This window comes from Clytia hemisphaerica, unplaced genomic scaffold, assembly GCF_902728285.1.
Source record: "Clytia hemisphaerica strain Z4C2 unplaced genomic scaffold, Clytia hemisphaerica genome assembly, whole genome shotgun sequence".
Taxonomy (NCBI): Eukaryota; Metazoa; Cnidaria; class Hydrozoa; order Leptothecata; family Clytiidae; genus Clytia; species Clytia hemisphaerica.
In genome coordinates this window covers 267,661-339,749 of record NW_027104321.1, presented here as the reverse complement: position 1 = coordinate 339,749, position 72,089 = coordinate 267,661, and the positions used below count along the sequence as shown (strand labels likewise).

Below are 72,089 nucleotides of genomic sequence, written 5' to 3'. Positions count from 1 at the left end.
TAAAGTACTACGACCACCCCAAACCGAAATTGAAAATTCAGCCCGTACCGTAACACCTCATGTAAACAAGACATAAACTCAGAACATTCTGGATCTCAGGCCGTACCGAAAATCCATGTAAACAGGCCCTTAGATTTCTAACAAATTTGAGGTGATTTGAACACGAAAAGTAGAAAATAAATTATATAGATTACCTCAATGAACTTGGCCACAAAATTGTTCCTTGTACTTCTTATTTCTCACCCTTCCCTGGATAGATAAATAAAAAAAATCTATATTGCAAATTTTAACTAAAAGCCCTTTACTATATTACACCAATCTGTTTTCAAGCAGCTTCAAGACACAATCTTCCAAAAATTTAAAGAATTTCTGGAAATTTCTTCAAAAAGTTTCGGAAAGGCCCTCGAACCTGAAAAATATTGAAAATCAGATTGATGAAATACCCATGTTTGAAACAGTCTTCGTTTTCTTCTTCATTGATTTTTTTATGGCGATTTTAAAATCTTTAAATCAATGTGAAAAGGTTGTCTTAAAAGAAAATACCGTATTACTTCTTCGATAACATATGGGGTGTTTATTAATTTTTTTTTTTTAGGAGGATCGTTTATTCAAGGGGGCGTTTATAACATTTCTTTGAGTTCGTTCCCAAGTTACCAAAGAAATCGGTCCTATTTTGGGTACCCATTTCGCAAAAATTAGCTTTCGCGAATTGAACCTTTCCAAAATATTTTGCGAGAAAAACTTTTGCGTTTGTTGATTTATCCTTTCTTTTATCCAGGATTTTATTATTTTCTATTTAAAAAAATGGCCAGAAGCAGTTTTCTTACAAGCTATAAAATTGGCAAAAATCACTTCAAAAGTGGGTCTGAAAAAGGATTTTATAATTGAAAAATAAGTCTCTTAAAAATATGTATTTTTAAAGTCTTACCTATTGGATGGTCACTTTCTATTGCAGATCTCTCTTCAATTATGTTGATAAGCACAGCCGTCTAAGAGGAAATGAAATTCTTGTTAAAGATCAACAATTATAAAAATTTACCATTACTTTTGCAGTCTTCCCATAAGTATTGTCAATTGCAAATTCCCCTAAGGGTTTTTACAAAATCCAAAACCCCCTAAATATAGAAGGGCTAAAAACCATGTGACGACACCCATCGAGCATTGACCGGGAACAAGTTAACATTTTAAATATTAGGAAGATAAATTTATCAAATTTAACAATCTAATTGAATTTTTCAAGGTTATTTTGAATCTCAATTTTACTTTAGTTTGAATCCAGTATGGATTCCATGAAATTTTGCGCCGAATTTTCGAAAGAGTAAGCCTTGCGCCAAGCGTAATTCTGGGCTGTACCAATATTGAGTTTTAGCATTTATTTTAGCATTGACCCCTGACACACCATTAATTTACAACTGATTTAAACCTTTCTGAAATTTGAAGCTGCTTAAGAAAAAAAGGTTTTCCCAATTTGTGTAAATGTTTAATAAAAGGGCCACTAAAGATTCTCAACTAGTCCAAAAACTAACCCGCTAACACTCAAGTCGTTTTATTATTTTTTGTTTGACTGTCTTAATTTTTTGAGCATATTATAACGTTATTGTTATTGTCAAATTGAATAAATGTATTAAGGTATGTGTTCACCTTCCTTGACACATTCTCTTTAATAGATCGTATCTTTAGAACAACAAATTTTTATATATCAAAAGTATATATTTTCTTAAAGCCAATAATATTCTCTTTCTAATGGTAAAAGTTTCAGCTGAATTTAAAAAACTGGGCAGGATATAATTAAAATCTTAAGAATTTTAACCTTACCAACTTCAAAGAAGTTAAAGTCACCCATAGCTTTTGAATTTTGAAAAAATAATTTCAATACTATGTTTCAAATAGATTGAACTAACAAAGTGTCTTGGGATTTTTCTTGGAATTGACTTTAACTCTTTAAATCCTAAATTCTGTAAAAATATCGATAAAAAAGTAAATTTAAAAGTGATTTTTTCAGTCATCTGTAAATTGAGGAAAAACAACTCGGTTAGAAATAAAATCAGACACTTTTTAAGTTTGATCTTTTGGGAATCTCATAAAAAAAGAATGAAGTCGATATCTAAATGCTATGGGTGACTTTACCTTCGTTAAAAGTAGTATGGTGTGGTAAAATTTCGTTTTTTTCTACATCAATTTGAAATTTTTAACGAGATGATTGCTGTTTATTTGAGTAATCAGTGAAATGTGTCAAAAATATTACTATTCAATAGAGGTGAGAATAAGCATCAGCTGAATTCTCTTTTGTCTTTGTTGTTTCCGAAAGAGATAATTATTTGAGTAAATAATCCGTCATAAGACGAACTTTGTTTTGATATTTAAATGGTTATAACTCTGGATCAAAAAAATATTTTAAGATCGCGATTTTACAAAAATGAAATCCAGTACCTTTTCTTCCACTTTGACTGAAAAAAAAAATTTTGACAAAAAATCGGAAAAAAGGTGTACACATACCTTAACCATATATTTGTTGTAGTTACAGTATTTGTGTATAAAAGTTTTTTCTTGACAAAAAGGAATGATATGAATAAAAACTGCCTTATATTTCTTTTTCATAGGAAAAACTTAAACAAAAATAATGGAGTACAGTTCCTCGTCTTCAAGTGAATCCGACACGACCTTGTTCGAAAAACTAAGTAAGGCCAAAGAAAATTTAGAAATGCCACATTAAAGCGAAATCCTCGAGAGGGTATGTGTTTGCTTTCTGATGACGAAAAGTCAAGCAACGAAGATGAGAACATTGTTGCTATTGTTACAGATGATGAGTTAGAAAATATTTCCATTGAAATTTTGTCAAACTCCACGCTTAATTTCTTTGGATGATGGTGAAAACGAGCTTGAAAGATCGATGATGGAAATAGATATGTAAAATTTTGAAAGTACTTGTCTAAAAATCACAAATAATGAGAAAAAAGGAACGATTGCTTTTATTTGAATTTCTGTCCTTTTATAAATAGTGGCACACTTCCTAATCATGTATAACATGTTCGTTATCTCATCACGTTGTTGCAAAACTTTTGAATTCTTGAAAAAAAGTCTAAGTCCAAATTTGCGTCTTGTTACCCGTTGTCACCCATTGTCACCCGTTGTCATCCGTTGTCACTCGTTGTTACCCTTGTCACACTTTTTACAAAACTTTCGAAAAAGTCAAAAAATATTCTAAGTCCAAATTTGAGTCTTGTTACCCGTTGTCACCCGTTGTCACCGTCGTTACCCTGTCACACTTTTTACAAAACTTTGAAATCTTGAAAAAGTCTAAGTCTAAATTTGAGTCTTGTTACCTGTTGTCACCCGTTGTCATCCGTTGTCACTCGTTGTTACCCTTGTCACACTTTTTACAAAACTTTCGAAAAAGTCAAAAAATATTCTAAGTCCAAATTTGAGTCTTGTTACCCGTTGTCACCCGTTGTCACCCGTCGTTACCCTTGTCACACTTTTTACAAAACTTTTGAAATCTTGAAAAAAGTCTAAGTCTAAATTTGAGTCTTGTTACCTGTTGTCACCCGTTGTCATGGGTCAAGTTGAACATTTTACAAGAATTTTTGTCATTGGATTGGTCGTTAACTATTCAAACAAAAACTTTTATTATATTTTTCTAAAGAACGCGTCATCTCTATTGTTTTGAATAACCAACTATGTGAGTATCTTATAAAAACTTCAAAACAACTGGTTGTCATCCGTTGTCACTCGTTGTTACCCTTGTCACACTTTTTACAAAACTTTCGAAAAAGTCAAAAAATATTCTAAGTCCAAATTTGAGTCTTGTTACCCGGTTGGTCACCCGTTGTCACCCGTCGTACCCTTGTCACAACACTTTTTTACAAAACTTTTGAAATCTTGAAAAAAGTCTAAGTCNAACCTATAATTATATCTTTGAGGAGAGATTGACGAGTAGGCTAAGGCATTAGTATCATAATCCAGGAGGGAGGGATCCAAGTTTCGAACCACTTCTCCTTGTCTCTTTCCCTCATCCCCCATGGTCCATGTTCCGCTAAGGTTTGTTCATTAGATAGTCAAGTTGTCAGGCTGTGGACACCATTAAAAAAATTGAAAGTCTGTCTTAAAGTCTTAGATTACTGGGCTATCCACGTAGAATATCGACTATATATGTTTCCTGCCTTTTCAAGACTTTTTAGCAAAGGCTAGTCATCTGAGTCATAACCTTAATACTTTTATTTTACTCCCATATCCTAGAAACAGCACGAAAGGGAAGGATCAAGTTGTAAGAAAAGATAGTACCTGATAATCTGATGTTCAATCCTTTGAAACTTTCCACATGAGCTTGTTTATTTTTAATAAATTTTTAAAACAAGAAAAAATCCACAAAGTCTTTCAGCACTTCTCTCTCACGTGGACTTGAAAAGAAGGAAGTTACAGCACCCGTAGAGTTTATGATGTTAAAAAGGATTACGTAATGGCGAAAATGGCGGATTTTGCATGATTTTGTTGGCGAGCAGCCGAAAAAACCAGTCGGGTTCAACTGCCCCGTATGTTTCGAGGGTGAAAATTAATTATACTTATACCAAGGAAAGGTTGCTTATACCCGACAAATTGAGAAATTTTCTCAATGTTGTTGAATGTTGTTGAAGTTTTCTGAAGTTTTTCCAGATAATTTTTTCCAGGAGACCTAAAATTAATAATTTTTTTTTTCCAGGAGACTCAATTTTTTTTTCTTTGGACGCCACAATTTTTTTTCCAGCCAGAGTATCTTAAGAACAGCTATTTTTTTCCAGGAGCAACCAATTTTTATTAAGAACAGCTATTTTTTTCCAGGAGCAACAAATTTTTATCAGAACAGATATATATTTTCCAGGAATACAATTTTTTTTTCGGAACAGCTGCTTTAATCCAGGAGTACCCTTGCATAGAACAGACGGGTTTTTCCAGGAGAAACCGGCCTCTGGAACAGCTATTTTGTATTTCCTAGCCGGTGGCTGCTCTTGGAATTGTGGCCTAACCGGTTCAAAATAGACATTCGATTTGAAACTCATTTTCTTTTTCAAGGCAACTCGCACTACACCGTTATTATCCATCCCACGAGGTAAGACGTTACAGATGTCATCTTGAATAGGCACGTTCAAATGCTCCTTTCATTGTTGGCGCTGACCTTACTCATTTTGTTCTCTTAAATAAAAGACGTTTTGCGATAATTACCGTTCTAGTTTTCTTATATCCGAGAACCTTTCCGGTAGATCAATAATTTGCAAGTCGTTAGCAACCGCTTGACAGGGAATGGTATTTTTAACTAATTTCTTATGACAGGTATTACAAATGTATTCTCTTCATCGAAACTATGAACACGAAAGCGAAAAACTTCTTCTTTACCCCTTATATTGTTTTCGTCAAATAACATAACGATACCTATACAGGAGTCATGAACGACACAAATGTAAAATGGACCTGTCGCACTTCGGCTTTAAACCTTTCTATTTAGATTTAGGTGTACTGCTTCTAGAACGCGGCCTTCTTATACGTGCGCCTTTTCTAGGTGTGCTATTGCGCGGAGCTAAGCCATGTCATTCCGGAACTTTCATTTATTTCTTTTTTTTCTCGGGTGTGAGGTTAGCTCTAAAGTTTTTTGTCCTTTGCTTTTCTTTATATTAGATTTCTTTTCTGGTGTGAGATTATGCGGGAATTCTTTTTTTTCGAATTGTTGTCTTCCGTAACGCTTTACGTTTTCTAGGTGAGCTTTATACAATATTTCGAAAATGGATTTTAAGTTTTGACTGGACTGTTCCGAGAGTATTACTTTATGTATGTACTCCCATAACCGACGAACGTTCGAAAATTGATCTAGATGAAAAGCTCTTATGTAATTTTCTGGTCGAGTTTGTTTGAAAACAAGAACTGATGTTCGTGTTTCCACCATACATGCCCGACTCATTTCGACTGTGCAAGTCAACAGATAATAAGAATTCCATGAAACATAAAAGCTGTTCCACTAGACCCCCTAAAAATATTCCACTATTATAACGGCAGGTATTTCAATAAAGTACGACTTTTTGTGTCAAGGCTGAACAGTTGGGAGTGCGCTCAAATCGACCACATTATAGCATTTCAATATGTAGGGGACTCGTCAAACTTAAAAAGTGATCAATATATCCTAAACTCCATAAAGGTCGTTACCGATTTTCAAAACTGTATCCAGATGTTTGTATCCCAGTTAGCGGGGTGCCCTTGCATTAGAATACATTGCGATAATGACATAACATACACTGGGAGCCGCTGTTCGGCCATACACGCCCCATTGCCTTGATGAGTTGTTGCTTTAACTATTTTTGTAAATGTACGGACCTGGATTCGTTTCTACATCACCCGCCTGAATTAGAATAATACATGTCAGTAACACCAAAGCAAGAATTGACGGAGAGCGGGGACGCCCATTCCTGGTCACCCTACTGGTACTGCCAGATTTTGAGGTGCTATATAAGGAACGGAGGTCATATTGCCTAGCCCTATCAAAGTTCCCAATGGATATGCAATAAGCGTCTAAAGATATCATGTTGTCAGGATAAGGGAAAAGACAATAATTTGAACAATTTTTCATTATATTGAGTTCTGTATTTTTACAATAAGTCTCAACTCTCAACTAAAAAGTGAATAATTAAATATGTTAAGGCTTTGGCTTTGGCTGTGGCTTTGGATATTATATATAATGTGTTCTTTACTATATATAAAGAAAGTTCCATCCAAACTCGATTGATTATCACCGGACTTCACTGTATGAACCACACTGATCTCCTATAAAAAGAAAAAAAGAAAAGAAAATGTTTAAAATTTATAGAAGCATGTGAAAAGCCTTATAAAATTGTTAAGTACTCTCACCTTTTGGGCGGGGTTTGAAATTGGTAGGGGGTGTTTTAAATTTTTGATTCTAACATCCCCCCTAAAAATGGGAGGGTAAAAAATCAGGATTAGATAAAATAAATTTGCAATTTTAGATAAAATAAATATAGATTACCTCAAAGTGCTTGGCCACTAAATTGTTCCTTGTACTTCTCGTCTCTCACCCTTCCCTGGATAGATGAATAAAAAAATCTATATTGCAAATTTAAAAACCCTTTTATCATAATACACCATTCTATTTTCAAGCAGCTTCAAGACACAATCTTCCAAAAATTTAAAGAATTTCCAGATATTTCTTCAATAAATGTTAGGGCCCGTTTACATGGATTTTCGGTACGGGGCGTACTGAGATTTTTCAGGACGGTCTACGGTCTGAAGTCTCATATCGTTTACATGCCAGACCGTACCGAGATTTCAGTACGCTCCAACTTTAGAAAATCCATGTAAACGCAAAGTAATTTCAGTTCGAGGTGGTCGTAGCACTTTCATAGTGTCCTCCCCCCTTTATAAAGGGGGGATTCTGATTTTAACCCTTTTTGTGAGGTATGGGGGAAAATGAAAAATTTGAAATAAGCAGGGGAAAGAAATAAAGAGGGGGAAAACTATAAATTTTGACTGGGGGAACTTCACTGATAAGGTGATCTCGTTGCGAAACCTGTTTAAGCAATAAAATCAGCAAATATTCTTAAACAAACCAACTTTTCAATACAATTTCACTTTTCAAGCACTTTCAAGGCTATATTTTCAAGCTTTCCAAAATTTCAAACTTGATTTAAGGCATTTTTATGTTAACCATATGGGGGAACCACAAAATTGTCGAATAGCTGGGGGAATTCAATAAAGAGGAGGGTACCAAGAAATTTTGAAATATGGTGGGGGAAAGAAACGAGGGGGGGGGGAACGGAGGAGAAAAATTTGGATTTTTAGTGGGGGGAACCAATAACACAACTCAAAAAAAATTACTGGAATAGATTTTTCCAAAGTTTTCTGACCACGGGAGAGATTTTTATTTTTGAAGTCTGTGGTAAACATTCGGCCCGCTAAAGTACTACGACCACCCCAAACCGAAATTGAAAATTCAGCCCGTACCGTAACACCTCATGTAAACAAGACATAAACTCAGAACATTCTGGATCTCAGGCCGTACCGAAAATCCATGTAAACAGGCCCTTAGATTTCTAACAAATTTGAGGTGATTTGAACACGAAAAGTAGAAAATAAATTATATAGATTACCTCAATGAACTTGGCCACAAAATTGTTCCTTGTACTTCTTATTTCTCACCCTTCCCTGGATAGATAAATAAAAAAAATCTATATTGCAAATTTTAACTAAAAGCCCTTTACTATATTACACCAATCTGTTTTCAAGCAGCTTCAAGACACAATCTTCCAAAAATTTAAAGAATTTCTGGAAATTTCTTCAAAAATGTTTCGGAAAGGCCCTCGAAACCTGAAAAATATTGAAAATCAGATTGATGAAATACCCATGTTTGAAACAGTCTTCGTTTTCTTCTTCATTGATTTTTTATGGCGATTTTAAAATCTTTAAATCAATGTGAAAAGGTTGTCTTAAAAGAAAATATACCGTATTACTTCGAATAAACATATGGGGTGTTTATTAATTTTTTTTATTTTTAGGAGGATCGTTTATTCAAGGGGGCGTTTATAACATTTCTTTGAGTTCGTTCCCAAGTTACCAAAAGAAATCGGTCCTATTTTGGGTACCCATTTCGCAAAAATTAGCTTTCGCGAATTGAACCTTTCCAAAATATTTTGCGAGAACAAACTTTTGCGTTTTGTTGATTTATCCTTTCTTTTATCCAGGATTTTTATTATTTTCTATTTAAAAAAATGGCCAGAAGCAGTTTTCTTACAAGCTATAAAATTGGCAAAAAATCACTTCAAAAGTGGGTCTGAAAAAGGAATTTTATAATTGAAAAATAAGTCTCTTAAAAATATGTATTTTTAAAGTCTTACCTATTGGATGGTCACTTTCTATTGCAGATCTCTCTTCAATTATGTTGATAAGCACAGCCGTCTAAAAGGAAATGAAATTCTTGTTAAAGATCAACAATTATAAAAATTTACCATTACTTTTGCAGTCTTCCCATAAGTATTGTCAATTGCAAATTCCCCTAAGGGTTTTTACAAAATCCAAAACCCCCTAAATATAGAAGGGCTAAAAAAACCATGTGACGACACCCATCGAGCATTGACCGGGAGCAATTAACATTTTAAATATTAGGAAGATAAATTTATCAAATTTAACAATCTAATTGAATTTTTCAAGGTTATTTTGAATCTCAATTTTACTTTACTTTGAATCCAGTATGGATTCCATGAAATTTTGCGCCGAATTTTCGAAAGAGTAAGCCTTGCGCCAAGCGTAATTCTGGGCTGTACCAATATTGAGTTTTTCGGTAAGGGTTTAAGGAGAGGGAGGCACGCATGCGCGCAAAAATGTTTGGAAAAAGTGGCAGGAGCGAGCGGAAGCGGACGTGGAAGGGGAACAAGAGTCAAAACGCGATAGATTATGAAGCAATTGACGCTGACATGAATAATTTCTTTTACGCCGACTGAAACTTTATCAATCTTTGTAAGCAGCATGTGCGCCACTGCGCCGCCAGTTGCCAGTGCACTGGTGTGTTTTGAATTGCGTTTGATTAATTAAATTCAAATCGCTCAATTAGGTTGGTTTAATTTGATAATCAAATTGTTTGACTAATTACCTCTAGCATTTGTGGACCAAATCTAAAATGGCCCAATTGTTGTTTACAAAAATCCACAGAACAAAAAATTGGGCAATATCAGGACTCTGTGGTTAGCTTTATCGGATTATAGTACGAAAACAGGAAATTTACATCGCTCGCAGTATATAAACACAGTGAAAATTCACTTTTCATACAATTGCTGAGGTTCTGGTTGGTGTAAGGTTTTAATGAATAAAGTAACTCTATGACAAAGCCTATGTTTTCAGACCTTATTTTTCCGACGATTTTAGTGCCGACCAACCGATGACTCACTTTTTAGGGCTGGAAATGACGTGAACACAAGTTATTTGTGACTGCGGCCATAATGATGAATTTTTTTGAAATAATGAAATTTTCAGGCGGTTGCTTTTATGACATACGGGCGGCCGACTCTCATATTCAAATTCCCTCGGCCTTAAGAAATTTCGAACAGTCGAAGGAGCGCAGAGAAGATTGGTCTAGCTCTTTGTTGCTACAGCATTTATAATCTAAGGGAAACTTTTTAAAAGACCGGCTTCAACAATCTTGAAAGTAACTGTCTCCAGGGTTTATAGCTCAGTGGTTGAACCCCACTGTTTAATCAAAATATCAACAAGGGGATGGTAATTGATTGATTCAGTGGCACCTGGAAATTTTAATTATATAAAGCAACGCCTTGCTTACCTTTGACTCTCAGGTAACTTTAAGGATTGATGATATTATACAGCATCCATGTAAACACTGAAACTGCAAAACACTAAAGACAACTTCTTGTACTTATTGATTTTTTTCACGTTCATCGTTTCATCACCACACACGAGATTTAGCGTTGGCTAAACTATAGTCTCCAGCAGATAGCACTAAGGAGATTATATTTCCTTACAGCCTCATAAATTTGAGGTTTTAATTTAGACTCTGTTGATGAAAAACTAATTTCTCTCAACTGACGGACTTCGTACCCTCGTAGCACTACTCAATGTGGGTACAGTGAAATCGCGAACTAGCCTTTGATCGGGATAATGTATTTATTTTGATCCGATATTGCAGGCTACTACTTGGTTCCGCACTAACATTGCCGTGCTCTTAAAAGGTCCATTCGCTAACCACGCTGGACCAATAAGTGCTTCAAACGCATCCTTTCGTTTTTCCTCCGGATTCGTCTTTAAGATGAAGGTTTGTTAGTAAGCTTTCAAGTGAAGGAGGATTCTGGCTGATAGATAAACGTTCACGATTTTGATTGATTTCCTGATTGAATGGTGAAGGTGGGTCCTGGCGGTGGATAGGTAAACTTTCATTATTTTGGGTGATGGTGGGAACAGTTTGTATTTTCATGATTTGGAAGGGCTGGTTCTTGGATGGTCCTGAAACCTCTAAACGCCACTGTACCCGTTGGAGACATCAATATTTCTAGATCGACCTTTTTCATGTTGTATACAACTGCAACAACTTTTGATTAGGGATCAACAATTCTTCTGTCAGCGTTATAAAGTTGAAAGTGTTCTGGTCTAGTAAGCAAACTACCCCACCAGTCATAGACAACAGTCATTGACGAATCAGCCTTAAAAAATCGGGTTTGCATCTTCAGGGTTTGGTGTCGCACTGCCACTACTACATGTTCTTCATTTAAAGACAGTTATGGGGGAACTCTCCATAACCGTGATTGCCTAACTTGTTCAAGACTTCCTTCTTCCAGACGAAGTGCTTTTTCTTCCTCCAATCTAATTCTTTCATCTCGGAATCTCAGCTCTTCTTCGTGTGCAGCCTCTTCAGCTTCTTTTGCTTTTCTTCCAGTCTCTGCCAGTGCATCCTCAAAGGCTCTATCCTGATCCCTAATAAGTTCCCTTCTTTCATCCAAAACTGAATCTGGTGCAGTGGGTGATGGTGGAGTTTCTGTTGGAGCTTCAAGAGGGATTCTTCTTCTTTCATGTGAGCGCGACGGCGTTAAAGACAGGCCAAGTGCATTGATTTTGGGTCTTGTCTGGAAAAATATTCTAGGCCGTGACATTCTATGTTTTTGAAAATAGTTACCGATTGTAAAGGTGACACCATAGAATACATCTAGGATAGGGTCATGCTTGTGGTCTGCTATGTTCATATGACAATCTGGAAACGTACCTTTTCTACCATTCCAAAACATATTTACACAATAGTTGAAAATCTCTTGTTTGGTGGTTTCATCAACAAATTTTTCATTTCTTGAGCCACCTCCCTTCTCCCCTTTGACAATAGCAAACTTCTTCTTGATATAGTCGTAATGTTCCCAGCTTAAGTACAACCTTTTTGAAGAAGACTTAGGTGGTGTTTGGTTTTTGGATGATTTAGGTTTATTTTGAAGTTAACTTTTTAGATCAGATTTCCTAACATTGTTATTGGCTTCATTACAAAAGACTCTTATCTGGATAATGTCTCCATCAGCTATGAGGCCATTCTTTTTCAAGATTGCATCGTTTGCATGGACGATGGCTTCACTGTCAAGCTGTATAGAAAAAGATTTAGTGCTACTAAAAATCAGTCCAAAACTGACCTGGAATGACAATTTGTGTCTCATTTTCAATCAGTTGCATTTTTGAATAAACTTCATTAACTTTGAATTACAATAAGTTGTTAATAAATGAAAACAGTCACACGAATTTATCCCTGAGACACCCCTGCCCTGGACAAGGAAAAATCTCATGATTTTTTTCTACCCCCGGACAATAAGTCCTCCAACCCCTATGAAATTTTTTTCTGAAAGATCCCATTTTTAGAGGGCCGACACTTTCTAGTCCGACAGCTAAAAATTTTGAAAATTCAATCAAAGGTTTCGCTAGTTTTCCGAAATAGATTTTGTCGGACAACGAGTGATGAAAAGAATTTAGTGTTTCCACAAAAAACATTAGTAGCCAGCCAACCATGTTTATTTGATCACCTTGTTATTATAGCAGTAAAAAGCAGTAGCGGCCTGACTTAATTTTCTTGGTGGTGCAAACTATGAAATTGGCGCCCCTGGTACTTTTGTCCTTACTTGCGCCCTCCATCATTAAGTGGAAATATTAAACTGTAAGAGCAGTGACTGGTTGAAAGTAACGCCCAGAATCTTTGACTTAAAAAACTTTTATTTATACGAAGGTGGTGGTAATGATAACTTGATATCTATTTTCTTGTTATAATTTTAAATGTCATAGTTTTCTAAACAAGGAAAATATTTTCTATTTTCAACTTTTAAAATGTCTAAAAATGCCTCAATTTATCTTATACCGATTTAGCTCTTCAAATAAAAAACATGAGCTGTTGATACTCTCCATTAAAGAAATATGGTTGAAAAAGGCCCCCAAAATTTGAAAGTTGGCAGGAATAAGGGTTGTTTTAAATGTTGGCGCCGGAGGCAAAGAATTTTGATGTAAGAAACGTCAAACAGCTTAAAAGATCTTCTAAAAAGGAGAAAGTTATTCAGCATAAGACCACAAAAACCACAGCGAGCATCATCAAGTTTCGATCTCTCATTTTGAAGGTGAGCATCCTCTTTAACCCCTAGTGGATTCACAACACTTCTTTTGCTTTGACTTTTCGCGATTCAATGTTGAGAGTAATTTAAAAAAAGTCAAGATAAAGGATGCAAGAGTGTAAAATAAAACGAAGCGCCGCAGGCGAAAAAATTAACAGATTGCACTTATAGAAGGCGTTATAAACTTGTCGAAGGGCGCCAAGTCGCCCAATTAAACATCAACAAAATTTTGGCGCCCCCTTGAAAAGCTCTTTTGGCGCCCCTCTCAAATCTTTCTGGGTGGCGCACTACACACCCTGCACCCCCTGCCAGGCGGAAGAAATTATATCGGATCGCCCAAAGTTACCTTCATGTTTTTATTCTATTTTCTTATCTCTGATCCTATCTTTCTCTTTTCTGACTGTCTGAGTTTCTGACAAAGTTTACATACCTGTATCATATTTTGACCAACCACATCATCGCACTGTGCGGGGTTCGAACCAACATCAAAGAAAGACCTTCAGATTCGGAAACCAACGCTGTATCCATTGAGCCATCGACGCACAGCAAAATCACTCAATTCATAACATATTATACCGAACTGGCAAAAGACGGGGGTAATGTTTTATAATATGGGTAAAAGTACCCCTTTTTTAAACCTGACTGAAATTCGAGCCGTCACTAGCAACCCTGCGGGGCCCAAGGCGCCGAGTATGCACCCGGCACAGTGACAAGCCGTTACTAACAACCCTGACCCTACCTAACTGTTAGTTAATCAATTCCAAACAACAAAACCCCCGGAAAGGTGACTATCAGCGATCCGTGGATAAAAAAATAAAATAAAAAAATGAAAAATGAAGGTAACTTTGGGCGATCCGATATAACTCTCTCCCTGCCAGGCCGCCACTGGTAAAAAGGCTGAGTCCGTCTGGTATAGGTTTGAACGGCTCTAAAATAAACTTTTGTTTTTGTTTTTTTAGTCGTAATTTGAAAATATTATTTGTTGCTGAGACTCCTCAGTCGAGAATTGTTGATTTCTTAGATGCCTTAGTTTGGGGTTGGCTGTCAGACATAATATGACTCATCAAAGATCGTGTGACCGTTTTCAGACAAAAAAGAAGTTGGAGTAGACAAACTTCCGTGCTGATTCCATTTTGTCTGGATAAAAAACACCCCCAGATATTCACCCAAGGAACAACTGTGCCAAATTTCAGCCAAATCTGACAATTTTTGAGGACTCCAGGCTGCCCCAAAGTTTTGGGACACAAACACAGACAGACAGACGCACAGACAGACATTGTCAGATTCTAGCTCAACTGAAGTTGAGAACTGCCACATAGTAAAATTATCTTTAATCAGGTAAGGGTGACAAGACAGTTAAGGCCCGGCAAAAAAATTACTACTAACAGAGCCAAGTTTTGTTGATTTACAACACAGTGTGTTTATTATCTTTCAGCAGTTTGGATTACATGAATAATTGTATTTTTGTATGTAGTGATAGAACTTACCTGGGCTAAAGAAAGTTCTAGTTTGGATGCACTTTCTCTTTGCTCTTCAATAGAAAGATTTAGGCAGTGCATAAATGAAGATAAGTGTCTCATGACTGTCAATACAGCAAGCAATGCACTGTTGTCACTAACCATGGCAAACACTCTAATAAAAAAAAATTGCAACAACAGGAAGAAAGGAAGTACAGTAGCTTTTGATTCGGAATTTTAAGCGGTAGATTATTAATTTTAAAGGTAAGGTGACATAAGAATTTTTTAAACTGAAAATTGTTGTTCTACCTACACACCTTGTTTGTAAGAAGAGCTGTTGTTAAGCAATATGTACGAATAAAAATAAAAATTTGATTTGAAGTTGAAAATGGAAAACTGTAATGAAGAGCGTCTGTGAATCCATGGTTCCTTCTGACATTTGTAAAGCTGATGTTCTTCAAAAAATTCCTTGTTTCGAGAGTACAAAAATAAATAAAATTCTTCAAAATGTTGAAATGAGTTTATTTTTATTTTTATTTTACAGAAAAAAACTCAGCAAACCAAAAAGTATAGCAGTAATTATCTCATCAAAAAAGATGTATGTTACTGAAAACATTTCATAATAAACTACCTACAACCCTACAAAAAAGCTAGGACTAAGCCAGGGATTGGATAAAAGACTTAAAAGTGCGCCATATAATTTTTTATCTGACAAGAGAAGCTTTGGACCTGTGAATTTTCTTCTGAGAATTCTTAGATTTAGCGATACCAGGGGGTCAATACTAAAATTTAAGACATAATAGGAAGTACTATAAGGAATTTTGCTGATTTTTCACATACCAATAGTAACCTGAGAACAAACTAAGATTCTGGTATCCAAAAAAATTGATTTTTTTCTTCTTCATTTTCAAAGATTTCCCAACGTTTTTACATGGAATTACTCCACTTATAATTATATTTCCAACGAACATAAAAGTGCTATTTACTTAGCAATAAAGAATTGCAGCCTTTTTTAACTCCCCACTCGTCTATTTTGGGAAAACTGAAACTAAAATCATTTTGAACTATTTAACATAGATACCACTTTTTGCCTGTTTCCAGCTTTATTAAATATACCAAAATGGGGTCAATGTTACAAATATCCTTTAGTGCATCTAATGTACATAATGGCATCATTTTTTAAGGTTGGACTTTTATTAAAAATGTTGGTTTGTCGTCACCCTACCCGACTTAACTGTGACAATCAAAGATATTTTATAAAAACAAAGAACAATAAATATCCAAAGAAATATTACATTCTTTAAAAATTTCTGTTGAAAACATGTTGAACTGATTTCAAAATACTAATTAAAAAAATGCATTGTGAATTGCAAAACGTGAAACATTAAATTGAACCTTGCAAAAAAATGTAATCATAAATTTTCAATAAGTCCCAAAGCCTTTCTCTTAACTTCCTCAAAACATGATATACCATGATTCCCATCATCATCCAAAGGAGTAAATTCAGACTTGAGAGTTTCCGAGATATTCCGAGGTAGCATGTGTTAAAGTGACATCATGAACTTCTACTAATGTCAGATCATCTGGCATACAATTTAGGTTTGATGAAACATCCATTCCAAACAACTCATCCAGGGTATCAGTGTAAAACCTCCTAACACCTCTCTGCTCCTGCTTATCACAATCCATCATCCCCAAAAGCCAGAGCTGATATGGTGTTTGGTTAGATTCAGTAGATAATTCATGGTGATTCCAACCTTATTGAAACTGGTCGAGCGAGCTTTGAATCCTGGGTACATGTACAAAATGTAAAGCAAAACGATCTACATCCATATCCCTATGGAGGGGGGGGGTTTTCACTTTTACGGTACGACGGTATTGGGCCTTTTTTTACCCGGTAAATCGGTATTACCAGAAAAAAACGACGGGATTACGGTATTTCATTTTCTACCGGTATCGGTATTTAGGTAATTCGGCTTCTTTTATCGACGGTACTACGGTATTTGACCCAAATTTTTGTCGGTATGACGGTATTTAAGACCCCTGAAAACCCCCCCCCTATGGAGACAGCCAATCTCCTCCATGAACTTGAAAAGGTCAATGAAATACGCAAAACACAATGTGTTGTATCGTAATGTAACCTTTCAATCCTCTGATTGTGTACAGATGTTCCTTGGATGTATGCACCTTCGTAGCCTTGTTTCTCTCTCATGTATTGCATGATTTGAACATTTATACCACCACGATCACCTCTGACCCGAGAAGGTAGGCCAAAAGAGGAAACTCCTTTTAAAAATCCGTCTAGGGCAGTTATAGCATAATTATTTGTGGCGCAAATTAGTGATGTCACCATCCTTGAATGACCATCTATCTATACAAGCATGCATTACGAAACCCCAACTGATGAGTTTGTGTAGACCGTCGTTGTCCCACAAACTATTTGGGCCTGGTACACTATACACCCATCTGGGGTTTCGCTGTAGCCATCTTTTAACAGTGTTGATGGATCGACTCTGTGAATACATGCTCTTACTCTCCACCTTTGCTTCTTAATATGTCACATACCATTTTTTCGCCAGCCAAAGGATGACTCTGTTTGATTTCGGCTACTGCAAAATCCAATTCGTCTTCCCTTGTGTCTGAGTATTTGCAGCTGAAATCATACCCTTCATTCTTCATTTTTCTCCACAATGTCACTCGATCAATATCAAAGATTTTAGCAATTGTTGTTAGATTAAAGTGATAGTCTCTTAGTGAATCTATTAAGTCAAAATCTATATGATAAGCTATATGGGGATTTTTACAAGTTTATTAAAAGTATCTTGATCAAAAGTTTGCTTCACTGAATTATTTATCGAGCACAAAAGTTTGATAGAGTTTCTAAGGCTTTTCATTCTTAAAGGGATAATCCAATACTACGGTAAATCATAATATTATTTTTTTGACATGTGATAAAAACGGAATAATTTGATTGGCCGAAATCTAACAATATGTTTGTTGTTAGATTTCGGCCAATCAAATTATTCCGTTTGGTCACATGTAGCGCATAAAATGGTAGTGTGAGTAGCGAAATATTTCAGTCGTCAAAAAAAAAAAACACTGCACAGAACTCAGAATAACTACTACAGAACCTAAAAAGCATCAAAGTATATCCAACACAACGAGTGAAAATCTTGTTCAACATAAGGTAAAGTATTAAAAAAGTGTTATTTGGATATATTTATATTTTTAATACTAATGTTGTTTGTTTCCATCTTCATATCATCATTGAGTGGAGACAACAAGAAAACACTCGCAAAAACTTTATTGTTTTCTCTCCCCCAAGTTAACCCCATAAAGCTAAGCCTAAATAATGTCTTGAAACTATATCAAACATGACAGCTGAATGGAAACTAACTCTTGCAGTATCACTGGGGAGTCTAGCAGAAAAACTTGATAGTCTCAATTATATTTCTGGCCAGACCTTTTCTTTTGGACCTTCCAACTAAGTCAACACTGAATACATTCAATGAAATTTTTTCCAATGAATGACTAGTCAATAACCAATCGACGGATAATTAGATGCATGTTCAAATTTATTTTTTGCCTTGTGTTTATATTTCTATCCATTTATTTGCATAAGCCTAAAAAAGCTAACATCGCAAATAGTTTAATGTGTATGTTGCTTAAGGTCATCGACACTTAAATGATTATAAACAAAAACCTTTTTTTTATTTATATTGGGGAAATAAAACCATTGATTTATTGAGTTGGGGTATCTCTTATTAAGATAGACCTGGCGTAGTTAGCCGATATAATCAATAATCGGGAGTAATCGATAAATGATCGATACCGTGAGAGGTACTAAATCCGACACCACAGACCTCTTTTATATTTTCGTGTGCTTTGGAAAATCAAAACATCTCATTACTTCTTATGATGCTGTTACTACTGTTGTCATTTATGACGTTGTGCATATTGCAATAAAAAAATATGTTTTGTTATAAGAAGCGATTATTGTTATTTGTTTCAATTGGTTCAGTGTATCAAATCTTTCAGTTTACTTGACACTTTGGTATCTTCGTTGCGTCACAGCGAAAGGTTTGTTTTTATTTTAGTTTGTATCTTTGAAAGACCCCATCGGATTTAGGCAGTGGTGTCGGATTTAGAACCTCTCACGGTAATTAATAAATTGATTAGATATCCATTATCCGTCAAGTCTGATTATTTATTTATCGATTTATCAATTACTCTTGATCATCTACCGTCAATGGCTCTAACTTGGGACAAGTGGTCATATCATGGAATGGTTGACTTTTTGGACTGTATTTTTACTTACTAAACCTCTTTTGACAACAAGTTTGTTTCTACGATTTGCGATTATGTTAATTAAATGACTTTGTAGGTTTGGTAAAATGATGGCCGAATCGCTGTCCTATGTTTTGTCAGACTGTCCCAAATTAGAGCCGTTGACAGTATCATGTCGAGTAACTTTGCCTGGACTAGAAAAGTCTGCTGTTTAGAGAAAAATTCAAATTACGCTTTCTTCACAGTACTGTTAAATTGTTCTCTCTCTTTACTAGCTATTCTGCCTATGCAACACAAGGTGTAGTCGAAAGGATGGGAGACCTAGGAAGGATGGCAAGAAGAACACGGGATGTACATGCAAAACAAGAGGGGACACATGCACCACATTGTGTCAGTGTGGGAAGAAAAGCAGCAAGGGGGTCTTAAAAAACCCATGCAAAAATGGTCGACCAGCAGTCATTCAGCAATCAGTTGAAGTCACTACTAACAAGGTAATTTTTTTCAAAATGTCAAATTCAATGACATTTGTCATCAATTTGTAGTCTATCTCAATCTATTTGTCTGTATATCTGTCAGTCTGTCTGTAACGTTCATCACCTCTAAACCACACCATTTCATTCTCTAATCCTCGAAAACTACAACTATAATTATGGTTATTCTGTAACAGCTTTTGCATCAACCATTATATCAATTTTATAGCTGTTTTTAAAATTGTTTTTTTGTATACCCATACCATGATGGAATACTTTTTTAAGCACATAATTTTTCGTAATTTTTTCCTCAGGACAAACAATCAAAACCTGCTCCAAGTGACAAGCCTGATGGATGGATTCATATGGAAGAAGAGTTGGATAATGAAGACCAGCAGATCGAGGTATTAACCTGAGTTTTTTTCTAGTTACCAAAATTCTGGCAAACCAAAGGATCTCTAGTACGTGTTGGCTAAATTGACCCATTTTGGTTTTATAGATTTTTTGTTTTATTATCTTAATTTATCATATCTTAATTCATTGATGTATTTTTTTCTTTCATTAGGAATATTTGGATACCTTAACAAAAAGGCAACTTATGGACATAATAAAAATTACAAATAATCAAGGCATGGGCTCCTTGAAAAGCATTGAAGATGCTTTGGCTGCCGCACTCCCTGATGATTCTGACCCTGAACCGCACCCATCTGGAGGCAACTCACCTCCCTGGTGCAAGTGTGGGAATTGTATTGAGATGCCGACTTTGATCGAAAACAAGTGTTGCCAAAGAAAAAACTGTGTTACAAATCATGCACTATTTACCAAATATTGCCTGGATAGAGACAATTTGCATATGAATATTAAAGCAAGGTGTGATGTGAGGTGCGAAGACTGGAATTTTGAGCCGAGAAAAGTTCGAAAGGCGGCATATAGACAGTTTACCCTTTGGAGGTATGGGAAACTTACAAAGGGCGACAGAAGAGTTGTCCCCTCCTGTGCAGTATTGAAAGTTAGAGCTGCTTTCCCAGCTCCAGATGTAATATATATGGGTTTTAAACCAAATTGAAACCCAGATCCAATCACTTGATTATTTTATTCACTATTTTCATAAAGAATAATAACATTTTGTATATAAATGTGCTCTTTTGTTTCATTTTTTTCAATGTTGTGTTTGCCATCACTACATTCTTGAAAGAATTATGAATTAAAGAATTTTGATCCAAAGATTCCTTCCAATGAATTTTTTGCCAATTATTTTCCATATTCAAGATTTGATTTTTAGCTGCAAAACATTGACATTTCAACATTATGTGGGATCATCCTATTCAATCCAAGTTACGTTTTCCAAAGATTTCTGAAAATGTAGTTTGTCTTTTTTCTTCTTTCCTCTTTTTTATTTTAACTTTAGTTTTTTTAGGGGGGAGGGGTAGATAGTAACAATTTTTATAACTGTGAGTAGTATTTTTTAACCACAAATTTAATGATTTTAAAGCATAAACTAAGCATTCAGGCTTTTACAAAACATACATATATTTGTAATTTTATTTATCATATTTTATTTAGGACAAGTCTTTGAAATTAGCATTGTGTTTTATTTTATTTTACTTATTTTGTATATAAAAAAGATCAAAAGAAATACTACATAAACCCACAACCATAGAAATCAGGCTCTTGTTGTTGCAGTATTTTTTTATTCTTGCTCAATGCAATAAATCTTTTTTTTAATCATTTAAGCGGAAGAACCCTATTTTATTTTGAAAAAAAATCTGGACAAAATCATTTTATTTTAAACCCCGATTTCTCCCATTTTATAGTATTGCATATGGTATCGAAAGATTTTTGGACTTTTTATTTATTTTTTTTGGTGGAGATATTTGGAAATATCTAAGGTTAGAGATTACGGGGATCTTTTTGAGCGATTTCCTACTCGGAGTATTGAAGTCCTAACATTTTACTCCTAGTGTAGGCTTGTATGGCAGAATGGAAGCAAATGTTACATTTACAGCAGACAGGTTTCCATGCCAACTTCTTTACCGGGGCTAAATTTTTCAATGAAGTAAAATTCCCACCCAGTCAATTTCAGGGGAATATTGTACAAAAACTTTTATTTCAACGGGAAGGGGGGATGACGAGGATCTAAACCGTCAAAGTGAAAACGATTCCAGTTCCAATATTAAGATTCCTGACACATTTTTGCTCTTTTCCCGGAGATATTACTGGAATTAATAAATGAACCAGAAAAAGGCGAAAAGCTTACTAACTATTCGATAATGTTTCGACCGTTTTCTCTTTTCAAGTGGGATCTTAGACCGGGAACCACAATCTTATGCACTTTGATGGTAAATATTTTATACGTGGCCATATGTTTTGAGGGTAATGTGATTAAAATTTTCCCGGCTTTTCAATAACCAAAACTTCTCATTGGGCTCTTCCAGAAAATGTTCGTACACCCCGGGTGGAGTATATATTTCCCGGAGGGTAGTAAGGTTCGTCAAATTTTGCCTTGTCCGGGGGGGGGGGTAATTTTTCTCTGTCCGGGGGTAGTTTCGGGTGTTTGGAGGGTCAGCTGATGCTTGTCCGGGAGGTCAAAAGTCACTTTATCCGGGGGTAAATCTCTGAAAATTGTTATCCACTACCCCCATCATATAATTCTTTTCTAGAAGAGCCCATTATACCAACCAGAACTTCAATTAGTAAGATTTAGGCTTTGAGGAGAGAAAAGGTTTTCTAAAAATGAGTCGGAAGGGGGGGGGGGCGAGACTAAATTTGTTTGAGGAGGCTTACTGCTCACTGACCTGATACTAAATAGTTCTGGAAGATTGTCATGGTAAAATTTAGTTTGCAAGGGGACGATCTGATTTGATGCTTAAGGTAAAAAATCGAAATGGATCATGCACTCTCAATTAGTCAAAGTTTCTGTTACTGACAATGATGTAAAAGATATAACACAAAAATATGGATACAAATATTACATTAAATTATTATCCTATATGTTGACATACACGTATATTCCTATGATGACAGATTCGACTGGAAATGATAAAAGGCAGTTATCAATTTTAAAACAAAAGCACACACATCCGCAAAAGATAACTACATAACAAATGATGCTGCATTACTTATAGGCAACAATAATTGAAAACGAGGCCAGAAATGCTTTTATGCATCTCAAGAAGAGTGTATTAATAGCACATATTAATAGCAATTTAGAATTATTTCTTTGGGAAGTATCCATATTTATTCACATGCTTAACTTTCTGAGATTTTGGCATTAACCCTTTTTTTATCAGGGGGGGGGGTGTTTTCCACCAGGCTGGCACTCTTTTGCTAATAGCTAACTGAAAATTTGTTTTAGCACTTTGAAAGTTTTTTACTTTTAATATAATTCTATTAGCAGCATGTATACCAAATTTTACAATTATACACCGACCAGATCAGGTTTTATGACTTTTTTGTGCAGGCATATCATAAAATCCAGCTAAAACCCTGTAAAATCCCAAAAAGTTAAATTTAGCATAACTTTTGATCTAGGCATCCAACTGACTTCAAATTTTGACAGGTTTTAGGTATGAATAATAAATTTGTAAAAATATTTTAAAAATTTTCAAAAACTGCTGACGTCATCAAAAATGACATCCGTTTATTGGTAAAAAAAACTAAAATATCAAAAACTATAAATCACGATTGTTTGTCTAGTCGAGATACATGACCGGCAACTAAGTCAGTAGTCTTAGGATGTTGACCTCCAAGAGTTGGCGAGATAAACTTTGGATCCCTTGGTCGTACATGTTTAGGGTTTCGAGCCAGAGTTTCTTTGTGGTCAATTCGACGTTTGACGATTTTTGACAATAAAACATGGAGGTATGGATATGTTTTTGGCTGTTTCAAAGGCTGACGTTTGTTGTATTTGCGTTGCCAGACTTGGGTGCCTTTTTTTCGAAATCAAAGGCTTTCTAAAAAGATGCATGTTATGATCGATCGCTGCAAGGTGCATCCTGTCAGAATAATACTTGTAGTCAAAAGACTACCAGCAAAAATAAATTGAAAAGAAATGAAAAAAAAAATCTAATTCTTGTAGAAATGTGGTATAATTATCATTTTCACAGGAGTGATTCTTCAATCTTAGATCATCATCACTGTGAAAAAACTTTTTCAAAAAAACACGCTTTTTCTATAAGAACAATTTTATAACAACACGAGACTGAAATTTGGTCAAAACCTGAGACTTGTTGACGGCTAGTTCGAAACGCAGGTCACAGGTCAACATGTCACAGGTCACAGGTCAGTGATGACAGGTTGACTCTAATCAATGTCATTGCAGAGGAAAATGGTTGGAAAACACAAAGAATTATCAAAAACATAATTTTCAAGCAATTTCATCCATATAAAACCATTTCAAACATCAAAATTTAACCATGTGCTTTTATGGATCTTTCGCAGTTTGCGCCGTGTATAACGCAGACCAGAAATTTTAAAACCATATTATACGTATAACAGGTATATTACATATTGTAATGTTTGTAATGTTATATGATGGTTACATATAATAAGACTCATCGCTCTAAAACTACCTTCTCAGAGAACTCACGAGGTTCTGATTGGTGTAATTTTATATCCAGCCATATTGTTATCATCACATTCGGTATGCTAAATATTTTTGGTGTTTTTCTCTTGTAAGACATGATATTTTGTGATTCTGTCCACATTTTTGTCAAAAATTGTCATTAAGTCATTAAAATAACCATTGAATGATTAATTAGTTTCATCCTTCTAAAACCACTCCCTTAGGGACCTCACAAGCTTCTGATTGGTGCCGTTTTATATCCATTCACACCATCCACATCACATTTTGTATAATAAATATTTTTCGTGCTTTTGTCTTGTTAGGCATCATACTTTATGATTTTGTCATTATTTTTGTAAGTAAGTGTCACTAGGTTGTTATTTTATTCAATTGTCATTTTATAATATCTAAGGATCTAAATAACATGTATTACTTTTTTGTAATTTAATGCGTTATGTATTGATGTTATGTTATGTATATGTTATGATCTTATTATCTTTTCTGCACTTTGTTGACCTGTGACCTGTGACCTGTTGACCTGTGACCTGTGACCTGCGTTTCGAACTAGCCGGACTTGTTGATTACTTGAAATAACCACAAAGCCATGTTTGTCTCAGCTGCAAATTATTTTGAGATACACTTTAATACACGGGTTTCGAATTAGCACTGTTATGATTCTGTGTAAATTGCACAAAAAAAAAGTAGACAAACTTCTGATTAGATAATACGATAAAAAATTATAAATATCTTACAATACAGCTACTGGATAATGTCGCTGTTGTTATTTACACCATTGAAAAGTCCTGAAGCGGCATTTCTTAAATCTCTGTCAACTAAAAATCAGCTTTATCCCGTATGTTTTGCATTGAAGACTCGAAACATAATTTTTTTGATTCTCTAACAAAAGTCTATACTTCCTGTGTTTAACCCATTTCTCCACCATGTCCATTGTCAGATCTTTCATTTCCAAATCATCCATTTCCTTTCTAGCAGAAAGGTTCCTTGAAAGACTTGCGTACTCGTACTCAAGTTTGCAAATGTATTTTTCATTTATATCAACCAGGTTCGTACCCATCTCACGAACTAACTAAAAAAGAATGGCTTCCAATAGAATCGATTGGAATTCAAGAATTGAATCAGGAATCAATAGCAGCACTGTATGATGTAACAGGTGTTTTTTGGTTGAGACTATGTGGAATCCTTTTTCTTTGCTTGCTGATGGTCGATCATTTTGGCACCCTTTGCAAAAGCAAGATGTACCGCATTTAGTTCCTCTCTTTACACAGGAGCATTTCTTCTGCTTACTAGTATCAATTTGCAAGCAATGACTGGAACCTTCCTGTTTACTGTTTCTGCCACACCTACAACTTGTAGGCTCATTTGAGTTGCTTACCAAACAAGTAAATTCTTTTTCCTTCGGACCACAACATACATAGCACACATGTGGTATTACTACACCTTGCCTCGGGGTAACATGTAAAAACGGTATTCCAAAACATGCTGGTATCAACACGATCATGATGCCTAGTGTATTGGCCAATGCTTCTGGAATATGGTATTCTTTGGTTTCTGAATCTATCTCATAATCATCACAATTAAAATTTACTTCTTCTGATATCGCTGTCAAAAGTTTGGATACAATATCATCGAACCCGGTTTCTTTTGCTATCCCGATACTCTGGAGAAACGATACATAGCTTTCTGGCATTTCAAAGTAATGAAGAAGGTCCAGGAGTTGATATCCAATCGCCTCGACGAAGTTCCGGATTTCTTAGACTCCGAAAGATTAAGCGATTTTAAAATTGACCCAAGTGGGAAGGAGTCATTGATTGAATGCTTCTTCAAAAAATCGCTCGGATGCCAAATATGTGCAGGAATCGAAGCATACCCTTTTGTTCCGAACATTCGATAGAGTAAGTCGGAATCCATTTTGGACTTGATTTGTTTGATGCGTCTAGTTCTTACAGCTAGAATAAAGTTAAGGGAGTATTAGCTATCCTTGAAGCACAAACATTTGTTATGAATCCGAGAAAAAACGGTTATTTTCCACCTCTAATCCTCATCTCGTGGTAAGCTCCTTTACCAATCCATGGGCGTAAGACAGAAATCTCTGCAACAAGGGGGTTCGGAGGTCCAAATGTATAATGTAGAAAGGAAAAGGGTATAGTATTGTGTTTCACACTTACGTAAGGCTTGAGTTAGATTGTAGGCATCGTGGTCTGCATGTTCAGTCCACATTGTTATTTAAAGGCATATCGGATATTCCTAGCGGCTAATGATCTTTACCGGCGAATTTCCAAATTGGCTGAACGTGTTTTATTTTGACGGCTTTTCAATTTCTGTCGACGTTTTTTTTCTTCTCGTTAAGGTAGTAGAAGATAGAGTTGAACAGAGAATTTACAGTATCAATACCGAGTCTATTCCTTGGCAAAATTAATGTCTGTGTAAGTTCTCGTTTTTGTTTGTTGACCTGAAATATAAAATATATTTGAAATAATATTGTATTAAAAAAGCCAGACATTGTTTTTTAGGTCTGAATCGCTGCTTCAAAAACGCTGAGTTTACATAAAGATTGCAGTTATTCAACCAATGATCAAAACAAAAGATAGCGCGTGACGTAACTGTCTCAGTCCCACAGTGGAACTTTTTCCCTCATTGGGGATGAAGATACTCGAAACTCCAATGGGGATAGAAAATTGTTTCCAGCTAAAAACTTTCAGTGGGGATGGTTTTTAAGTGCCATTCAACTTCCAATGGGGTCAAAATCATAGAGTAAATTCCCAGTTTGGATGAAGTTTTAGTTTTTTTTTCCATCAGGGACGATTTTTTGACCAATTTTTCCATTAGGGTGGGGGGGGGTGTCCACCAGGTCCGTGACACAGGGGTGTCTTAATTGCTCCATTTAACAATACAATGTCTTTTTCTTAATATAACATTTTATAGCCCTTCAATACAAATATCAATCAATCATCTAGATAAAACCAAGTTCTACTACGTTTATTGAAAACTGCAACAGTGAAGTGGAAATTGTGATTCCTAACAACAGACACTAACTTATATGAAAGGGTTTGAATTAAAATGTTTTCATGAATCTCTAGCAAGTCACTGACATCTGGAGAAAATTCAATGAAAATAATAGATGATGGACTAGCTATTACATTGTTAGATGGAAATTTTGTTTGACATGTACGACATGTTATTTTTCTAACAAATAAATTTTGATAAAAAAGATGTTGAGGCCAATACAATTGAAATACTGGCATATCCAAATTTTCATCATATTCAACATACTGCAAAAATGTCGAAACTGAATCATTACATTGATTGTGACAAATTACACACACCTCATCAAAATAATAAGTACTAAGAAACATGGCTTTCTAACAATCATTTTGAAACTGAAATACATTCTCTGTAAATATTTCAGAAAATTGAGCATTGCTGTCTCTTGATCTGAAGGAAGGACATTTTTCAATTAGATAGTCCCACAAAGGCTGACGCATTTGCATTTGGGAAAGGTTGTTATTTGCATTGTTTAAAGTTATCAATCCGTCTCTGTAAGAAATTTTGAGTTGTTTGTATGTTTGACCAGAAGAAAATAATAATTGTAGAAAAATGCTGCTTGCAGATTGCTGATCTATATCATCAATAAGAGAATAAAAAACCAGTTCTAAGAATGAATCAACAGCACATCTGTAAACTCCGGACTCAGATCGAACAGAGTTGATCAGATGTAAGTCAAAGGTAAAATATTGAAGTTGTAAGAGTTATAACATGATACCAATGCCCTTTTATTTGTTGCATGATTATGATTGTTGTCTTTATCAAAAAGTTTGTGTTTCAACACTTTTTTACCTCACGGCGATTTTAGTTTTAGTTTACCGAACTCTGTTATTGCCGTGGTTGTTTATCGTTCGGCAAAATATACAGTTTGTTTTTTAAAATCGAAAGTATTTTTCTACTGTGAGCGCCTGCCCAGCGGACTCATTCTTCTAGAAAGAACATTGGGTTTTTAAACTAATTGAAAAGGAAAGAAACACTGAACACCAAGGGAAAACTGAAAATGGCTTTAAATTATAAAAGATATTTTGGAGATAAATGTACCATTTTGAAAGAAAAAGTCTTGAATAAACTTAAAGATTCGAATAGAATGAGGTCAAGCTTGGTTGACCCTCATTTGAGGACAATATCAATTGCTGATGTACACACATTTGAATATGCAAGGATAATGGCAGATCTCTTTGGTTGTAATGACAATAATTCCATTGAAATTGATAACCTCAATACTATGTGTAGTATCTATTCGAACATTGCACTGTTACATTTACCAATGGTACGAAAGGTCAAATTGAAAAAGGAGCTCTTTTGACCAAGATACAGCCCTGTATACAGCCCTGTATAGCTGGTAACGGTGTCATGATTGGCTTCAAGGGGCTTTCGTTCACAACGATTCGCACTGGACAAGTTGCTGTCGGTGATATCATCCATTGTCGTGGCCAATATCTTGAGATATATGCATTTGGTGACGATTCGTCTTACGTAGAGGGAGTACACGATGCAATAAGACTTAAAAAAGACTTGACAAAAAATATCAATAAGCAAAAGTTTGAAATTATAAAATGGCCCAGACTGGTTGGACAATTGTTTTGCTCAGAAGATAATCCCAACTGTTCGGTTAGTATGCAAGAACCAGTTCTCTTTAACTTTGCTCAAAAGAAGAAGCAGAGCAACATTGGGTCATTGAATATTGTGTTTAAAAATGCCTGTTTCAATAGGCTTGGTTTATTAACCCACGATTCTCTAGCCTGGATATCCAGGCTGTAAATTATTTCACAGTCTAGTTTTAGATATTTTATGTTCTGATTTACAGCCTGGTCTCCCTAGAGCGATTTGCATTCTCTTTAAGAGAATGCAGTCCGCTTGCTTGCGCTCACTTCGCTAAAACCGTAAGGGCCAATCTACACGGCGTTGAGCAATTCTAATGCAAAAATAGGATAGTCCTCCAGTTGCTAGTGAAGATAGGGCTTTCTGTTACATGAAAACATGAAAAAGAAGAAAACAGAGGCAAGTTCATTTTCCAAGAAAACATGGTTGGTCATGATAATGCATGCAAACTTTTTTATGGACTTTGGTGTATATTTTGGATGTTTTAAATAGTTTTAGGTCTTGTAAGACTGTTTTTTATTAATTTCTATTTTGCTACCCTGGGTTGGTTAGGAAACATGGGTTTTCACTTTCATTCTCTAGGGAAACCAAGCTCTATAATTTTAGAACTTTGTATGTTGAGGTAATTTTTCTTTTTTCTAAAATTTTGAGCTTGGATATCCAGGCTAACGATTCTCATGTTAATCATGAGTTTTTTTTTCCATATGAAAGGAGATTTTTTGCCTTTTAGTTATTTTTTTTCATTTTGTTTTGTATAAAATGTAGATAATCTTTTTCAGGCACAGCGCACTTGGTACGGCAGGTACGGTGACTGCCATACAAGATTTTCATAAAAAGCATCAAAACTTTCCTTTTAGTCGGTAAAATCGCTCAATAATGTCCTCATTTGCTGTACCAGGATTTGAAAAGCTTCTGTTGTGCCTGACTCTTACCCAGATGTGGTTTATTGGATGTTGAGATATTAATCTGAGTGATAAACAAGCTCCGTTAGTACGTTTTATATGCATATTAGCGAAGTCTTATTTTATTTTTAAAAGTGGCCATTCAATAAGTATGTACGCTCAAAAGTAAGCAAAATTTGACCACCCTTTATACGCTTTGACAATACCCGGCCCTCTATGAAAGAAATTAGTTCATAAGAAATTTTGACTGACGCAAGTGATGTTCGGTCTGGATTTTAATAATATAATTTAAGATCAAAATTAAAGAAATTTGCAAAGCGTACATAGAATTTCTTGATTCACCCCCTCCCCGCGAGCGCTTTTCGAGGGACCCCTTCCCTGCTCAGAGCGTACACGCTTTTTAAATGGCCCCAAAGCAAAAACATTATTTATTGACAAACTTTATATTTGAAAATATTTTTAGATGATACATAAGATTGTTATTAAAAAGAAAACTATATTTTAGAAAAGCATAAAAGATAGGTGTATGATATTTTATTTGCGAAAAGAGAAAAACAAACTTTATATTTTGAAAAATATATTTCTAGACAAAGATATTTTAAAACAGCTTAGGAGATTGATATTATTTTTATTTGTATGAAGGAAAACTTATTTAGTTTACCTGCTTGTGAATTTTATTTTATCTCATTTCTATGGGATTTTCTTCATTTAGTTTAAAAGAAAACAATGATAATATTTAAAACCGTGTAATTCAAATTTCTTGGGTTGAGGAATGTTTCATGTTTATACCTAACATTAATTTCTATGATTGTCGTTATGGTAAGAGATTTATTCTTTTATCATTCCCACAACATAGAAATTCAAAAAATGTTTGGTTTTTCGGTAATATGTGTTTTAGTTTTCTAAAGATTACTACCAAGTTTTTTCATCAAATGTTTGGTTTTGCCGTGAAGGGATTTTTTGCTTAACTTTTTGTTTTGTCGAGAGGATTTTTTAGGCAAGGCTTTCAAAAGATTTTTGTCAATTTCTTTTGTTTAGCCTTGGTCTAGTAGGCCATTCTCTTAGAGAATGTTTTGCCTCTTTTGAGAGGCTGTTTTAAAAATATTTTCAAGGATGTCAAATTTTCAACATTACAACATTACACTGTCTGATTTTAAAATATCGTTTTCCCGTCTCTTTTTTCAGCAAATCCCGTAATACCGTACTAAAAAAGGGCCAATCCCGTCACACCGTAAAAGTACAAACCCCCCTTTTAACCTATAATTCTTACATTTATAGAAAACCAACAATCTCTCAAAATGAGAAGAAGTAAAACAGGTGTCCCAAAATTGGTCTTACATTACCTAGTCATGACTTTTTCAGAAATAAAAGAATAATAATAAAAATAATTAGATACTAAAATACTACATTTAATATAAACAAAAATGTGGTATCCTTTTACATAGTATAACTTCTATGCTGTAGAAATAGTTGGAGAATTAAACTCCAACCATCACCATAGTCACAGAAATATCTTTCAAAGAATATCACAAATAAGCTACTCAAAAGGCTAATAATAAAAACTAATTATAAACTAATCATTTTCTTCTGGGTCCGAATCTTCAGGAATATCTTTGGGGTGAATTGGATGCAACGGACAAATTTTGTTCTTTTTATTGTGACCATATTGACTGCATTTCGAGCATTTCACACTTTTTTCATTTGAAATGATGGAGCTTGTGAAAATTAACTGTTTAGATCGCAAAAAGTGAACAATTGCGAAAAATCTTTTTGCATCAAAATTTGTTCCTGTGATTTCAACTGTCTTAATGACCTTGTTTAGGTGTTCACCAGCATTACATCATTAAACTCCATAACACCAACCAAACAGTTCATAGTGCTTTACCATAATTTTTCCAATATGCATTCGTAACAAATGAAGATAAGGAAGCCTTTGTAGCATAGAGTTAGAAGCATTTGATGTAAACTTTTTGAAATATCTCTCGGCACGGGCTGTAAAAGATTTTATTCTTTCAACATCTCCGGTGGTGCTGCGTACGTCCCTGAATAGAAAGATTAAAAAAAGTATATTGTTTTGAAAGAGTCTATGATTCACTTGTCAAACATTTCCCATCAATTCAATATTACAAGTCATGTACCTTATTTTAAGAGAGATTAAATACCTTGCAAGTTCACCAAAATCCTTGTAAAGAGTCAACACTTGTCTCAATTTCCTTGCTGATGGACTTTCCAACGTTTCACCAGATTGTCTGTTCAAAAATGCATCTATATTTTCTTCTAACAAGCGACAATCGTTTCCAATCATTTTCAGTGATTTTGAGCCATCGTAGAACTTCTTTTTGCTAAAAAGGAAAATATTACCTTAAAAAAATAAACTAATGTAAGAATAAATTAATGCGAGATTAATTAATGTGAATTGTTCCTAAAACTGTGTTATTCGCATTAATTAATTCCACATTGGTTTATTCTTGCATTAATTTATTCCCTTAAGGTAGGAGAAATGACTTTAGATGAAGAACAGGATTTAGACTTAGATCTTATTCATATAAGTTATATGAGTTATACTATATTATATACCTGTTAAAATATTGTTCCATTTGATAGGCTAGATATCCGCAACCAATTTTTTTGAGAGCAGCTGGGATATTCTGATCCATTTTTCGCTTATTGACTACGTCGTACATGAAACCCCAGAGATATCTGTGATTGGCCAGTATTAAATGTAAACCACAGGGCGGCATTAACTCCAATATAAAACCATCAAACAATGCAGGTGCCTGTAATGAAAAATGCACATTTTAAGCAGAAATTCATGCCAATATTGCTTGATTTAAATGGTTTTCGTAAAAAAATCATGTATCACCGAAACTTATCTTTTAATCAAAACTAGTTGACGTTACCTTATTGGGGGAAATTTTGGCAGTAATTTAATTTGGCGGATGGCCGGAAAAGCTTTTTAGAGGGATTTAATTTGGGGGATGGCGGATAAAATTAAATTTGGAGAGAACTTAATTTTGCGGATTTAAGGCAAATCCTTAAAGTATTCTGACTCTTACAAAGTTAAAGTTTTTAAAGTTAAAGAGAATTATAAAAATTACCCATTGTCCAAAGTGTTTCAAGTGGAAATTTTTGTACATCTAAGAATCTTTGTTAGGGTTTTTTCCTAAATTTTCGACATCTTTAACCCCATTCACTGTCATTTCTTTTACAGATTTTTCTGGAGCTTCCTTTGATGTATCACTCAACCAATCCTTTTGTGGTAATTTACATAAAAAGCAACCATAAGTTGATGTTGGAGAAGTGTGTCCAATTATATCCTTGAGGAAAGACAAGTCTGCGATGAGGAAAACTACAACATTAAAATGTTCAATGTCTTCATTAATAATTATATCAACTCCGTTTAACACAGCTTCTTTTAATTCTTTGCAATGACTTGAAACATGAGAATCCAGCATAGATCTACTTTCTGAGCCACGCCATAATGTTGATATGAATTGACCATACGGGTTATTAGCAAAGGAAAGTAAATTAAAGAGCGAAAAAGACGTTTTCTCTGTTGGAAATCTTGCAGCACCTCTAAAGTTGTCGCCAGTTTCACGTAAAAGGATCGTTTTATTTCTTGGGTTGAATTTCTGATACATTATTGGATCTTTTGATTTCAAAAATTCACAAAGAGCTTCGTTCTTCTCTTCTGGTAAAAAATTCATTTTATTATACAGGTCAGAAGAAAAGATTCTCTGTAAAGTATCAATCAAATCTGTATGTACACCCATACAAGGACAATCAGAGTTTGCATGATTAAAAGATTTAATATCACCAACTTCGAGATCTTTACAATACTTCCGTATTACTTCATAAGAGGGGATGTGTACATTATTACGTAGAAGAATGGAACGTAAATGTTTATATCCTCGCTGAGAGAGATCACTTTTACCGTACAACAGTTCTGCAGTATCTTTGTTGAAGATAAACGCATGTCGAGAAGAATCTTTCCTAAGTTTTTTAGCTAGATGATCTACAAACTCTGGAGTGCTGTCAATTATGGCTTCTTCCATTAATTCTGGCAGGGTTTCACACAAGTATTCAATGTAAGCTAAAATTAAGAAAAGAATAAACTTAGTTATTCAACAGGGCGTCCTCTTTAAAAAAAGTCTATTATTATCAATAAGTAATATCCACCTTTAAGCAACACGCTGAACTAAATACATCTTCATTGGAGGAAACGTCAATTAACATCAAAAGTGAGTCTACGAAAAGAACTTTGCCACCAATATTATACCCGTTTTGCACTTCTCTATTATTCAAAATAATGTTTTCATGCCTTTATTTTTATTTTGTTGTCGTTGTTAATAAAAGACAAACAAAGAAATAGAGAAAATGAAATCAGCAAAAAGATTTATGAACAAAAAACATACTTTTGACATCATCAAATGAAGACTGTTCATCTAGACGATGGATAGCAGCATTACGATTGTCTTTTGCTTGTTTGCTTTTTAAGCTGTTAGTTGGCCCTCCATCTTGGTTAATTATATTTTGCACATCTTTCAGTGGCTTCCATTTATCACTGGGCAAGTCTGTTTTGATTCGTTTACTGTTCGTATTAACTTCAGATACGCCACTATTCATTGAATAAAATATGTGACACAAAACCTCTGGTTTCAAGAGTCTAAAAAACTCATACCCAGACCAGTTGTGAGTGCCTTTGTATCCGATTGTTTTGAGAAATTCATTAACTGCAGAACCTGCAGTCCAATTTCCAATTAATTTCCTTTTCTCATCAGCAATACAGTGAAATTTAGGACCATCAACAATTTTGCATATAACTTCAACATTTCCGGAGTCAGATTTTATTGAGCGCACTGCCTCATAACCTGGTTGAATTAAAATCTTTTTTTCCTTTGATACTGTGTGTATATAGCCTGCTTGAATAACAGGTACACCAAGTGACCTTACACCAAGCCATGCTGCATCTCTTGACGGGGTGCTTGAGATATTAAAAGATCTAGAATTATCAACATTTTCATCATTCTACTCTAATAATGTTTTATCTGCTGGTTCCAATGGTGTCGGTGTGTCCTTCAAATCAAAGCCAAAAAAGTTATTGCAGTTTCAATTCTTTTTAACTTTGACACCCAGTTCTCTAAAAAGATTTTTAACTGGCGATGTTGGATTTTTTGTGCTACTAAATTTCAGTTCCTTTTCCTCTTTCTGACCGTCTTTATTAATTTTTGATTCAATCGTGGAGCAACTGAAGATAGGACTACCCAATGCACCTTTGTAAACACTGCAAGTTACCTCGTAATCAATAATTATTAAAAGTCGATTTATCGCTAGGATCATACTCTTTAAATCCAGGATTGATGCAGCCAGCCCATTTAATACTAAAAATCTCTTTTTCCATATCCTGTTATCAAAAGAAAAAATCTTAACAGCACTTGCAATTGAGAATCCAGAGCAGACTTAATGTACAGTAGGGAGGGGGGGGTTTCAGGGGGTACCCAATTCCGCAATTCCGCCAAATTTTTCTCCAATTTCCGTCAAACCGTCTTAAATTGAACCAGAATTCCGTCACCGAAAATTCCTTTGAAATTCAATATTTTTGTCGAAAATTCCGCAAATTTTGAATATTTTTTACTAATTCCGAAATTCCGCAAATTATTTTGCTAAATTCCGTTTTTCCGCACTAAGATTGTCTAATTTTCCGTCTCCGTCAGAGAACCCAATTTCCGTAATTCCGTCTAAATTTTCGCCAAATTCCGCCACTCCGTCCGAAAAAAGGGCCGATTCCGCTCCTCCGCCAACCATGAAACCCCCCCCTAGGGATACAGAAGGAAAATAAACCAAATCCACCATTATGAAAAATTGAGATCCAACTTTACAGAATGGTCAGAACTGTGAATTTTCGAGAAATAAGTTTACTCTTTTGATGATGTTTTTTTTCAATACAAAAACTCTACAAACATGGCTTTATATGTATGCAATGGAAAGCTCAAAGATTGGAGATTGTTTTGGTGCCAAATTTTAATTCAATACAAGGATAAACATGGCAGTGAAAGCCCTTTATTTGTAATCCCCCGAAAATATCCTTGGATCCCCTGAAAATATCCCCAGTGAAAAAATTCAAATAACAAACCTAACTCAATCACTCCATCCAACTTTAACTTTCAGTAGCAAGACTGTGGGGACCTTGACGACTCGGAAATATCAAAACATTGCTTCAAATTATGTCAAAAAGATGAATGAGAGCAAGAATGATAGGGTGGGTCCTAAAATTAGAGAAAATTACGCCCGCGTGCAAAATATCTAAATGCGGGCGGTCAGAAACCCAATAAATCGCCGTGGCTTTCAAGCTATTTTGAGTATTCATTACTCTTTAGTTTTGATACACATGTTACCTTGGGCTTACATCTTTTTAAAAATAAACCACATAATAAATGTGATCGCTTTGGCTTTGTTTGTATCGCTCTCTTGTTTTCGAGGAGCACGTTTTAGTAGTTTTGAATTTGGTTTGGTTTAATAAGTACAAAAAGCTAACAGTGACTGGATTCTTTACAAGCTTTTGATGAAACATTATTTTAGTGAGTGCGTTCATGCTAATATATCTAAAGAATTGTGGTCTATGTAAACAAAGCGGGATTCTAACCTAGAAACCCCATTGCAATTTTTCTCAATAATTAGATAAGGGGTTGTAAACAGTGTTGTAAAGGAAACCTTCTTTTCTAAAAAAAAGCAATTAAACAATTTTGAAACCACAGAATAATGAATAAAAGTGTCATTTATTATACAAAACTATTAACTGATTTCTCTGTTTATCACAATAAATTCTATAAGAGAATCATTTATAAAATAGCCCCCGTCTATCCATCACAAGAGAACAAAAACGCAAGATGGAATTTTTTCGCTCGCGCGGCTAATTAGAAAATAAACAGTAGCATGCCACAATGCCTGTCAAATAAATGGTAAAAAGAAACTTTTAACTAACAGTTTAATTCTGAATTACATCACCTTTATAATGGCTTCATTTAAACCTTTGAAACTATAATATATTTTAAAAGAAACTTTGTAAAATATCTCTCCATATTTACATAAAATACAGCATAATGTAAATGTAACAAAATCCTATCTAGATGTTGATGATATGTAGCTTCTTTTTTTTGCAGTTGAAAATGAAAATAAGAAATAACATGGAGATAATGTTAGACTGTAAAATGTAAATCTTAATCTGTTAATGTAGTCTAATTACTACCATGAAAGAGTGTCCTTTCCTGCTGGTTCAAGTTCCGCAAAGTCGATATCAAATGATAAAATATATATGCATAAGATTTTAGCGCGTAGCAGACTGAAAACCAAAAAAAATACTGGCAAAACCAGGCAAAACCCAAAATCAAATAGGATTGTATACTAATAGATCTATAGACAAAAGCTTGGTTCAAAATACTAAACATTGTATATACCGGGTGCACCAAAAAAAAGTATACAGGTTTGTCGAGATATTGTGAGCTTCAGGATTTAAATGTTTTGTTCATTCTTTTTTAATCGTATAGAGGATGCTCTAACTTGAATTTTAAGCTATTCTACATTAAATTTGAAAAAGTAGTTCGAAAACTATTTAAAAAAAACTGACTTTTTTTTAATGTCGAAATTTCACAAAATCGTGAAAAACAGTGAGCAAACTTTTCTTTTGACACTTACCTTCTTTACACATGAAAATAGCAAAAAATGCAACTGTATTCATCAAAACTTGTTAAGGAATTTGAAAATATGGTAAAAACAAGCTATTCCCATGTGGGATAATATTTTTGGAAAAGCTGAAAAAAAGTTTTGGAGAGGTTTTGATGTCATGTGTGTGCTATGTGAGAAAACTTTTGAAAAAATGGATCACCATTCAGCTCGACTATAGTTGCTCAAAGAACTTGGGTTTGCATTGAGTTTGCTCGTCTTGGAAATGTTCATGACTTGCAAATAAGATGGAAAAACTGTTGGCAAAATATAAATTAGAAAAAAAAAGAATAAAAAAAACAGTAAGATTGTGTTTTTGTCATTTTGTCTTATTTATAGCGTGATTGCTGTTTTTAATGATTTTTTGAAATTTCGACATGGGAAAAAAGTCAGTTTTTTTTAAATAACTTTCGAACTACTTTTTCAAATTTAATGTATGATAGCTCAAAATTTAAATTAAAGCATCCTTTATACGATAAAAAAAGAATGAGCAAAAACTTTAAATCCTGAAGCTCACAATAACTCGACAAACCTGTATACTTTTTTTTGGTGCACACGGTATATGAAAAATATTTTTTCGACAACAATGTGCGAAAAACAATCTCTCCCCATGCCATTAGCTAGCTAACTGAGAGAAGACGTCAATGTAATGACAGTAGGACATTTTTAGGTACTCTATATGAGTGTACACAAATAATTGAAAGGTCTTGTTTTACGCCAGCTATAATTTCAAAATAAAGTTACCATGTCTTAAGTTAATCAAGGAATCACACAATAGCAAACCAAAAAAAAATGGGAACTTGCACTCTGCTATAAGGTAATACAGTTAAGAGCATACCTGGTTTCATTCTGTGGTCGTCAGAAATCTTCATTTTCTTTACAATTGAAAAAGTCATAGATCTTTAGCCAATAAAATGTGTCGACAAAAACAAAAAAACACAAAAATCTAAGTTTAGTCTTCATTGCAAGCTTTTAAAGCGAATTATATTCTTAGTGCATACAGAAGATACATCAAAACATATCTTAAGCTTTTAAATTTCCAACTTCCAATAAATTACAACAATAACATATTTATAAAACAGCAAACAACAACAGGAACAGCTTCAAAGTACTTCCGCCATCTTGTTTTGGAAGAAAGTTTCTTGTTTTTGAAGACAGTTTTTCCAATCCGTTAAATGTTTACAACATTGTCAACAAGTTACCGTGGCCCACAAGTACAAAGAGAATCTTTTTTCGCTTTGGGGAATCTTTTTTTTGAGGGGAAATCTTTTTTTTTGAGGGGAAATCTTTTTTTTGAGGGGAAATTATTATTTTTTTTTCCGAGGGAGAATATTTTTTGGATTCTTTTATTCGTGCACGTGTTTTAAACTGGCTATCAGTCGGGTCTGACTGTGGTATATAGTATATTATTGGAGCAACATCTTGTGTTGTAATTATGCTATATTAGGCTATATTATATCATTTGGTCATATCATTTATCATTTGGTTTAGTCTTATAGCGTGGAAAGAGTACAATCTAACATAATAAGGTTTTTTAGTATACTACAGCTAAACCCAACTGCATCAAATCACACTTGGATTCTTGGTCGTGTTGTGTGTAAGTACTGCTTTGGAAAATTGATAAAAATCAATTGTAAAAGGGGTTACGCACGATACGAAAATATCGCGTTCGCAAGCGAAAGGTTTTTTACACTACATACAGTACCGTAGGATTGCTAAACTTCCTTATTCCCAGCGAAACGTTCCGATTGCTACAATCAAGGACAAAATACTTGGCACAAAAGGGAAATTCACCGGGGTGTTTTGAAACCACAATCGATTTGTAAGTGCTCTAAAGTAGGTTCGAAGGGTAGAGTTTTAACTCTGAGTTTTAACGCTAGACTTAAGACTTAGGACCTTAGGATCTGAGGATCCAAAAGTTCAAAAATGGTCCAGTAGGGCTTGAAATATAGCCTAGAAACCAATAAATCCCTCCCAGATCGAAATAATCGATGAAATCAAGTTGAGGGCCTAAAATTGACATTCTCGCTCGAACTTCAATTTTCGAAAAATGGTAAATTAGCCAAAAGTGCAAATATATTATGGCACGGATTGTAGTGTACAACGGAAAAGGACCAAAACGCCACAAAAGTAGATTTAACACCGATTTTAGCCGGAGACGCCTAGAAGCAAAAAGATCCCGGAGACGGGGCAGGCATGTTTTCCCGGAAATGAGAAAGTTAGCCATTTTATGATACAATTTTAAAAAGTTGTACCCAGCCGTTTGGGTGAAATTCGAGGCATTATTTGGGCTATTTTCGCGATATTTGCATGGTGAACAAACCTATTTTGGTAATTTTCATGATCGTCACGAGAGCAAGGAAAATTTCTATCAATGCATTTTAAACATGTACAAACTCTGGTGAACCAAAAGAAATTTGATTCTATTTTCAAAACAAACTGCTTTTTTGAAGTTTTTTTAACTCAAATATATTAAAATTTCAACCTAATATACTTTTTCTCTTTTCTCGTTTTCTTAAATCATGGGGTAACGTATATCTACAAAAATTGATCTTGTTCATCAAAAATTGAGAATATTTTACAATAAGAAAACCAAAGGAAAATTTATATTTTCAAAATAGATGAAATATTTTGCATATACTTTCATACATAAAATATTGGAAAAAAGGTTTAATATATAAAATATTGGAGATAAGGTAAAATATATAAAATTTTGAAAAAAAGGTAAAAAATTATAGCATCAAAAAGTTATATTTTTTGAAATGCATTTCAAAAAGTAAAAAACTTTCAAAACAGGGAAACAATTTCATAATTTCAAACATACACTTTTTTTAATATAAGAACAACGAGGCTCAAAATCGCCAAAAAATAAGAACCATTTAAGAACAATGCTGAGCCTGAAACTACTCAATTTCAATCAATTTAGGGGTCAAAGTAATAAAAATTGAGTATAATTCCTAAAATACCTGACTTACATCCTTTTAATAAGAACATGATAGAAGCTCAAAGTGCAAAAAAAAAAAGAACAGTCGAGGCTCAGAAAATCTTTACTGGTTCTTATATAAAAAAAGTGTAATGCAAAAGAAGAAAAAAAAATCTCATATATACAGTACTGGGAAATATTTTCATAATCTGAAAGAACGTCGAAAGGAAAAAATTCCCCTAGCAGAAGGCATTTTGTAATTTTCGAAAGCATGCTTCAAAAGCAAAAAATGTCACATAATTGGCAATCATGATTTTCAAAAATATCAAAAAGAAAAAATGTCTTCATGCCAGGATATTGTTTGAAAAAATTTTCAATTGAGGCGAAAATAAAAAAATGTAGCCTTTCTGGAAACCAACCGGGTGAAAAATAATAATTTTCTGATCTGGCCGCAGACTATGGGTTCGTCTATATAGTTCATTATAAAAAAAATCAAGTTGGAGCATTTAAGCTATAAAAGTAGTTTGGTTAGATATTCCCACTTGTAGATCAAGAATTGTTTGTTAGTCAGTAGTTGATACATTAGTATATTCAGGGCATTCAGGGCTTAGTTCATACTGTTTGTACATAAAAGTTATTGTTAAAGTTCTATTTCAATGATCTTATATATTACTTAAGTCATCAAAAAAATCAAATAAAAATTTTTTTTCTGGTCCTGAAAATGTCAAGTTAACGACAAACATTTTCCACATTTTAAACGCACGGGGAAGAAAATGTCCAAGTTCACAGCAAAAATTTCCACGTTTTAAAAGCACGTGAAAGAAAATGTCCAAATTCACAGCAAAAATTTCCATGTTTTAAATGCACGTGGAAGAAAATATCCAAATTCACAACCAAAAGTTTTCCACGTTTTCATCGCATGTGGAGGAAAATGTCCAAATTAGCAACCAAAGGTTTTCAACGTTTAAAATGCATGTGGAAGAAAATGTCCAAATTCACAGCAAAAGTTTCCATGTTTAAAAAACGCACGTGCAAGGAAATGTCCAAACTCACAACCAAAAGTTTTTGTGGAAGAAAATGTCAAAATTCATAACCAAAAGTTTTCCACGTTTAAAACGCACGTAGAAGAAAATGTCCAAATTCACAGCAAAAATTTCCACGTTTCAAACGCACGTGCAAGAAAATGTCCAAATTCACAACCAAAAGTTTTCCACGTTGCATTTTTAAAACATCAATCATCAATCAGTAAATTTTGCTCTGGGTTTAAATTTTTACATTAAAGCTAACTAGTTCATATCCAACCACAACCATTTCCTTGGGTGCCGCATCTACCATCTATCATAAAAAATAAAAGTGAGTTCAAACTTTTTTGATGTCGCAAGATTTTTCAAAGCATGGTCAGATTTATCCACAATTATTCAGTCAACTGCCTTGTTAGAATTTGTGTAAATATACGGGCAAAATTGAAGTTAGTTTGTTGTGAAAGTTGATAAAATATCAACCGGATAAAATATCCTGTTTTTCAAGAAGAGATTGCATCAATCTCTCATGCCAAACCAAAGGAAACATCAAATTCAGGAAGGAATAATAAGAAAACTTCATCATCAACCATTTCTTGTAACAATCACACAAAAATCATGATCCAAATCAACTCATTAAAGCATAAAAACCAAAGAAAAATAGCGAAAGAGCGGTAGCAACCAGTTGTTTATTTTCGCCGCCATCTTTGTTTTGACTGTTAAAAGGCAGTATGGTCCGATCAACAATACGCTTCCGAGCCGAGCGACGTTTCCCGATCGAGAAGGATACTTATATTTTCGTCCGACGTTTCTCGAAGAAATGACGTATTCATCGTCGTATGAAAAACATCCTACTGTTTTTCACGCCGAAGCTCGATTTAAAAAGAGATTTGGAAAAAATCCATTACGTAATGCTTCCAACAGACAGTCGGGTACAGGCGATAATTCTCCATATTGGGACTTAAGACAGTTGCACACGACGACGAAAGTCTGAATGGAAACGAGGCTGAAAAAGGGTAAAAATCGATTTTATCACTCCGCATATCAGCTTTTTTTCCCGCGCTTTTGCCAAAAGAATCGCACTCGCTCGCTGCGCTCGCTCGTGCGTAATAAACAGCACTGATAAAGCAGAAAAACTTTTATTAAAAACCAAGTTAAGTGGTTTGGTTGGCTGTGTGGTTGGTTCTTAGCTAAAACGTGTTAAACATTAGGTTATTATAGATAACTAACTTTCAATCTTTTATTTGATCACTCATGACTCAACAGGCCAGGGGGTCTGCTTTGCAAGTCACAATCTTGAAAACAAGGATGAAGGAGTGCTCTGGCACCTCTTGGTACGCTTGTGGCAGTGGGTGTTCTGCTGTCGTCTGAAAAATGAACCCTACTACATGTAGCCTGGACATCCAGACCGTAAACTATTTCATTGTCTAGTTTTTTTATAATCTTTTCTCTGGTTGTTTATGGTCTGGTCCAAGTAACTGCAGGTATATTTTTCCCTGCAACGAGTGAATCTGATTGGCAGAATTTTTTACTTGCATTTTCTATGCGCTCGCATAATTTATGGAAAAAAAAGCTGACATTCTTGCAAAAACGACCCTGCCGGTGCACCTGACAGTCGGGATGCTGTTGGCAGGTGTTCGAAGTTAGAAATTTTAACACCCAACAGTCGGGTGCATTTTGTCAGGTGCTCACGGCCACTTAATTTGCTTGGAATCCCGCCATTCAGAATTTTGGGCGGGTAAACAAAATGTAACGGGCGGTCAAATTTAGGCGAAGCGGGTGGTATTGGCGGTTTTCAGCAAAAATAGCTTTTTAGTACATAAAAAAGCAAAAAGACTAAAAAAATGGAGACAACTTACAATAAGGGACTAAATTATGATAAGGTGCATCAATTTTTACACAAACAACCCAAGTAAAATTGACAACAGAGCACAAAATCAACATAAAAGGGGTTGCGGAACGACCGTTCCGTTTTCGCAAAGCGAAGAAATTTCGACACTAACAAATTATTTTTTCAAACTTTTATTGATAATGTTTTCCAACTCAACTCTTTCTATTTTATAAGAACAATACGAGGCTCAAAAATTAAATACACCGGGTTTTGAGCAATTCAAAAACAATTTCAGGCTCAAAGTGCAAAAAAAGACAGCCAAACCTTTAAAAAAAATTACTGGTTCTTATAAAAAATAGTGCAAGTGACAAAAAAGAACACACATGTTTCTTGTGCAATGGCTGAATGACCAACAACAAAGATATCACCTAATGTAATATTGCTGCTAGTTTATCTGAATAAATTGAAAGACTTTTATTTTGTGAGTTTTTGAAACAATTACTTAGCTCTCTATAAAACTTTCACAAAGACAAATTTATCAACAATTCAAAAATTATATTATACATTTCCCTTCAAAATTTAAAAGAAAATAGTGCGTAGTTTGAAAGATGATCTTGAGCTTTTCAGCTATTAGAACCTAGTATACAGGGTGTCCCTAATTAAAGTATCGAGTTTGAACATGCGATTGAGTAGAAAAGTTTGTGTGTGTTATCGGTAAAATATAAGAACGTTCTCCATCACACAGGCTTATTACAAAAGGTAGTTACAACGTATAAATTAATCGTAATGACAAAGAAAAAGGAGGGAGAGCTTAAAATACAATTTTGTGAACACGCACATAAAACTTTCTACTCATAGTTGTGTTTCGACTCGATACTTTAATTAGGGACACCCTGTACAATCTCTCAAAATGTGCTACCTCTTTATGATATCATTCACTTCAAATGTAGTATCAATTTTCCGAAAAGGAATCAGCAGCCTAGCAATAATTTCCAGTAACTTATCAAGACTAGTGAGATTTTTTGCGTGATGAAATTTTGTCTTTTTGCGAGTCTATTTTTGCGATATTATGTGTTCGGCAAAAAGATGTTCCCAATGTTTCATTTATAAAATCAATCCAAACCAGTCCAAACTAATTTTTTCAAGAACGTTGCCTTGCAGAATAAAATTCAAAAACTTCTATAATTCATATAAGTATATTAAAGTAATGCCATTACTATTTATTAGGCGGTAATAATAACAAGCGTTATCCACAATCTCACGTCAAAGAGTTTATGAAAATATAAGTTGATTCGCCAGTAAAAAACACTTTTTTGTGAAAGATATCTTGTTTGAAAATATATTCGAGCTAGCATCAAAAGTAACATATAGGTACTTTTATCATTTAAGTTGTCTTTTGGGCTAAAGTCATCAATCATGCTTTTGTTAGCACTTTATCGTACAAATATAAATCGGCATTATTCTAATTGATGATGATCAAGCTCCAATGTTAAACAAAAATCTCTCGAGAGTCAGCAAGCGATGATAATGGAATCAACAATCAATCAAGCCAATTCAAAATGATTCCATTATCGAATAAATATTGAAGAAATCTTCAATGACGAAAATAGCAACTAGTAATTATCATTTTGATTCTGCTTTCCAGTACAGTCTTCTCTTTTGTCTCGTAAACATTGCACGGCACGGAATAACATGGAACTGGCACAATTTATATTCAGCAGGACCATTTTATTATTCTCCATCAATCACAATCTGTTTATACAGTCATAATGCTATGTATATTTTGGTTTTATGCTGCTTCTTTATTGTGCACTTTCACCCACCAAAACACTGAAACACTGCTGATTCAGCCAGTCGACCAATCGGTTTAAAAGTCACCCATCACATATCAATCAAGCCTTCATCACCTGAACCCTGAAGACAGAAGCGATGAAAATAATTATAGTTAGAGTAAAATGGAATAAACACACGACCCATATGAGTAAAAATAAGCCTGTGGAAAGAAAACATGGCCATATGATATCCATGAAACACATGGTTGAGAAAAAAACATTTTGTTTTGTGAGATGAAATCCAATTTGATACAAAAAAGTCAACACAAAGAAAAAGTACTAATGTAACATTCCAAAGGTAGTTGAAACTATAAAGGTGAAAAAAAAATGAAGATTTACCTTTCAATGGGCCATAATCAGTCCAAAAGTTAATGCATGCACCTCAAGAACCGTTGAAATTCGTTGGTTTTCAGGGCCATCTTTGTTGTTTTGAAAATGAAACGCAGAAAAAAGACTGGGCCCAGACATCTGGAAGAAGCGGGAAAAAAGCAAAGGAGATGAAACAAATACTTCAAATAGTGCTAAACTAATTTTAACCCCATCCAACACGAAGCAAAGTCGATATTTCGCCATCCCACCGGCTCATTTTCAGAAATTTTCGTACATATACAGATATTTTTACGCCACGCGCAGATCTAGAGAAAGGATGCTACACTCCCTCTTAAATCCTCAAATGGAGGCCTTACTTTGCGAGGAGTGCAAGAAAATCGCATCGTATCCATTGAGGATAAAGAAATGTGGACATTTATTCTGCTTTTACTGCTTGATCACATAAATTGAGGGTAAAGAACTTGACAAACTTGAATGTTCAAAATGCCATTCAGCTTTGCACGAATCTGACGTCGGGCCATGTGTAATCACTGATAAAAATTTATCATCAATTCTGACAAAATGTAACAAGGACTGTGGAAAAATTGTTCAACTTAAGTAAAGGAAAGGTTTTTACTTTAATTGATATTCTCGAACTACCAGCTGGTGCACCCTTGCCCAAAGAAGCTGACAGAGCCGCAGCAAAAATCATCAAGACAAAAATGGCCGAATCAAAACTGCCCAACAGAATTAAACACTGGTAGCTCTCGTGTAAGTTTATTTTAAATTAATCTAAATACATAATTCATAATAAGAAACACTCACAAGTTTTTGCTTTTTTTGCAGAGAGTTAATGTAAAATGAACCTTTGACACTATAAGAAAAATGACTAGTTTAATTGAGAATTACGAAGTCTCTATAAACACTTTTACAATTAAAATAAATAATACCATAAAATACATACATACAAAGCTAATTATTTCGTTTGACTTACAAGCCATCGTTTTCTAAATTCATATTTAGCCCTTGGTGGTTACACATACCCCAAAGGCAATCAAGGCAACCGACGAGGCAAGTCAAAGGACAATTCAACAGAGGACAAAGTTCATAAAGGAACAAATGGACACTCTTTCTTGCAATTCAGTGCTCGCTCAAACTGGGGCTCTTTTGAAAAGCTTTACAGCAACCGAAAGAAAGTCAATTCTCGAAGATGGGAATATAGCGGAATCTTGGATAGACGCTGAAGAAGTTGTAGCTATGAAATCGAGCCTTAACCTTCCATGGTCAAAAATAAAAGCGATAGCGAGGTATTTGACAAAAGGTTGAAATATAAGATCGTAAAATATTACTAGGCTTAATAAAATCTTTAATTAAATATAATTAGATACTGAGTAAATTTTTCATTCTATTAATATGATTGACAATGATATGTATTGGCACAATATCCATTTCACAAGCCAGGCCCAAGCGTTTGACCTTTTACAATAATCATAATGAACTAAAAAAATAATTTCTTTGTTCAGATGGTTCAAATCGTGTTATGTCCAGTTGGCATCAGAAGGCAGGATACGAAAGGTAGCAAAGCTTTGGCGAGGAGATGATTACATTGTTGAAGATGCTCCATTTCTTTTTCCACTGAAAAACCATAAAGGACAATATGAAGTTCTGGCTGCACCATGGGGTTATATAGATGATCTACCTTATCATACTCTGAGTTATCTCGATGCTTTAAAAAAGTAAGATGTTCTTTTTTGTGTCAACAGACAGGGCCCAACTTTAAATTCAGTTTCCCTGTTCTTTAAAACGATCTAAATTATCTTTCGAGAGCCTGGAAATGCTTTTATGATACATATTCTGACAATTATTCAAAATATTTCTCTAAGGTACAACATGCTAAAACATCCACCAGAGATGAACGATGAGATACATATTAAGATCGGAGGGGATCATGGAGGTCACAGCTTCAAGGCATGTTACCAAGTTTTGAATAGGGAGTGTCCAAATAATAAAGATAACACGTGTGTATTCAGCTTATTTGAAGCAAAAGATTACAGGACAAACCTTGTGACTGGTCTGCGCAGATACAAGTCGCAAATTGATGACCTACAAGAAACGAAGTGGGAGTGAGTAAACTATATTTTCATTAATTATAGTCATTACAAGATGAATTTCGAATACTCATCAAACATAACCGTAATCGAACGAAATCGAAGATTAATCCAATGTAATTGACAATCAATCGAATCAATCGAACATAGTCAACAATCAATCGAACCAATCTAACCTTACTCGAACGCAATCAAACACAATCGAATATTACCCAGAAATCGACCGTTCGATTGAGATTCGATTACGTTCGGGTATGAGTCGATAAGATTGATAAAAGATCGATGATAGATCGATAAATAATCGATAATCATAAGCTTAAAAAAATCTTGAGTATCGATCCTCTATCGATCTCCTATCTGGATCGTTGAGTCATCCATCGATCACATATCGATCCGTCATCGAGCCGTTCCGATGATCGATCCTATCGAGCGTGGATGTCTGGCCTCCTGTCTGGTTTCTTATTTTCTAGTGCTTTAAATATTTTTTACATATATTAGGTGACTATATGATCCTATTTAGTTAGTTTCTGAGTAATATTTTCTAGGCTAGACAAATTTAGAAAATTTCTACGTTGGACTGTAAAGTTTAAACATAATTTTAGGCGTTTTACCAACACGATTCCATGAAAATTGAATAAAGTTTACAAAGAAACATTTTAATTTTTTTCCTTAGTTGTATTATAGTCTCTTTCAAAGTGTTTCAATCAAAAGAAACTAGCTTTTTCAGACAAAACATGATAAAAATTTTGAGGTAGCACAAGGCTGAAAGGATTTTCCTGTTCTGCGAAAAGCGTAAATTTGGTTCATCTTAGCCAGCCAATAACTTGAAAATGAGAGCTGAAGACTAAGTATAACCTATTATTTTTTACTAACCTCACATGTCCTTGATTCACTTCAAAAAACATTTTCCATGTAAAAACCTCCAAATTTTTGTTTTCAGCCATCTGCTCAGCATACCATTTCCATAAAAATCAAGTATTCTGTCATAAGAAGCCATTTTGTGGAGTTTCATGGACTCAATAAAGCAAATTCTTCTTGAAACAACCAGAGGAAAGGTTTATTCTCAGCCTGCGACCATAGTCCACTGCCACACGTTTCTTCACGCTTGTTAGAATGGGAGAGCAAAAACAGAAATTTCTGGAATTTCCCAGCCGATCACGTGGGCACAAAATCGATCTCGATAATATGGTCGAATCGCGCATGCGCCCGAATCTGAAAGAGTTGCGCCAAAAGGCCGTGTGCTACATCTTGGCGCTTTTAACAGCACCCCACATGCAACGGACAACAATAAGCAGGGGGACGTCTATTCGGGAGACAAGAGTAATTGAAGTATAATCAATAATGCATGATTGATAATGATAAAAAAAGGTGGTCAAAATTACCACTTATCGATTCTATTGGTAATCGAATACTCAATCAGTTAGGAACATTTGGCGAGTACCAGTACGGGGCCGCAATCAAACCGCACTCATAAAAAAATATGTTCTTGTCTTTTTTTTACTGTTTTTTGTCTAGACGATATAACAAACATAGCTACTATAAGCAGACTGTGCCTTAAATTGGCTGTAAAAAAATTTGCGTCGGTAGTAATTTCTTCAACTTTCAACAATGCTAAAACAACCCTATTTAAACAATAGGCATTTTTCATCATTTTCCTTCTCCATCTGATCAATGAAGTTAAGCACACAACATTTTCTTATGATTATTGTTATTCACTGAAACACCATCCTTTACCATCATTATTTAGCTAATGAAAAATGTATTGTTGTCATTGCGCATATCCCATTGCATCTAATCAAGTTTTTTGTACTGCATGTGGTAAACGAAATACTACACAAAATACTGGTGCCAGCACAAGTACATCAAATCAAGGGAAAAAAACATTCCAGCAATTCTTAGAAGAGAAGAAGACTGATCGTATATGCAAGTCCAAAAAACAAAAGATTTCTAAAGTTACTGTTAATGTATCTGTTTTAAATGAATTCGTTGGGCAACAGTTTGAGACTTATTACAAACAAGTACCAAACTCTCGTCTCCCACTTGAATGTGAGCCTCAATGAGACTAAAGCCTGTCTCGAAATAATTTGCAGCTGGAGAAAAAAATGGCTGTAACTTTTGATAGAATTCGAATCAAGTAAAAAAATGAGGGATTGTGCGAGGGCCCGGAGGGCCCGAAGGGCAATCCCGATTTTATGAATAAAATCGAAGCCAACGATCTGATGTGGGTACGCCCTACTCGCCGTCATGACTGAAGGTCATAATTTCAACTAAGGGTATAAAGATGTACAGTACTAACAAAAGAATTAATTAAACAAAATATGGGATAGAAATAAAGTGAAACAAGCTTCGATTGGTTTTAAGGTTTCTTTGCCAGGACCACAGTTGACTAACTTAAAGAGCTATTAAAAAAATGTTACAATGTTTAAAATGATTAACCACTGCCTCGTCCACGGCCACGTCCACGAAAGTTGGTTCCTGAAATGTACAAGCAAGATAAAGAATATATATGAGACAGGGAGGAGAGGGAGGGCACATCAGATCGTTGGCTTCGATTTTATTCATAAAATCGGGATTGCCCTTCGGGCCCTCCGGGCCCTCGCACAATCCCTCATTTCATTTCATAAAATCTCCGCCCGATCTGATGTGGGTACGCCCTACTCTTGTATGACTGAAGGTCATAATTTCAACTACCTCTGTTTGAAGCTTTTTAAAATCGCACCTTGGAACGAATCTTTAATTACACTCCCTGAATTATTATAAAACTTTTGAAAAGTACTTTTATTCGACCAGTGGGCAGATTTCATAATATCCTCCACCGAAAAACCATTCAAAGAAGCCTTTGAGGTAGAGGCCGACCTAGTAGAGTGGCCCTGAAAAACTTTTGAATCAATGCCTGCATTATGGATGACTTCTTTTAACCATCTAGAAACAGTAGATGTAGCGACTTTATCGTGAGGTTTTATTGTGGCAATAAGGAGTTTAGATTCATCACCCCTAAGAGGCTTAGTCATTTCCAGATATCTATCCAAAGCCTTAACAGGGCACAAGGCCTTATTATCTTCAAAAGACTGAAATTTCAACTTTAAATGTTTGTCACCAGGCTTTTGAGTTTTTGTAGGATTTGGAAGTGTAAAACTATAAAAAGAGTTTACCCTCACCATGTAGGAGGTGTCTAACTGCCAAATTTCAGAAGCACGAGAACCTGAGCACAAGGCTAACAACATAACTAACTTATGTGTCATAAGACCAAGATTTCTCGAGTCCAACACCTCTAGATAATTTAAAACCTGGTCAACATCCCAGATAAAGTTGTATTTTGGCTTGGGGGGACGCTTGTTGAAGATCCCCTTCATCAAGGCAGAAACTCTTGGATGCATGCCCACTTTACTTCCGTCTATAGGCATGTGGAAGGCCGAAATTGCAGACCTATAACCACCTATTGTGCTGAACTCCCTACCTTCCTTAAATTGGTCAGTTAGGAATTGCAAAATCAGATTTAAAGGACATCTAAAGGGATCAGCTTGTTGGTCACTACACCAGCGACAAAACTTTCTCCAGGCCGATTCGTAATGAGAAAGAGTTCCCTTCCTTCTAGAGTGTATGATAAGGTTGGCAGAGTCTTCAGATATTCCTTCTGCACTGAGGTTTGCCCGGATACTGTCCATGCCACCAGTTGGAGGGAGTTGTTTAGACACAACGGATGACACTCCCCCGCTGGATTCTTTAGCAGTTGTCGATATTTTGGTAATAATATTGGATTCCTTATCGACATTCTGAGTAGTAAAGGGTACCATGGCTGGGATTGCCAAGCAGGTGTTATGAGAAACAGGGTTGCTTGATCCTTCAGCACCTTTTGTAGCACACGGCCTATCAGGGAGAATGGTGGGAAAGCATACCCCCTCAGAGGCCCCCAGTCCTGTTGAAATGCATCTGTTCCCTGGCTTTTGTGATCCAGTCTCCAAGAGAAGAACTTTTGGAGTTGGGTCGTTACTCTTGAGGCAAATAGATCTATCTCTGGACGACCCCTCACCCAAGTCATTTTTTGAAACACTTTGGGATCTAGTTTCCATTCGCTTCGATCCTTCCTTCTTGACTCCTTGTCTGCTAGACCATTCAAAATCCCGGGAAGGTATTCCACAGTAATCGTGATCCCGTATCTTAGGAGGAACTCCCAAAGGTCCTTGCTTATCTGGTTCATTTCGTGGTTCACTGTACCCCCCATTTTTAGGATGTAAGCTAATGCTGAGATGTTGTCCATCTGGAGATGAACTGATGTTGGTTTTTAACCTGTCTGCAAAAATCAATATGGCCATCTGGGCCCCTTTTAGTTCCAAAATATTTATATGTTTCACTCTCTCTTCCTCTGACCAAAGACCCCCTGCTGGTTGGCCTTGACAGACTGCCCCCCAACCTGTCTTGGAGGCATCTGACTGGACGACTATTTGTGGGGGTTCCATTACTAGGGTCCTCCCATTGACAGATTCTAGATTCTGAATCCACCAAAGTAATTCCGACCTTGAACCCTTGTCCAAGGACAAGACTTTTTTCGTAAGAATTCTCCATTAGGAGGTGTTTTATTTGAAGTCTCTGTATATTTCTGTAGTGAAGAGGGGCTGGAAGTACTGCTACTGCTGCAGCTGTCAATCTCCCTAATATCTTTGCCAAATCCCTCACAGAAACCTCCCCCTTCTGTAACAGATTCTTGCAATGTGTTTTTTTTATTATTGCAACCTTGTCCTGTGGAAGAGATATCTTCATATTGACTGAGTCTACAATTACCCCAAGGTACTCTAGTTTTTGGCAAGGCTCTAACACTGATTTTTTCATGTTGATTACAAAACCCAAATTCTGTAAAAGGTAAATCAAGGTATCCCTCAAAGCTATCAATTCCTCCTTGGACTGAGCTAGAAGAATAATGTCGTCCAAGTACACTATCACCCTCCCATGCAAGCGTCGAATTATTGCTATCGGGATTTTCATAAGTTTTGTGAACACCCAAGGTGCTGATGAAAGACCGAAACATAGGCAAACAAACCGATAAAGTTTTTCTTTCCAACTGAAACCCATATAATCCTGAGACTCTTTGTGGAGAGGGACCACAAAGTAAGCGTCCTTGAGATCGATTTTCACCATATAATCGCCCCTCATTAAAAGATCTTTCAAGGAGTGCAAACCCTCCATTTTGAAATGCTCCTGGGGAATGTATGAGTTTAACTTTTTCAAATTTATGACTGGCCTTTGACCAGAATCCTTCTTTTTTCTACCAGAAAAATTGTACTGAAAAACTTTCCCTCCCCGGGCTGAATTTCCTGGATAGCACCTTTCTCCAAAAGGGATTTGATCTCCTTGTCCACTAGAGTCACTTCCTTTTCTCCCATTGGAATCTCCTTTGGAGGCATTCTCTGATGAGGCTGAGCATTTAAAGGCACCTTGTACCCTGAAACAATATTCAAAATTGCCCGGTCGTTTGTCAAAACTTCCCAATTTTTTAGGAAGTGTTTTAGCCTTCCTGCTAATGCTAATGGAATGTCTCCCGGGCTTTCCTTTGAGAAAAGAGGCATCACTAATGGATGAACCCTGGACTTTTGAGGCAAATTCAAGAAATGGTTTTCCCTTACCTCTGTTATTTCCTCTGTAGTTTCCTCTGAATGAAGAGAACTGAAATCTTGGCTGAAAACTGCCTCTTTGACCGCCTGACGACTGCCCCCTACCACCTCGGTAACTTGTTGGCAAGGGGCCTCTCTGAAAGGGCTGATTTGAACTTGAACCTGCCTTCATCATTCCTTTAAACACATCTTTTGACTTCTTTTTCGTCTTTGCACTTCGGCAAATTTCTTCCTCAAATTTGTTACCAAAAAGATCCTTTGTTGTGTTTTCTGAGAGGGTTGTCTCCCAATCTCCCAGCATTACTTTTGCTCTCTTATGGTCTGAGAAGAGGCTTTCTAGAATTAAATGACGACGGTAGTACGATGTTCTCTGAGAAGCTTGCCCTACCAGAGCAGTGACTGCATCTAACGTTTTACTTATAATTTCCAGCCTCTGGAGTTCTGTTTTGGATTCCTCTGAATCAGTGTCCCCAGACGACATCAAAGCCTCTCTCTCATTTGCCACAGAAATCCACATCTGGGACACTGGGCCCATTATACTCCGGATGGATTGTTGAATATGAGTCATATAGCCATCGATACGTAAGGTTTTTTGCTTTACCAAAAGTTTCATTCACAAGCTCTTTAATGTAAATGTCTAGCTTGGGAGGCTTGTCGACGTTTGAAGGTACGGGACAGTCCGTTAAAATCTTCTCTTTTTTATAGATTTGTCACTAAAATGTTTTGGTCAGGTATTTACGAGCATAATCTTCCAGTTCTTTTGGTAGGCTCACAGATGAATCCTCATCCTCTTCATCTAACTCCACTCTTGGCATCTTCTCAGGTGGGGCAGAAGTCTCTTCCTCATCTTCTTCCCTTTCTCTTCGGCCATTTCTCCTGAATTTCAAATTGGAAAACATTATCAGAACTGCCCTAAGCAAATTCCTTGTTTCATTATCTTTCACTACCTTCTCTCACCGAGTGAAGAGAGGAATAAACTCAAAGACCTCTCCTAGAGAGTCTAGTTTCATGTAATGAGTGACCCTGTGTCCACTGCCTAACAGTGGAATAAGGTCCTCTTTTAAGGGACTGTAAATTTAGATATTGACAAAATACACAACAATGGTGCAACACCAATTGTTATTATAGCTTTTCCTAGATTATGATAGGGTTGCCAAAGGCAAAACCACAGATATTTAAGGAATTTTAATGATCAATTTATACTTACAAGGAATTTGCGTCCGACATCTTTAGCGAGTAGAAAACAAGAGGTAGTTGAAATTATGACCTTCAGTCATACAAGAGTAGGGCGTACCCACATCAGATCGGGCGGAGATTTTATGAAATGAAATTGAGAAAAAAAAGGAAAATGAAAATGAAAAATGAAGAAGACAAAAATCAACTTCTTGTAGAAATGTGGTATAATTATCATTTTCACAGGAGTGAGTCTTCAATCTTAGATCATCATGACTGTGAAAAAAAATTTCAAAAATATTCATTTAATCAAAAGATATCAAACAAAGTTTATTGCTGGTTGATCGACAAAAGGCAGGTTTTTTCGTTTTTTTGTCGTTTTTTACTACTTTATAGAGTCAACCAGCAATAAATTTTGTAAAACTAAAAAATATGTAACATTCGTATTTTCGACTGTTTTTATTTATCAAAACTCAAGATTTACTGAGGAAATTTCTGAGGAAGTAAGACTAGAGAGGTATTTCCAAACTTTGTAAACCCTCACTTTATGGGTATTTCTGTTAATTTAACTCACCCAGTCATTCTTTTATAAAAAATGAGCTGGGTAAAAAGTTAAAACATTCAATAGAAATTGTTTAGTTATAAATATTGAAATATAGCGTAAAGAAATAATGCCTTTAACAGAGTTTGCAGCCGTCGTCACGGCTGGTTTATTTTGAATTCAAAATTGTATTTCTCTATTGATAGGCTCAACAGTTTCTACAAATCCACACAACTCTACTGTCGAATTTGGAGCCAACTCTCAGAATGATCAGCTTCTTTCTTCAGTCACGCATCCCTGGAATCATGGTAAGTTTGTTGATAAGTGAAAATTTTTAATTAAAGCAGGTTAGTGAAAATTTATCATTCAAGCAGATTAAAGAATGTTCTCCTAGTATATTCCTTTCTTTTGACAATTTGTATTGATGAAATGTTTTCTGTTATTGACAGCTTCAATGGATTCTGCCGCCGCTCACAACACCTCTTTTGAATATTCAACAAATCATGTGAACAATCAACTCAGTTCTTTGATTGCACCTGCTTCAATTGAGGGTATGTTTTTAATTGTGTTGAGTGTTTATAGCCCCCCCCCCCCCCTTGAAAGTGAGGTTACACCCCAAAAAAGATGGAGGCTAAATCTGTTTCAAATATTTTTGAGGGGGGGCTGGCTAGAGTTTACCATACTTTTGACTTTCAAGTATAATCGCAAGTCTCTTTCTGTCGTTTTGTTTTTTCTCTTTTTTACTCTTTTTTTTTGCGAGAATATTTTACTGATATGCTTCAGGAAGAAGTTTAAAAGTAAAAGACTGAGGACTGAAATTCAATGGGGATTGATATACCCATGTTTTTTATGACTGGGTATTCAAATTCCATTATTTTCAAATCAGAGAAGTCACAATGTTTTGCAGTGAGGATTTATTTATTTAATCATTTTCAGCGGAGATAGAAACTTCCATTGGAGATGATATTTCCAGTGGGAGGGGCTCCTGCAAGAACAGTATTTTAAGCTTAATTTCTAATGGAGATGAAAGTGCACAGCCACTGTATTCTTGTGAAATTTCAGTGTTTTCAGGGTGATAATAGTACAGTTAAAGGTTCGTATGAGTGATTACTTTTAGAAGGATCGTTTAATGATTTTTCTAGTACTGATCACTCATAAAGAAGAACAAACACCCAGGGGTGGATCTAGCGAAACTGCTTTATGAGGGGAATCGAATCGAATCGGACAAGCAATTAATAAAGAGTTAATTAGTTAAAAAATAGCTTAACTATTTTCTTTTACAGGCTTTGATAATTTATTTGAGGAAAGTATCTCATATAATTTAAAAAGAGAGCATTGACCATATTACTTGGAGGTATATTGATCATTTGTGATTTTTTCTTACGCACGCGCACAATAGCACGTCAAAAAAACACTTTTTAGCCTGTACTCGTCAATTGATAATGGCGCACACAGGCCCCGACAAAGTCAAATCTTTTCGAACAGTTGCTTTTAAAATTTTTGGCTTGGACCTAAACCTAGGCTGACGCTATGTATCAGTCAACAAAGTTCGAATACAGTAGTTACTGCTTGACACACCTAGAATCGAGTCTGACAAAGACGCGCCTTCATTAATCTCAGAATGTACGTATGTACATCAGATTATATGAATTAACTGTAACAAAAATCAACTCCTTAAGCTCGGAAGAAAACTGATAATTATTATGGGGACTAAGTAAAGCTTTTCCCAATATCACTTTTTGTAAAAAAATATAGCCTTGACTTCCACAAAAAAAGCCTTTGATTTCCATTTTAGATAATGAAGTTGCGCGCAGTGCATTTTAACATGTTACTATTGTCAATTTATTATTTGTTCTTGGTAGATTCAACATATTCTACAGTTTCTCACAACACTTCTTTGGTTGCAAGCTCTTCGAATGACCAGCTTCTTTCTTCGATTGCACCAAACTCAATTCAAGTTTTAATGAAGTTATAGTTCAGTATTTGCTATCTGAACTTTTTTAATGACTGGGATGGGTTTCCTTTTGTAATTCATTTTTAAACACCAGCTTTATACCGGGTGTGCTTAAAAAAACGCCGCTATTCAGGGGGGGGGGGTCGGTAGTAAAATCTCAGACATAATGACCTTTACTACGGTGGTGGTGTGACGAAAAATGGAAAAAAAACTTTTACTACCTAGGGTAGTAAAATACCAAAATAGGTGGTATCTATGTGTCGATTTTTTAAAAACGTTTACTACCAAAAACTAGTAAAATTTGCTAATTTTAGCTATTTATTGTAAGTTTTTTAATTTTTGGGTAAATTTATTAAAGTAATGAACATTCTTGCAAGATCACCACTTTTTGCGTTGCTCACAGAAGCATTCTATTGACGTCAAAAAGACGTCACAACGTCTAGATTATAGATTTCCTTTTACCAACAAAGACATTATTAAAGAAAACTTAAAGCTTAAGCGAGATGTAGAAAAGGGAATTTTACTAAACTAAAATTCATTTGATGTCAAATTATCTTTTTTGAAATTGAAGGTGGCTTTTGGATTTTTTTTTCGCAATTTACACAGTGTATTCAAGACGATGTAAAACCTTTTCCAGTAAGATAAACTTCTTTAACTCCTTTGATTAGCATTATTTAACTCGATTTAACCTATCCTAATATATCTCAAAAGCCCAGCTGTTTCTTTACCTTTTTTGGGAAAACCTTTAAATGAAAATCTCCAGATTTTGCAGTGACAAAAGTGATTATTTCGGTTTTTTTGTACATAACTGATGATTGAAGAGTGTTTTTTTTTGTCGCCGCAACTGACGTTGAAAATGACTTATTTGGAACAAGCTAGAATCTATGAAATATTGATCCTTGAACAAAAAATAACCTGGCATATGAAACAATTATGCCATTTCGATGTTTTAAAAGTTGCGAGACAAAATAAGAAGATGAAAGTTTAGTGTGCTTTTGGGTTTTGTTCCCTACGGGAAAATTCAGCTATCAAAATCTGTGAACAATCAAATATTGACGTACGTCAGCAAAATTGTCATAAAGTCATAATTAACGGCTATATAAATGTATAATTTTCACCAAGGGTAGGAAATTGAATTTCAAATCTATTCTAAAAATTTCATTTATTTTTATCCAATAGAAAAATGTTCGTCAAAAATTGAAAAATAGGGGCGTTTTTTGAAACACACCCGGTATCCCATCATTTTGAATTCGTTGAAGATTTAGTGTTAGCTATTTTTTTGTTTTTTGTAGATTCAACTGATTCTGTAGTCTCTCGTGGCAGCAAGTTCTTCAAATGATCAGCTTCTTTCTTCAATTGATTCTACATCGATTCATGGTATGTTTTTAACAAGAGATGCCGTTTTGATCAAAATGAAAGCAAAACGCAATGCCTAATGTCTTATAACTTAGACTGTCTTTGTTCTCTCAGTATTTTATAAAACATTTTCTGCAAAAATACACGGATCCCTAATTTGCATCGAATTTTTTTAAAAATTAATATTTTCAAAAATTTGGTAAAAATTGGGGTTATCTTTCAAAGATTTCCTTTTAAATTATTTTATCCATGCGGTTATTAACCTTTGGTATTCTTTTGTCAAGGAACCACCTTTTTTTGCAGTTTGTACATTTCGGATGCGGATACTTTGAAATGATTTCATCTATTTAAATGAATACACAACTAAAAGTGGTTTTTGTCCTTGTAATTTAAAAAAAAACATATTCCCTATAGATTTAACAATGGATGAAGAAGTCTTGGTTGCAAAATCGGTTACGATCCACCGAATTAAAATTGTGGAAGATCTAATTGAGCTATTTATGGACCATTCAATAATGGGGTGTAACTTAGAATTTCATCTCATTGATGCGAGAGGAAAAGAAGAAAAAGGTATCGGAATCGGGGTCACGCGTGATGTGTTTATCTCTTTTTGGAACAAATTTGGAGTAACTAATTGCACAGGGTTTGCTGAAAAAGTTCCCATAGTGAGGCACACTATGACCAAAAAACATTGGGAAGCAGTTGGGAAAATTCTTATCTATGGTAAGAAAATTGGCTATTTTCCCATTACTATTCCATCAATTTTTATCACACATACCTTGTTTGGGGAGGAAAGTATTTCCGAAGCAGATGTTATTGACGGCTTTTGGAAATTCGTGTCCCCCGAGGACAAAATTTGAATAGAGGAGTTCATGCTTAAAAACACAGATGAGTCACGAAAAAGGCTTCTTCAAATTTTGGGGCAATTTCAATTACACACAAAGCCAACATCTGAAAAAGTTTTGGGTCTGATCAATGAAATTGCTTTTCAAGAACTCATCCAAAAGCCAAATTATATAGCCAATATATTCAGAGCAGTTTTCTATAAATGCAATAAAACTATTTTTGCAACAGTGGAATCAATCCAGAATTTTTACCTTGATAAAGCTCCAACCAACAGGAAGGTAATCGAGCACTTAAGGGAGTAGTCAGAAAGTATCTACTAGGGGGGAGTGGAGGATATTTTGAAAAATCCCAAAAAACTTTCGCACCCCCTCCCCTAGCTTGGAAAAAAAATTCGAACCCCCCCCCTCATAAGGCCCAATATTTTTTCGCACCCCCCCCCTCCTAATAGAAAAATTTTTGCGCAAAAAAAGAATTCATACAGATGCGGTACAAAGAGTATTATTTGTTTGTATGACAGTTTTTTATGTTTAGCCCTGTAAAGTTTTCCCTGATACACAATCCCTACATTACAGAGGCATCTCAATTACTCAAAATATCCTGAGAGGCCACCATGGTTGACCCCGAAGGGAGAAAATTTTGAAGATCAGGTACTCGAGACCCTAAAATACAAGCTATTCTGTTGTTAAAAGGAGTCTGAAAAATAAAATTCTCTGAGTTTGAAATTTCCCTATAAACCTATATTTTTCAGGTTTTCCAGGGTCTGTCAAAGCTCTGTGTATGTAATGTAATTTATAAGATATAAGTAGACTAAGGAGGCACAACCATGGTTTGCGCGGACGGGAGAAAATTTCGATGTTTTTCACCACCATTTTAGCTAAAAGACACTTTGTTTTGACAAATTTCTTTCTAAAAAGTACTTTTTCAAACCACTCTGATGAGCTGTGAAAGCTACTAATCTACTTCCCTCATCTAGCTCAATGCTACAAACCCAAAGGGCAAGGCGATGATGCCCAAATAATGTTAGTATAACATGTACATATATCCAATAAAAGAAATTGGGAGTTGTCGGGCGTCAGGCCGAAAAATTTTTGAAATCTTGAAACGTAAAACTATGAAATTAGACTTCCTACATTTTCTCTTGAGTTGCCCAAAAGATTTGGAACCCCCCCCTAAACCCTCAAAAAAAAATTGAAACCCCCCTCTAAACCCTCGAAAAAATTTTGGAACCCCCCCTAGAATCCTACACCCCCCCCCCCCCCCTAGTAGATACTTTCTGACCACTCCCTAAGTTACAGTGAACCAGAAACATTAAATCAAAGGAACACTCTAGATTATCTGATCAAATTCCTAAGAGAATTAAGCAAAGCAGACTTGCTTGGATTTCTAACATTTGTAACAGCATTAGATTTAATTGGTGAAGATAAAATATTGATAAACATTGTTCCAGAGAAACAAACGCCAAGAGGACCGCTTGCTGAAACGTGTGTTCCATCACTTACTCTTCAAGATGACTATGAAAGCTACAATGTCTTTGAGCAAGAGTTTAAGGATATTCTCAACTCAAAATATGCATACAGCTTTCACTTTGGCTGATTGTAAAATATAAAATTTTTAAGAACTTGAACAGTTGATATTGTATGATTTCTTTTTGACTTTTGACTTCGTCTGTTTAACATTACCGGTTTCTTTTGTCCTGAGCTTAAAGCTCTCTTTTGTTTTTCTAATACTTTTTTGTTGATACTAATACTAGTGTAATAGAAATTTCAAATTTGACTATCCATTGTATCAGGTTCTCCTTATCTACAATTAAGGCTGTGAAAAATAGAGTTATGTTTATGATTTATACGTTTACATATTTGCGAGGTTTTATCACCAGATAACAGTTTACTAGTTTATATTTTCAAACCTCAAAACTTTGCAAAAATTAAATGCTACATTTTCCTTTCGGATACTAGTTAACATCGATGGTATTACTAGATGTGATGTTTTGGAACTTTTTATCCTGTAAAATTTATCCGAAATAGTAGTACCTTTGAGTGTTCGTGGAGATCAAAATACGAAGTACATAAAATTTTAATATTCTATTGCAAAATTATAACCTGTTTTTTTTTATTGTTATTTTAAAAACAATATTGCACGGAAACCTCTGGAAACGTTGTTATTTTTTATTATGATAGCTTTAGATTGATTTATATCTTTCTAAGTGTGTTGAAATATACTAAAGTCTGTTCTACTATACGTTACACTGTTGAATTCATATCTAATGTTGTTTGTCACTCTTATGAAATATCAAAGTCACATTCGCCTTTAATCGTATCTTAAAAGATTATCGTTTGCTTGCCTTCCTTTTTCTTTACCGTTTCTTTTCACTAACTATATTTTATCGTTCTAGAAAAACACTAATAAAAAAATGAAATGTCCGAATTGTGAACACGTTGGGAGGTATCTATTTTGCTCGAACTCACACTTACGTCGGTTAAATCTTAATTGAAAGAAATTTAGTCAACGAGACTTTGCTGAAGCCTTTGCTGCGATTTCAAGAGAAATAGATTTATGCTGTGATGCTGTTGGATATCGTACCATATGGCACAGACTATCAGCCAAGTATGGAATTAGAATTTCTCGAAATTTTGTGATGGAAGCAATGAAGTTTCTTGACCCGGCTGGGGCAGCACATAGAAGATCTCGACGCCTGCGGAGAAGAAGCTATAGATCAGATGGACCAAACTACACGTGGCATGTGGATGGCTATGACAAACTTAAAAGGTATTTTTGTCCCTTAGTTTTTGAATATCTCAAGCAACGCAACATGTCATCAATCTCGATATCAACCTTAAATCCATAATTCAGTAAAATTTCTATGTTAGAAATCTTAAATTTTCTAATTTTTCAGTATGGTTTCCCAATTCATAGGTGCTGTGATGGTTTAAGCAGGAAGATTTTGTGGCTACGTGTTATCCACAGTAACAACAATCCAAAAATGATTTGCAACCTTTTTTTGAAAACCGTAGAAGAAATTGGTGTGTTTCCCAGATGTGTGCAATCTGACTGCGGTACAGAGAATGGTTATTTAGCTGCAGCACAGTGCTACTTCAACCGTCAAAGTGATCATCGAGCTCATTTGTATGGATCTTCAAATCACAATCAGCGCATAGAAAGTTGGTGGTCACAATTTCGACGACTAAATACTGAGTATTTAATATTTTTTTTTCAAGATATGGTGCACGAAGGTATCTATAATACAGGCGATTATCTTCACCGGGCCTGTGCGTTTTATTGTTTTGCTCCGTTGATTCAACACGAGCTCGATTCTTGTATGGAACAGTGGAATTCACATTTCATTAGGCACTCTCCTAATGTAGAAGCTAGTGGTCGCCCTGATGTGCTATATTCCTTCCCGCCGAATGGTTTTAGAGAAAATTGTACCCAGTGTAATCCTGCCGATATTGCTACTGCTCGAGGATATTTAGTTAACTTGGAAAATGACATTGACCAAAATAATTTTGACAGGAACAGCGTCGATTTTTTTCAACTACCTGTGTGATTTCTTGATACTACCCGAGTTCTCTAACCTTCAAATTGCAAAACAAAACTTTATTCGCATGTTGCCACCACTGGGTGAAAAGCTGTCTTCGGGAATTTTCCAAATTTGGAAAATGTCATATTTCCTGAAATTTCCATAAAAAAAAGTCGTATTTCCTGAATTTTCGAAATCTGACCTTTTAATTTACAAAAAGATCTGAAAGCTGATATTTTCAGATATTTCAAAATTTGAAATTTCACATTTTATGGTCTTCTAGAATTCAGGAAATGTGAGATTTCTGAGTCGTAAGAAACATTTAAAAGATGAACTTTCCAAGATTTCCAAAGAAAAAAAAGGTGACATTTCTCATAATTTCAAATGTCAAGATATCCGAAATTTTCCAATGTCAAAAAGACCGTGAAAGATCACTTTCCCAAATTTTCCAAAATAAAGGTGACATTTCTCATAATTTCAAATGTCAAGATATCCGAAATTTTCCAATGTCAAAAAGACCGTGAAAGATCACTTTCCCAAATTTTCCAAAATATTGATAAACGCCCCTTATCCGAAATTTTTGACATCTGGAAATTGAGCTTTTGGAACAGAAATTTTTTGTCAACAGTTCCCAGAAAACATAATAAAATGAGTGATGGTATTTCACAAGGAATCTTGAGGCTCATAAGTGGGGTCACAGGTAAATAACACACGGCTTTAAATCCATATTTGTAACACTGTCACTGTGCATTGATATTAATCAAATTTAAACAAGATTCTAATCAGTGATAGTTGTATACAAAAAGGTAATAAAGGTTTCAATGAAAATAAAATATATAGAAGATTGAAAGTCTTGAGTAATAACAAAAACTAAGGGTTTCAATAAAAACATTTTATACACGTTTTTTTTTAATAAGAAGCACGTTTATAAGGAGCTCGAGGCTGAAAATGGTCCAAAAAATAAGGAATTGTTAAAGAACTGCTCAGGCTGAGAATAACAAAACAAGTTTTAAGGAATCCAATTTTTGCGAATAAACTTAGCAGCTATGTAAATAAGGAACTCGATAAGGAACTTTGAGGCTGAAATTCTCTGTAAAAATAAGGAACTCCAGGCTCAGAGCAAAGTGAGAAAACACGTGTACGAATAAACGCTGTGTGGCCAATTGGTTATAATTACAGTTTGGGGAATGAAGATGGCACAAATACAAACCACGAATAATATATGAACAACGATATAAACTATACATATATATATATATACTATACATAGCTTTTTTATAAGAATACCTTAAAAATACCTCCAGGGTGAATTTGACAGATTTGAAAAGACAATATTCATTTTTTTACGAAAATGTGAGTTGTCCGTTTGAAAACGTTTATAACAAAAGATCTGGTTTATCAAAAAAGTAAACTATATGCACGAAAGAATAAATGTATGGTATTCTAAAATACCAAATCGATAAAACACAGCCACCGAGTTCTGACACGCCTGTATTACAGTCCCGGTGGGTTTATATTAGAGGATAATTTCTCATACATAATAGACAAGACTAAGTCTCGCATTACTAGTAAATCTTTAATGGTGGATCTGAGGTGGCTCCAAAATTCATGCTTTATTGAAATACATACTAACCATTATAATGACGATTTAAATGCTAAACATTATAATGACGATATCGAGGAACAACAACTATGTAGTCTGAGGAATCAATTGTTGTTTGGGTATAAACAAATTTACAAAAAATTCTTTGTATTGGCATGAAAGCAGCTGAATTACCAAGTTCAAACAAAGAGTCACGGAACAACATCACTGGTTCTCCGTATCTATTTTTCAAATTCTCACTCTGTGTTGGTAAATACCAGTTCATTCTTGCCAAGAAGTGAGTTTGAAAAAGACCGTCAATGGTCGCTGTATGTTTAAGAAAGAAAAGAATCTTTCCTGGCCGGGGCTTATCGTCCATTTTATCACTAATCTTCCCATCTTTTCCACACCAATACGCCATGATATGCGAGGATCGTATTGAGCGAGAAGTTTCGGATCCATAACATACATTGTCAAACATAGCTTCGTTCGTTTTCCAGCAAGCTCTGTGAACGTAAATGTCTTTATTTGGGTAAAGATGCTTGTATGTATGTGTAAGGTATCTAATCTCCGACTCATTGAGATGGTACACGTCAAGCTTACGCTTTTCCTGAACACGACGTAACGAACACCAATCAATCGACTTGACATCTATATCTCGGGATGCTAAGCGAATGTGATCGATTGATATATCATCCTTGTGTTGTATGGAACCTCTGGAATCTTTCTCTGGAAAGAACTTACTCATCATAGGCAGGAATTCATTGCTCAAAATATCAGGATAAGGTAAACAAAGGGCATCCAAATTGTTATCAAATCGTCTCATCAATTGGCATTCGATATTTTTGTTATTGGAAGGCTGGGCTCCAAGAATTCCGTTGTATCTCTCAAAGCTGAAGAGCCAAAACGTATAGATTGGACCGAAGTCAGTGATACAAGATGCGAGATGACAGTGCATGTGCATGTTTGGCATGACGAGGTCTTTTCCATAGAGTCTTTCAAAATTCTGACAGAACTCAAGGAGGGTAGAGTTTATTTCAACGATATCTTTGACAGGAAGGGCTTCATTGCATAAAAGTAAACATGCCTTGACAAAAATTTTCCAGCACTCAAAATCTCTTTTAGGAAGTACATTTTTAAGGCAAAAGTTTGAAAATATGAGAGTCCAGTTTTTTAGTTCATCTGCAGTGAAAGAGTTAAAATTGAAGTCTTCAATTTTGCTTGGAAGCTTCCCAACATCATTTGAACAAACAAATTTATCTACTTCCTTTTGAATTCTAACGACGTTATCTTTGTTGAGATAACCCTTGTGCTTCCAGATTTCAATCATCTTTTTAGACGTACCCAGAAATAGGTTATGCATAGGATCTAAAATGGTCATCCGAATTGCATCAAAATAAGGAAGCTCCGAAAAAACTGTATATCGTGTACCGTGTTCGCTTTCTCGCTTTCGTCTCTCAGTTAAGGTAGTGGCTCTTTGAATATACTGCATTTGGGTTCGGTGCTTGGCATTTGTTCGCTTTGGCCAATTTCTCTTTGGGTCGGTACTTGTAGGGTCGATGTCAAATCCACTGTAGTCTTTGTTTGTGCAGGGCCCTGAGAAAATATAGGGTTGAAAACTATCAGTACCATACAGGTTAAAGCATAACCCATTCTATCATGCAGACATGCAAGCAGGTAAAAAGGTTATAACATGAATCGAACCAGAACTCTCGATTTGAAAACATCAGTATTAAAAGAATAATAATAATGATTTGAAAAGGCAATTACACGCAGGCAAAAAGTGTTTTTAAGTCTATTATCCTGCTTCACCCTTTAGGACACATTAAAGCCTTATTCGAAATTGCCTCTATGAAATCAATAGCAACACCTTGTCAAGCCAAGATCTGATTCTGACTCTTTTGTGTTACTGATTGCCAGAGAGCCATGTTACACCTACACACCCCATCAACGCTATGAAGTGACACATTTTATACACTTTCTGTTAAAAAATGTTTTTCCAACAATTGACCTTATTTAGGACCCCCTATTAATGATCTTTGAAAAGTGAGAATGAAAACTTCTGCTGTCAAAGGAAAGATCTTTTATTATTTTGCTCTGAATAACCTATATTTACCCTATTTTAGGGTTATCGGTTTTCAGAAGTACAATTTGTGTTTATCAAAATTTGAAAGTTTTTCTACTCCCCCAGTTTATTAGACCTGAGAGTATGAGCACAGAACTGTGCGATTTGCTCTGTTTTTGCAGTTTTGATCCTATAAATTAGAAACAGTTGACAATAATAAAAATACACCCCTGTGTCACAGACCCGTTGGGGAGTGTGTTGGAAAAATAGGCCAAAACATTGTCCTTGGTGGAACAAATGCGCTAAAACCCCCACTGGGAAAGTGCTCTATGATTTTATCCCCATTGAAAATTGTACGGAAACAATGCACTTCAAAATCATCCCGAATGGAATTTTTGAGCTGGAAAAAAATAGATTTTCTATCCCCATTGGTATTTGATAGAAATTTTCATCATCACCTTTAAGGGAAAAATTCCACCGGGGTAATGAGACAGGGGTAATGAGACAGGGGTGTTAAAATGAGGAATAAAAACATCTTATTGCTTATGACTTATGATTATCTGGAAAGAAATAGATCTCATTATTAGTTGCAAATGTAAGAAATGAAATCTTGAGAAAAAAGCATTTTTAGGGTTATCAAAACACGCAACTGGTAAAATTTAGAAAGTTTTCAATTTCAAAAATGCTAAAAACAATTCTATACCTCTCTGTTCAACCTCTTATCAAAAAACTGATTTCAAACTTATCTGGGAAATTTTTTTCACACTTGTTGCAAGCTTTGTTCGCATTTTTACCTGAAAACAATAATTTATAATATGTTGTCAATATATTATACAATAACTTTCCCAAGAATTCCTTTTAGAGCTCTTAGAGAATTAGGGTTAAACATTCAACTTTTTATTTTCCTAAAATGAAGTTAAAGAAATTAAAATCTAAAGTTATATTGTTTACCCCTTGCTTCCACTACTCTCGGGCATCTAATAGCCGGGGGGATTGGAATAAGCAAGGGGGTTGGAAAAATCTCAAAGCTTAATAAGCGGGGGAGTTGGAATGAAAATGTCCTGGGTCGAAAATCTTTGAAAAGGAGGCTATTATAGCTGAATTAGGACAAAAGAGGGATATTTCATTGTCAAAAAGATGTTCCCGAAAATTAATAAGCGGGGGGGGGATGTTGGAATAAGAATGTCCTGGATGGAAAATTTTCGAAAAATTATGGCTATTAGGTACCTGAGAGTATTTATGAATATCTCAATCTCAAAATAATAAGACAGAATATATATAACTGTTTTCAGTCTGAAAACAGAAAACCACATTTTTGTCAGAATACCAACCTTTTACATATACCTTAAATTCTCAACTCCCTTTCAGGCTTTCTTTTATTTGTTTTTATAGTTCAATCATGTAATAAAGGTTTTTATATGACTATCATTGTATTTTATATGTAGCTATAATGGGTCTTTGGGCTTGATGTTACTTGAATATATAGATAACTTAATGTTTTAAGTGTTTAAAAACATACCTAAGAAGCCACAAAGTTTTCTTGATGCAGGCATGTCACACCCAACACACATTACAGCACATTTAATAATCTCGTTTTTTATCTCCATCCCATTGTTCCAAGCTTCCAACATTTCATCTACAAAGGGTTTTAAGAAAGTGTTTGTTGATGGCTCATGTTCTAAATTTGGTATTATGCCAATAAGGATGACGTTTTCTTTCTTGAAACGGACACTTCTAGGTAAGTTTGTTATCACAGCATAAATCCCTCCAACACTGCAGGTTTTGACAAACTTGTAGGGACAGAACCAGTCACAATTTACCATCAAACCCAATTGGATACCATCATCTTGGAAAAAGTGATGCTGGTTTTCGAATTCCTTCCACACTTCTCCGTCATAGATATCAGTCATAATGTTAGGGTCTGAAACTCGTGTCTTCCAAGATGTACATTGTTCTTTAAAGCCAGGTCAAGATAAAAGTCTCTGAAGACTTTGCTTAACTGGTTTATAACAGTATGTTTTGAAAGGGATAAGCTTTGTTTTATTTCCATAAGCTACCTTTTCTAGTAATTCCTGTCCGCACTTTCGTCTTCGTGCCATCTGTGGATGATTTGGAAATGCAACAAAGGAACACTTTTTAGAAACACGTTCACCCATTAAGTTAGAACTGCATTTATCAATGTCATACAAGGCAAAACATTTTATGCATACAACATAAGTCTTAAAGCCATCTTTACCAGCATTGTCTTTTCTATTCCATTTATTGAACATGTAAAGACTTGGAGGAAAAGTTGCAGCAATAGCACCTTCCAAATTAAAACAGGCTTCTAAAACTTGAAAAAGGTGGTGGAAAAACTTGACCAAGATTTCGATTGCACTGTCAGTGATGTTGAAATAGTATTGCCAAAGAGATAGAAACAAACAGACCCATGTGACCAGGCCCAATGTTTTTCGAGCGTCAAATTGTGTGGAATTATTAAGTTCTTGGAAAAAGTCATTTTCTTCTGGCTCCTCCATGATTATTCTTGACATTTCTAACAAGCTCTCATCTAAGTCATATCTTTCTTCTTGACTTAATTCATTACTAGATTCTGGATTATTTTCCATTATAATTTCATTGTAGATAGGTAAATCATTGTCTGCATTAGGAAATAGACTATTTGGATTGGCAGCAGCATTTGCATCAGATAAAACATTTTCCTCATGAGCAAAAAGTGATTGGTTCAGGTTATTTTGATTGGCAGCATTACCATTAGATGCAGAATTTTCGTCATGAGCAAAAAGTGATTGGTTCAGTTCTTCATCGCTCCTTCCTTTGCAAATTTTGATGTGTCTAGGTAAATAACGAGCATTGTAGGCCACATGACATCTTGGGCATTTCCGTTTCCTGAAGAAGAGTAAAATTAAGAGATTCTTATTGAAATTCATATCATTCAGAAAAACAATATATTCAATAAAAACAAGAAGACAAATTAAAACTAAATTTAAAACATAATCTTAAAAAAGATGATGGAAAAAGTGAGTGCTAGAAAGACATTATTGGTAGAAGTACTTAGCCTAATGTCCAACCTTATTATTAGCCCAAGCGCCATTGTTTTTACATATTGCGGCTGCAAAAAACAGCATAGCACTTTTCAACGCAAAAAAAAACTATGAAAGACTTCGAATGGAAAGCTTTTTAAACACTGGTACTGGATGATCAAATCTACTAACGCTGCCTGGCTGGAGGTGAATGTACAAAATGTTTTGAAAAATATCAGTAAAAAATCTGACTTTCCGACTGAAATTGGGCCTAATTTTGAAGATTTTCATGAGTGTCAAATTGACAATTAAAAAAAAAAACAAATGTGGAATAGTCAGTTTAATCATAATGGTTTAATCATAAATAAACAATTAAAAAGTCAAATCATAATGCTAAAAATAAAGCAAGTAGCTACCTACATTTTCTCAGAAGTAGAAGTAGTGGATGAGCTTGACGTTTCTGCAGTAGTTGTAGATCTAGAAGGAGCGGGTGAGTGGTCCATTGGAACGATATTCTATCAGTGCCAATACAAAAAATGTTTGATTTTACAAATAGTTTCTGGCTGCCTCCTTCAAATACATGTGCTTGTCTGTGGGAAGTGGCGCGGTGTATTACCTATTGGATTACCTCTCGAATCCAAAAGCTTTGTTTCAGTTCCAGTCCCCGTTCAGAACCAATATATTTAATTCCGCGTAGTATCTTGTTCGGGAAAAAAAACATTTAGTAGTAGGTAATCAAATACACTAAATTACAGACCATAATTTAACAATTCATTTTTTAATTCAAGATATCAAAAGCTCAATTAACTAGCAATTGGCCTTAAAAATATGCAAAATGATTTAAAATATTAAGATTACGTTTCAAAATACTTCTTTAAAAGTGTTTGTTACCTAAAAGTCAAAAAGATTTATAGTCTGTTGTTTATACGTATTACTACAAAAAAATTGGCGCACTTTTTCACACGGATGAAACCGCTGACATTTAAGCACAGCGGTCTTGTAGGTTAAAATTTGTGGTATTGCAAGAAGGAAATTCATTATCTGGGATTAATGAAAAAGAAGATTACTTCAATATTTCATCATATCATCTTTACCTAACGGGATTTGAAAGACTTCGGAACCAATATTGCATCGATTTTATGTGTTCTGGTGGTTATTGCTTGAGAAAAGGGGAGTATTTTTTGTTTCACTTTTTATGGCATTGGCTTGAGGCTTAACATATTAACCTGCCTGAGTGCAAAAGTCAAACACCCCAAATACTAGGCCTTAGTCTCCCTGGACTAAAAGACCAGATTGAAAAGTGTGAAATTCACATTTCTAGTCCTTTCTAACTTTCAACCTCTTTGGAGTGAACATCAATTATTTTTTCAGAAAATTTCTTTTATACTGGACTACTTACTTCTTTGACTCACACATTTCTTATCCTATAGTAAGTGAAATTAGGAAATCGATTATCATTATAATGTTTGCTCCTGTCAGACTTTATACAAATTTAAAAGTTGAAGATTGTGAATTGTTTTTGCCAGACCGTAGGAAAAAACAGTAGAAAAGTGCCCTTTTTGGTCTCTTGTAGACACAGCCCTGCCTATAATTTTGCTTGAAAATTTTACCTCCAAAATTTTGAACAATTCTGATGCAGAATTTTTTCTTTGTAGGTCAACATGTCTGATGCAGAACTTTTTGGAGCTCAAGAAAACTCTCTAGGCAGCCTGGACGACATTGTCAATCCAACTGATGCCGATGACGAGTCTCAAAATCCAAACTGTTCAAAGAAAAAACTAAAGAAGCGCTCTTCCATTGTATCATCATGTTCAAAAAACGATAAGCAACAAGATCCCAAAAGCACACCATTACGTTGTTCAAAACATTTAAAAAAACGAGATCCAGCAAGCACACCTACTTCAAAAAGAAGTAAATGTAAGATGTTAATTATTGTTAAATTTTTGAAACTTCTATTTTGACACTTTCAGTCTGAAGCTTGTAGGTATATGACAGTCAGGAGTAATACCTTAAACAAGGCGTATACCTTGTTCAAGTAAGAATTCCATATTTCTATTGTACGATACTTCCTATTTAGGCACTCTCTCTTCTATACCATTGGAAAGAGCACAAGAAACTGAATTGCCATGGTGATTTTTAGTAAATTCCACAGCCGGAATTGATCACAATCTTAAAACAACCTTAAAGTCCAGTCTACATGAAACGAAATCAGCTTTTTTAAAGGGTGTAGAAAGAGCTTTACACAAAAAATACAAAACAATTTAAAATGGTACCTGACGACTGTAGATTTTGATAATTTTTTCACTACTTGGTCAATCAAAGACTCCTCTTTCCTATTTGCTAAAATTCAATATGCCCTTTTTCCTATAACACATTAAAATCGATGTTTTTTCAGGAAATCTTTAAAAATACCCTTACTTAAACAAGGTATATGCTTGTACCTTGTTTAAGGTACCTCCTAAACAAGTTATACACCGTGTTTAAGGTATTACTCCTGACTGTATGAAATGAATTTAAAATATAAATAAAAAATAGATGAAATTAATTAAAGGAGATCACTCAAACGCCTCATATCTAAAGGAAGAACCATAATTTTTTTGTACAAAGGAGGTGTGTTTCAAGAGGCCATCTACTTAGTCTGTACGCAATAAGGGAGATGAGTGTCAGCTGAAAGCTGACCTGCTTATTGGTGTAGTACTTCTCTAAACTATTTTAGTTTTCCCTTTTTGTCAACAATCATCACAATTATTGTCCAAACAATATCCCAGCTTGCCGTTATACATGCCTCTTTCATTTTTTTAAGCTCCTCCTATCATTGCTGAGCGACCAATTGTAGTTGAACATACAGGAGATACACCAACACAAGAATGGTCAACAACAGGAATAGCATGTGAGTAATGGTAGTTAATTAAGGGTAGAAGGGATCTTAGAGCAGGGGAAGAGCCTATTTAATAATCACCAATCAATGGGGAAAATGCCTTACAAAAGGAGGAATATTTTATTATTATATTTGTGTTGAATAAGTTGAATAATGTGCAAGTTATTTTGTTACAAGTTGAAACCTTTCTGAAAACAATTGTGATAAAACTTATTATTTGGAAAATTATTATAATTAAAGTATAACTTGGGCCATTACATTATGCCAAATTAGACATGAAGGCTCTTAAAATATAGAGTTTTTCTTGGGGTGACTTCACTTTGCGAAACATATTCATGGAGGGTGTACACTATGAGTGGTTA

At 35.0% G+C, this 72,089-nt stretch overlaps 2 protein-coding genes and 2 long non-coding RNA genes across 5 annotated transcripts in view; 1 reads left to right on the top strand and 3 right to left on the bottom strand.

Annotated features, from left to right (window-relative positions):
- Positions 1 to 6,621: 6,621 nt before the first annotated feature.
- On the bottom strand, positions 6,622 to 10,714 carry LOC136817617 (uncharacterized). Its single transcript, XR_010848122.1, has 4 exons — positions 10,304 to 10,714; positions 8,868 to 8,928; positions 7,004 to 7,058; positions 6,622 to 6,783 (listed from the first exon to the last, which is right to left on the bottom strand). It is a non-coding gene; the product is annotated as an uncharacterized lncRNA (long non-coding RNA).
- A 20,240-nt stretch (positions 10,715 to 30,954) lies between these two features.
- Positions 30,955 to 34,854, bottom strand: LOC136817615 (uncharacterized). Of its 2 annotated transcripts, XM_067073940.1 has the most exons (6): positions 33,864 to 34,854; positions 33,383 to 33,541; positions 32,547 to 32,782; positions 32,026 to 32,225; positions 31,611 to 31,790; positions 30,955 to 31,490 (listed from the first exon to the last, which is right to left on the bottom strand). In XM_067073940.1, exons 3-6 carry the CDS (start codon positions 32,583 to 32,585, stop codon positions 31,292 to 31,294), a joined length of 618 nt encoding a protein of 205 aa, XP_066930041.1. In that variant the 5' UTR covers positions 32,586 to 32,782; positions 33,383 to 33,541; positions 33,864 to 34,854; the 3' UTR covers positions 30,955 to 31,291. The 2 variants fall into 2 exon arrangements, with proteins under 2 accessions (XP_066930041.1, XP_066930040.1); XM_067073939.1 differs by having other exon boundaries at positions 32,547 to 33,541.
- A 14,684-nt stretch (positions 34,855 to 49,538) lies between these two features.
- On the bottom strand, positions 49,539 to 53,382 carry LOC136817614 (uncharacterized). Its single transcript, XR_010848121.1, has 2 exons — positions 52,808 to 53,382; positions 49,539 to 49,664 (listed from the first exon to the last, which is right to left on the bottom strand). It is a non-coding gene; the product is annotated as an uncharacterized lncRNA (long non-coding RNA).
- Positions 53,383 to 69,813: 16,431 nt separating this feature from the next.
- Positions 69,814 to 72,089, top strand: part of LOC136817618 (transcriptional regulator ATRX homolog) — a 5,013-nt gene continuing 2,737 nt past the window's right edge. The window contains exons 1-2 of the mRNA XM_067073941.1: positions 69,814 to 70,766; positions 71,653 to 71,739. Of these exons, the coding sequence (XP_066930042.1) occupies positions 70,511 to 70,766; positions 71,653 to 71,739 (343 nt within the window). The 5' untranslated portion in view covers positions 69,814 to 70,510. The remainder of the gene's footprint in view (positions 70,767 to 71,652; positions 71,740 to 72,089) is intronic.

What these genes read in the sequence shown, in the direction of transcription:
- LOC136817615 (XM_067073939.1), bottom strand. Translation starts at nt 34,074, where the DNA reads ATGAATAGTGGCGTATCTGAAGTTAATACGAACAGTAAACGAATCAAA. An exon ending in TTCATTTGATGATGTCAAAA is followed by an intron (nt 33,542 to 33,863) that starts GTATGTTTTTTG and finishes TCTTAATTTTAG; the next exon opens with CTTACATTGAATACTTGTGT.